This window comes from Phyllostomus hastatus, unplaced genomic scaffold (genome assembly GCF_019186645.2).
Source record: "Phyllostomus hastatus isolate PE091 unplaced genomic scaffold, TTU_PhHast_1.1 phas_contig_551, whole genome shotgun sequence".
In the NCBI taxonomy this organism is placed as follows: Eukaryota; Metazoa; Chordata; class Mammalia; order Chiroptera; family Phyllostomidae; genus Phyllostomus; species Phyllostomus hastatus.
In genome coordinates this window covers 7,068,996-7,141,084 of record NW_025333909.1, presented here as the reverse complement: position 1 = coordinate 7,141,084, position 72,089 = coordinate 7,068,996, and the positions used below count along the sequence as shown (strand labels likewise).

Below are 72,089 nucleotides of genomic sequence, written 5' to 3'. Positions count from 1 at the left end.
CAAATTCTATATTTTCCTTAACCCAGTCTTACATATTTTTTCACATATTTAAATATAACTTTAGGTTCAAGAATTTTCCTTAGTCAAGGAACATGTATAAAGGACACAAGGACAAAGCGAAAGGGGGGTAGGGTTGGGGGTGGGAGGTGGGAATGGCTGGGGTGGCAGGGAGTGTTGGGAGGAAATTAGAGACAACTGTACTTGAACAATAAAAAATTCTAAAAATATATAATAAAAAATAAAAATATTTCTGCAACTGCAAAAAAAAAAAACCAACCCAAAACAAAAAACAACCCAAAATAAAAACAGCCATAGACAGTCTGTAAATGAATGAGTGTAGCTGTGTATCAATATAAGTCTAAACTCTGAAGAAAAAACATTTTTCCTTAGGCTATTCTGTCAGTGTAAAAAAACAGTATGAATGTTGAAAATAAAAGAAAGAACATTTAAGCATTACTTATAAGTCTTTAAACACTTTGTGGTGAAATAAATGCCTCGTTATGATATCGTTTCTAGTGCTCCTTTCAGTAGCTGAAAGCAATAATCCTCTCTTTGACCCAGTTTTGTATCACTTTTGTAGTAAATAAAGCTGATGAGTAGAGTGAGGTAATCGATTTGGGATGCCAGTGGCAACTAAATAAATAAGTACATAGGAAATTTACAAACATGAATGTGGCAACTATTAAACATGTCAAAGTCATTAGAAAACATAGTCATACAACTTAATTATTAAAATTGTCTCCTAAAAGAATGCAGATGTACCATCAAATAATTTCTCAAAAAATTTAATAACCACACCCCAAAAGAGCCCTGATGTGACAGGAACCAGAGAAAACTATTGTTACTCCAGTCCTTTAAATCAGTCCAATAAACTTATCATTGGTTCCTACCGTAGATGTGACACAAATTCCCTACTTCTCTGGTTCGATATTTGTAGGTTAGGAGTGCTGAATTCAGAACTGTTTCTTGAACAATGTAGGTGAGCTTCCAGGCCTTTCGATGCCTCTATGTTCTGCTCTTGAGAGATCTGAAGGCTAATCTGATTCACATTATTCATTAGCAAGTTGGAAGTCATAAGATTGGTTATGGAAAGGCACTTTGTGAGATTTTCTTCCAAAAACTGTTTGTAGACTTCATCCACTTTTTTTTCCATATAACTGTTAAGCATAGAATTAGAGAGGGGCTGCTTATAAAACAACATGCTTTTTTCTCGAATTTCATCCCCACTCAAAAGTTTCAGGGCAGGTGGTTTCTCCACAGGCTCAGTGGTAGGAGAATGGCCCAATGGGATATCTACTGAAAGTAAAAGGGGACCGTTAACTGCATCATCACGTATGTGTTCCACAAAGCAACCTGAATCATACATGTTCCCCACGTGGTCTCCTCCAATCTGTAGGTCAGGATAATTCTGGCAAATACTTGTGCATGACCAGGATCGGTATAAATCCAGTTGTCTTTCATCATATTTTTCTCTCTTGGGAATGGGCAATGCAACAGACACATTTCCTGGAAAGGATGCACTTTTACATTTCGCTCCAGTTACCTCATCCACAGATTTTCTTTTATTCGTATCATTAATTTGCTCGGCTAACCTTTCTTTCTCAACCTTATGTTGATTTTCTATTTTATCAGGGGAAAGCGAATTGTCTTCTATACCTAAAAGCTGTTTTTTCCAAGTTTCCTTTTCAGCATTTGAGGTCTTCTTATATGTGAGTGGTTTACATAATTTTGTATATTTCTGTTCTTTGTATAGGAGTTCAATTAGGAAGGCTTCTCCAAGCATTTTATTAGGCAAGGTTTCTAAACAGAAGACTGCAGTATATTCCTGAAATTATCAAAGAACTCATTAAGGCAACATATATTAAAATGTCAAGTTAAGATTTATCTTCTACATGAAACACAAGTGATTGCTCAAAGGCTAGAGAACAGGACCAGGAGTAAGGAGACTTGGGTTCCAATTCTGCCATTACCTTTTTTAATATTAGGTAAATTACCATTACCAGATCTCAATTTTCCTATTAGTTAAATGGTGATAATAATACTCTGCTTTCTTCACAGGATGACTCTCAGGATATTATATGATGCACATGCAAATGTTTTAAAAAATATAAACTTATACAAGAGTATAGTTATGTGTGATAGTATAGTTATAGTTATGTGTAGTTATGTAAAAATATAAACTTATACAAGAGTATAGTTATGTGTGAGAAACCACACACACACACACACACACACATACACACACATATATATTCATCTGTAATAAGTTATTTATTTTAAATTTATTAGTTAAAATACCTAGCCCTTTCCCTATCTTCAAATAGTCTACTTAAAATCCAGCTTGGTTTCAAGGACTTGGTCTTAATTTAACTGTGTATTAATTAATGTCATTTGAGTCACACATTGAAAAAATTACTATGCCTTAGAATGTATACAAAGAATGCATATGTATTCATACTTTGGACTCATGAACACTTTCAGATGTAAACTATAAGTAAATGTAGCCACTTTTTTAATAATCTAAACTAAAATAGACATTAATAGGGATAAAACATAGAAAAAGATTGCCTGGGGTTGGGGAATAGAAGATTATTAATATTTAATGGACACAGAGTTTCAGTATTATAAGATGAAAAATTTCTGGAACCATACTGGCCATGGTTACACAGTAACATAACACAAAAACCGTTCAAATGAAATAAAGAAAGAAATAAATGCAAATAGTTTTCTCAAATTCACTACCATGCTTTTTTTCTTTTGTCTTTCTCCTACCTACCTTCCTTCCTTCTTACCCTCCTTTTTCTGTCTCCCTCTCTCCCTCTCTTTCCCTCCCTCCCACCCCTCTCCTCCATCCCTCCCTCCTACTCTCCTTTCCTTCCTTTTTTCCTTCCATTTTTTTCTTTCGGACTTGCATCTTATTTCCCAAAGCACTTATTCAGTCTTTTGCATGGTTTGCATGAAATTTGAAGACTCTCAATTTGCCCTGTCAACTTTGATAAGGGTGCAAAGGGAAAAGGCAGACTTGATTCAATACACCATTTTCCTTGTATAGGTCTATAGTGTTTACTGTAAACATTTCCAAGAAACCTACTTATTTACATTTAAAGGGTTTTTGGAAGAAAATCAAACAATGCAACACAAAACAAGTCAGAATTTAGATTTACCTTTTCTGAATATCAAGACACCTCAAGATTCAGTCTTCTGAGCTTCCAACACTCCAAACACAGCAAAAGTACCTTTTGGCTTCTTTGCTTCTCAGCTTTTGGTTATACCTCAGAAAGATTACTTCAACCACACAAAACAAAATGGTTCTGCTTTCCACTCATGATCTAGGACTGAAGCGAACTAACCGGAAAATGATGCGGTCATGATGTTCACATAACAAAAGAGGATCTTGAAAGTATTTATTCAATATGCAAATGACAGTAACAGTGGGAAATATTCACAGCAGTAGTTTTCTTCATCCAAGCGAAGACAAGAGGCAAGGTTATTTTAAAGTTTTTAAGTAAAAACTGCAGTGTGGAAACCAGCATGTTTTATAACAATGAATAATTAAAAATAAGTTGAACAGCCACCCACAAGGTAATGGTTAGATGACTTATAAGAAATACATCTATTACATTAAATTCTAAACTAAGAATTTTTAATAATGGAATGATAATAAGCATCTATTAAGTAGTTATTCTAAAACAGCCATTCTAAATGGTCTACACATACTATTTCATTTGAAACAGAAGCTATTATCTCCATTTAATAAACAGAAACAATGACAAAGGGTCTAACAAACTAAGGGACCACAAAGCTAGTAAACGGTGGAACTAGGATGTGCACCAGGCAATAGAATTCAGAACCCAAGGTCTTCATCACTACATTGTATTGCCTCCATGTGTACTGATGAAATGTGAGCTGCAGAACAACATATAGAGTAGGACTGCATCATGCACTGAGTATGGACTACAGGCCAGGCACTTTTACAAATATTTCACATGCACTAATTTCATCTTCATTACATCTCTATGAAACAGATAATCTAATTTTCATTTTACCAGTGAAGAAGCTGGGGTGCAGAGAAGTTAGATATTAGATACCCAATATCGCACAGTCCTAAGTGGTATAGAGTCTGTGTTTGAATCCAGGCAGCTTTGCTTAAAAGTCTGTGTGCTTAACTTCTCTGCTATAACTGACTTTTCCTCCCTTTTAATTAGCTGAATATATGTAATGATGTTTGTGAAAAAGGATGTAAGTCAAACTGTTCATAGTGGTTTCCTTTGGGAGGAGGGTGGCAGGTAGAAGGTAAAGGGGAAATTTTACTTTTTACTTCCTATATTTCTATACAGTTTGAATACTTCTACAAGGAACATATATTCATGCATTCTTTACACAATTGAAAAATAAATAATTCATATACACAAAAGGACGAGAAAAATTATACAGCCTTCTTTATAAATTATTTTTCCAGTCTCACAAGTGTTTGCCACATTTGTTAGAATAATTTCAAACCAAGATCCAAATTGCCAAACTAGACTGAAGAAAATTTCTACATAGTTGATACTTTTGGCTAATTATCAGTACAGCTTTTATTTTACAAATAATCATTCCAAAGTAATTATCACAAACATCCCATACAATAGGTTTATTATAATTCTGTATGCCATACCAATCAATTTATTTTAGTTTGTCAAAGATATCCCCTTGTAAGAAATAGTGTATTAATTTAGCTCGAATTCAAAGAAGTGGCTCACAGCAAAACAAGGAAATAATATCTCAATCCCACACAGGTTGCCAGAAAGATAATAAAAACCATTGTAAAAAAACAAGTTTTCTACCACTGTCACCACAAAGAAATACTAAAAGAAAATGGAGATCTCAAGTTGTTTCTAACCGAACTCCTTCATTAATCATAGCCTGTCTCCTTTGCCTCAATCACCCCTGTATCCAGCTTATCCAAATCCTAGCAGTCCCCTGTCCTAATGATCTCTGCCTTTCTCTAGTTATTTTGTTCTTGGATTGCTGCAGACGCTTCCAATATTGCCCCTTTTCAAATACACTAGATGTGTTAGATCCACCTTTCACCCAAACCTGCTAAATATTTCAATAACTTCTAATTACCCCTTGATTAACAATAATAATAATTTCTTGAGCATCATATAAGTCAAAGGTGGTCTTAGGTAACATCTGCACTTATGTAGCCCTAACAGTAAATCTGCAAGTTATGATTTTGCACATTTTTGCAAAACAGGAAACAGCCTCAAAAAGACAAAAAATAAAAATCTAACAGGAATCCTGAACGTCTGTGTTCTTTTCCCTGTTTACTTTTTCAGCTTTTATTCCTACACTTGCTCCCAAAGCTCCAATTACCATGTTACTTCCTGACTGTTCTTTCTACCTAAAAGTCCTTTATTCTTATTATTTCTTGGCAGACTATACATTCTTCAGGTTTCTAGTTTGCTCTCAGTTCTTAAGCACCTAGTCTGGATAAGATTTTTCTAACATTTCATTTACCTTATCTTATTGGTTATCACTTTGCGAGTTCCTTGAAGGTAAATGCTTTTTTTTTTTTTTACTCATATTGATGTGCTTGTTCCCAAGCAGAATAGAAGCTGGCACTTATTATCATGAACTATAATTATCATTCTCTAAATTACTTGTACATGTCAGACCATGTGCCTAACACTTTTACATACTGAATTTATTTAATCTTACTTATGGTGATGCTATCTGATAGGCATCAATAGAGAAACTGACCTTTATATAATTTGCCCACGATCCATAACTAGCAAGTTGTAGAGCCATGGAATCCAAATTTACCTAACACAAAAGCTGGTGTTATGGTTCTTTGACCTTCCCTCTTAATTCCTATTGCCCATTTTTGGCAAACCTCTAGGATCCTATACATGTTATCGCTGTATTCAACTGCTGCAAAAGGTTAAAAGCGAGAAATAAAAGGTGGAATAATGAGCTATGAATGTACTCAAGAGGAAGCTGACATTACAGTGCAAAGTCATCATCTTACACAGGGAACAGAGGAAGTGCTATGCGAGTCAGGAACTATTGCACTGACAATTGCGAAAACCAAAAGGTCAACTCCCAGAAGGAAAGGGTGCTCTGCAACCTCAGTCCTCAAAAAGGCAGGAGTACTAGAGAAGGCAAGGAGGCACCTCTCCGGACTAAGAGGAAAAGTAACAAAGGTTGCTGTGCTGGTCCAGTCCCATCCAAGTCAACATTGGCACCATTTGTTCTGTCCCTAGAAACCTGCGCAACGCAAGCGTTAATTCATCTCTTTCTGTTCAATCGTGACATTGTATTTTGGCCATTTTCTCCCTCAGGGGGTCTCGGCCCTTCATTTCCAGCTGCGGTTGCAGGGAGATGCGAAAATGGGCAGCAGTACTGTAGAGGCCATTTGCTCTTCCCGTCCCTCCTGCCCTGGGCCTCGCAGAAGAGAGCAAAGAGGGGTTAACTGGTGTTTATGACCCGTGGGAATTCAGCCCCTTCCCCCCACCCCCAGGCCGGTGGAGGTTACTGATTACTTGCCAAGAGGCCCCGGTATTTCCGGAATGGGCTCTCACCTGCGCCAGAAAGGCCCTAGATTCCCAGCCAATCCTGAGCGCAGTGGCCGCTGGCCCTTAGCAACGGCCCTGGGGAAGGGCAGGCTCAAGACTTCGCAGAACGTTCCCGAGCCGTGTGAAACCTTGGAGAGGCTTACAGCGCTTTACTTCTTCAAAGTAGCCTCAGAGTGGAAACAATGAGCTCCATTAAAGTCTATTATTCCAGCGTATCAGGGTCTAGGGAGGTGAGTGGAAAGAAAAGAGTCTCAGCCGGCGGGGGAAAAAAATTTAGGGTGAAGATATTCTAACTGGGGATTTAGGGATTGTGCTAACATATTCCCATTCTCTTCCTGCCTTTCATTCTTCAGCTTTGTCCTCTCTAGGTTTTCTGGGGTGGGACGTGCGGGGGCGGGCAGGGCCCCAGACAATATGGTTAATGCACACAGGTTGGGCTCTGGGGCCTGGTAGATTTTGGAGGTTCCTGTGTCCCAAACTCAACCAAATGAATGGCTTCCAATTTTGTGGATGTTTCCAATGGAAGTGATAAAGGACTCTATTTAGGATGGGAGATGAAAAAGATAAAGATCCCTGCTTGGTATGGGAGAGAAAAAAATGACCAAAACCTTCAGAAGACTGGGTAACCCCCCAAAGGTAAACTGGTTGTTAATTTTTAAGAAGGTGTATTTGCATAGAGCACATATTTATTTTTTAATTTAAAAAGGTTTGTTGAATGTATTGGGGTGACATTGGTTAATAAGGTCATATAAGTTCCAAGTGTACATTTCTATGACACATGGTCTGTATATTGCCCTGTGTGCCCATCACCCAAAGTCAAATCATCTTCTATCACCATATATTTGGCTCTTTGTAACCTTTACTACCCCCACCCCTTCCCCTCCCCCAACCACCATACTGTTGCCTGTGGCCCGTTTCAGTTTTCTATTGCAAATGTGAATGAAATCATATGGTTCTTAGCTATTTCTGACTGACTTATTCTCTTAGCATGATATTCCCAAGACTGATCCATGTCACAAATGGCAGTATTTCATCTTTTCTTGTGCCTGAGTAGTATTCCATTTCTTTACTGAGCTTAGATGAACCCTTGTGACCAGAATATAGGAATATTGTAGAACAGTGCTTTCCAAAATCAATATATTGCCAGCCACGTATGCCACTTAAAATTTTCTAGTAGCCACTTAAAAGGGAGATGAAATTAATTTAAGATATTTTATTTAACACAAAACATACAAAAATGTTTTCGCTGCAGCATATAAGCATTCTAAAAATGTAGATGTTATCTATCATTTTTTCACATCAAGTCCTTAAATTCCAGTATGTACTTTGCACTTACAGTATATCGTATTTTGGATTAGCCATCCTTCAAGTGATCAGTAGTTATATGTGATTAGTGGTTAACACATTAAACAACTCAGTTATAGAAGGACATTATATGGTGAAGGACCTCATTAGGCAAAGTGTTTGGAGAAGCATGAAATTGAAGGATTTGGAATTGATTGTAAATGATTGATAAACATCACATTCCTGTTGTGTCACATACTATGATAGAACGTGGAGGAATCAGAATTGATCTAAGCCTAGAAAGAATGCATTGCTTTTGCATAAAGCCTTGTCAGAAAGATTAGGGGTTTTGCCTGAGTACTATGAAATAGCAAGCAGCAGTCTGAAAAGGAAAACTAGAGACAATTTGACTCCTTTTTTGGAATGTTGTGATTTATGTTATTGAACATGATACTAAGAGTCTGTAAGAGGGAATTAATTTGAACCAGTGGAGACCACAGTGGATGTAGCAGAAGAGTTACCCTCCTGTTGGTCTGTCCCTGAAACAGTAATGTAAAAATCATCTGCAGGACTTGTTAAAACTTTCCTAGAAGTCACTCCTAGAGAATCTAATGCTGTGGTTTTGGAGTGGGGCAAGGCTGATGCTACTGGTCTTACGAACCACAGTCAAACTAGCACTGATCTAAAGAACTCTTCTTAATGGGTTCCTCTGAAAAGGTTTTGAAAAGCCACTACAAAAGTTTGACGTAAGTCATAGGCACCATGCTTTTGCAATTTTAAAAACTAATGTGACTCAGAAAGTGGAAATGTTTCAGTTCGGAATTTCAGAAATTTCTGAGCTCTGAAATACAGGCAGAGGTTTCTGGCAAACATTTATAACCCACTAGAGATTTTCAGTCTCCACTGACACCTTGCTAAAATCATTTGTACACACATTAAACATATTTATATGTTATATACACTCTATGTATGTGATATATATATATATTTATATATAACTTTTGTTCCTCAAAGAAGTCTCATGTCATTAAAAGCTTTTTTCTTCCATGGCATAATGGACAGGGAAAATAAAAAGTAAACATAACACCTTGGGATCAGTTGATTAACATCTTTCTATCACTTTACATCTTTACCTAGGTGAAGCAGAGACAGGAAGACGTTATCAGAATTTTAGATGCTTACAAAATAAATTACGAATTAATAGATATTTCTATCAGTTTGAAAAAACTTCAACAAATGAGGAGGAAGGTTTCCAGCCCTAAGGCTCTACCACCTCAGATATTCAATGACCAAGAATATTGTGGAGTAAGTGTAAATGTTAATTTTTATTTTATTTTTATGTTACATCTTAAGGTCACATATTGTACGTGGGGCAATAATACATTTATGAAGTGTGATGGTCAGGTTTCTCCATTCAGAATAGAAGCCTGAAGACAAAGCAATTTGTATTTTAGTGCAAAAAGACTCATGAAAGAAGCTATGTCATGCTCCTTGTTCTGGAGAGCTTATACCGTACTTTTCATCGTCTGTTATCATATGAACTTCTGATACTCTGGGGGAAAATTTTTTTTTCTAACTAACATAGCTGGCAGAAGCTAGCAAAGGCCAGGCAAGATAATTAGGAAACTTACCTAGACACTTGAGTTTAATGAGTTCATAAATGAGAATTTTTAGCATTGATATTACAAATTAATTTTGATTCCTTTTAGGATTTTGAAATGTTTCACAAGGCAAAGGAAAACAAAGAGATTCTCAAGTTCCTGAAGCTGGAGTAAATGGGCAGTAATGACACAAAAGATCTTTACTGACACGGATCTGTATATATTTCTATGTACATCTGTTACTTTTCATTATAACAATAAAAGGCTTTCATTAAAATTAACTGCTACCTAGATTAAGTTGTATTCGTTAAGAGGTAGGGCTTTACCATTTCAGACCAGATTGGGTGCGTTCAGGGTGGTTTGGCTGTAGACGGGCTTTGGCATTTCAATCATGCATTAAAATCACTTATTTATTATACTGTGAACATTTTATACAGCTGTGTGAAAAGAAAAACATTGTTTGTTATCCATCCTTAAGTCACTAGTAGTTGTCAATTTATAGGCAAGAAATTGACTTTTAGTGCAATTTTCCATTTACTTTCAGCTTTATTTTTTCAAATGTTTCTTACCATGTTTGACAAAGGCTTACAATCTGTACTGGGGCTTTTAAAAAAGAAAGAAGCAAATAACTGGACCCCATTCCAAGCCCTCCTAAATGGAAATGAAGGATAATAGAAATCTGTGTTTTCAACAAACTCCCTCGGTGATCTTTTTGTACATTTCCGTCTGGAAACCAGTAGTAAAGAATAGCAATTTTAGGTCGCATCTCCCTGGACCTCCAGCTCTGCTATAAAATGGTAGTCTTCTTCCAAACCTGTTTTTACTCCTGTGGTTCCTATCTTATCAAATGGCAACTCCATTAAATCAAACCCCGACTCAGAAACCTGGGCATTATCTTTAATATTACCCACTCCCTCACAGCCATATGCAATCAGTCACCAATTCCTAGTTTTAATATCCCAGTTACCCCACCCTCTGCAGCTTCCAGCTATTGCCTTTGCTCGTGTCCTCGCCATTTTTGCCTGTACTTTTGTAATAACTTCCTATTTCCAGTTTTACTATTTTAATATCTGCCCCCTTCACTGCTGCTAAATCAGAACTTTTCATTCTTGACTGAACCATGGAATCATCTGAGGAACTGTAAAAATACATTTCTGGATCCCGTCTTTAATGATTCTATATACAACTATACTTGGGAACAATAGCATTAAAGGGATCTTTCTAAAACACACATTTAAGTGTATGTAGCCAGCAGCATAAAGTTTCTCACAATGTGGTGTAAGAAAAAACCTCTCTCAGAATCATCTGGAGAACATAATAAATATGTAGATTCCTGAGCCCTGCCTCAGAACTCTAAAATTGGGGCAAAGATATTTAAACTTTAAATGAACACCTCCAGATGACACACTTATTTCTGAGAAGTGTTAAAAATCTAAACTTCATACTTCTTCTATTTCTATTTTGTTCATTAGTATATCTTGCTCATTAGATTCCACATACAGTATCCGTCTTTCTCTGACTGGCTTATTTCACTTAATGTAATAATCTGTAGGTCCATCCATACTGTCAGAAAAAGTAAGATTTCCTTTTTATGGCTGTATAGTATTCCATTGGGTAAATGTACTACAGCTTTTTATCCATTCTCTGCTATTGGAGCCTTGGGTTGTTTCCAGATCTTGGCTATTGTAAATAACACTGCTATGAACATAGGGGTGCTTATTATTCCTTCAAATTAGTGTTTCAGGATGTTTAGGATATATTCCCAGAAGTAGGATTGCTGGGTCAAAAGACAATTCTACTTTTAATTTTTTGAGGAGACTCCATACTGTCTTCCACTGCAGCTGCACCAGTCTGCAATCCCACCAACAGTGCACAGAGGTTCCCTTTTCTCCACATCTTTGCCAGCACTTGTTGTTTGATTGATTGATGGTAACCATTGTGACTCATTATGGTTTTAATTTGCATCTCTCTGATAATTAGTGACATTGAGTATCTTTCCTTAGGTCTATAGGGCATTTGTATGTCCTCTTTGGAGGAGTGTCTATTCAGGTCCTTTGGCCATTTTTTAATTGGGTTTGTTTTTATGGTGGTGTTTTATGAGTTATTTATAAATGTTGATATTAAACCCTTATCAGATCTATCAGGAAATATGTCCTTTCATTCAATGGGCTATCTTTTCACTTTGTTGATGGTTTCTTTTGCTATGCAGAAACTTTTTAGTTTGATGTAGTTCCATTTATTTTTTAATTTTTTTGAAAGATTTTATGTAATTATTTTTAGAGAGGGGAGAAAGGAAGGAGAAACAGAGGGAGAGAAACATCAGTGTGTGGTTGCTTCCCGCATGCCCCCTACTGGGGACCTGGCCTGCATCCCAGGCAAGTGCCCTGACTGGGAATCAAACTGGTGACCCTTTCGTTCACAGGATGGCACTCAATCCATCAAGCCACACCAGCCAGGGATGTCTAGCTTTTTAAGAATCTGCCAAACAGTTCCCCAAAATGGTTGTACCATTTTACATTCCCAACAGCGGTTGTAGGACAGTTTCAGATCCTCCACGTATGATATGGCATAGTCGGCCTTTTGATTGTAAAGATTTGAATAGGTGTGCATTTTTCTAATGACTAATGATGCAGAGCATCTTTTCATTGGCCACTCACATTTCTTTTGTGTGTGGGAAATACCTGCTCAAGTTTGTGTCCAATTTTTTATTGAGTTGTTATGTTTCCTCATTATTAAAAGTTCTTGCCCTGGCTGGTGATTGCATAGGGCTTAGGGAGGAGGGGATGGGGAATAACTGCTAATTAATACAAAGTTTATTTTTGGGGTGATGAAATCTTCTAAACTTAAATTGTGATAGTTGCACAACTCACAATATACTAAAAGTCTTCATTTGTACACTTTAAATGGGTAAATTTTAAGGTATGTGAATTATAGTTCAATGAAGGTGTTAAAAAGGAAATTACATTAAAATAAACTTTGTATAAACAGTATGGTTACTATTTTGGTAGAAATCCAAATTTTTGTTTGCCTAATAAAAGGAGACAGCTGATCATATTAAAAGATGAGGTAGAGAAGTTGGAGGTGGAAAATTAGAAGGTTCAAATTTTAAAAATGTGAAGGTTCAAATGTGAAGTTACAGTGGAATAAAAAAAAATACCAATTTATTTTACTCAGAAGAAACATCAATGCCAATCTTTCTATATTTTCAACATCCGCAGCTGAGTAATAAAATCCATGTGAACCTTTCTTGTTTCTTTTGCTGAATTACTGGAATATATGTAGTGAAACCTGTCTCCACAAAATTCACTGTATTTAGACTTTCCAAGTAAGTAAGTAACGATCTGTTTCAAAATTCTGTTTCCCCTGTACACTCAGATTCCCAGAGGAGTGTTGGCACTTAACAATACAGTCAACAACCAATTTGCATTGTTTGGTGAAAATGCAAATCTGCCTAAAGGTCATGTTATTTAAGGGCAATTAACCTCAAAAAAAGGAAAATAAAGTATTAGCAGGTCTCAGTCCTGGCTGGTGTGGATCAGTGGATTGAGTGCCAGCTTGCGAACCAAAGGGTTGCTGGTTCGATTCCCAGTCAGGGCACATGCCTGGGTTGCAGGCCAGGTCCCCGGTGGGGGGCGCACGAGAGGCAACCACACACTGATGTTTCTCTCCCTCTCTTTCTCCCTCGCTTCCTCTTTCTCTAAAAATAAAATCTTTAAAAAAAAGTATTAGCAGGCCTGAGCTACAAACAGAAAGATGCCAAAAGTAATACAAGTAGCAGCAGTTATATTTTGCAGCAAATTCTGTGAAAATTCTTTATAAAACTCACCTTAATATTCAGAATTTCACTTCATTTTATTGTATCTACCAAACATATAGTACTCAGCTGACAAAATGAAATAATGTCCATTTAGGAAGACTCAATTCAACCTTTTACTTTAAATATACATATATGTTAATTGTAAGGTATATTCTAGTAGACATAAACTTCTAAAAAAGGTCATCTATTTTTGAAGACTGTTTTTGACAGTGTTGACTTATTGGATACTAAAATAAAAGTAAAAATGTCCACATAGATTATTGCAAGTAGCATCATCAGCATTTAATAAAGCTCAGGAAAAAATATTGACCAATTTTTTACACATTTTTCCAGAATCTATTACAAAGCACCCTGTTTTCTCTAGAGTTCTCCAGAGCATATTTTTGTACACAAAACAATGGAATATTTCTTTGACTTCAGTGTATATTGCAAAATTCAGGACCCTAAACAGAAAATTTAGAAATTCCATTTAAATTGTTTTATTTGTTATCTCCTTTATCCTTCCCGACTCTCTGAAAACAACGTTCAGTACACATCTAAAATTACTAGTAAACTCTTTAGAATCCCCAGGAACACATAACTTATATTTCCTAAAAGTACAGAATTTATTTTAAAGCATCATGTCGAGTTTCAATCTCAGTAATCAAAGCCATGTCTTCATTATGTGCTGATTTTACCAAAGAGCACAGGCTTGAATACATCAAATATGATATGATAATGTAATTTAAAAAGGTGTTTTATTAATAAAGTAGTGTGGAACTAAAGTACAATATGCATATCGTCTGGGTGAGTGATTAAGGCCATGATATTTCCTGTCTTCTTAGAAGGTTTTAGAATTAACATTTTTAAAAAATGATCTTTTTCTCTGATACTTGCACTATTCGCTGGAATAGAGGCATTAAAAATATTCTCTATACTTAGATTAATGTATTCATACAGTATATGGCCATGTTGAAATGAAAAGATCAAATATCTGAGAGACATTGGCACTTGTGATCACAATTTGCTTTAAAAGGGGGAAACCACTAAGATACTTTTGGCAAAGACCTCTCCAAAATAGTCTTGGACAATGGATGCAAACCGATTTTATAACAGTTAATTAAAAGTCTGAGGTCCTTACAAAAGGGTGCCACTTGAAACATACTTACCATCCCACTCCTGTAACATACATAAGCACCCTGGGCCAAGCAACTTTGAAACATGATTGCATCATAGCATACCTGTGTAGTTAAGCAAGAAACTTGTAAACTGAATGTGTCTGTTGTGTGTGTGTGTGTGTGGGGGGGGGTCATCTGTTCTGATCACTGAAATATGCAATGAAAGGCTACATTTAGAAGTCTAGAAAACCTGTGGTTCAGTACACAGAAGTTTCAACTACAAAAGAATGGGAATGTTATAATTACTATAGGAAATTACAATGTCTGCCATATCATAAACATTACCCGCAACTACGGTTTAGTCACAATAACGTCACATCAAAAAGGTACATGTTTTTGTTCACTAAAATTAATGAGGCAATTTGGAAACAAAAGACAGATTCTTTCTCTCTCCTTTTTAAATTCTTCAATGTAGAGCTACAGATATACTTAAGCTGCGATAATAATACCAACAAAGTACACAAGTGTTTGCTTTTTAAAATCATTGCAGTATATAAAATGCCTTGGCAGATAACAAAACTATTCCATGACAGCTACTTAAAATTTTACGTTCATCTGGCATTCTCCTCATCATAACATTCACATTTAATTATGTATTCATTTTGATTGTTTGCATGCAAAAACACCAACTAATCTATTATTTCAACACTAGCCTATTTCTTTTGAAGCCAAGATAATTCTGCTATTTTATAAAAAACAATGGAGACTCCTTTTCCAGGATGCTTAAGGCAGAATGTTTAAGGTTCATGCTTGCTGCTTTGCCTGAGCTTCTGCTTCCTGAAATGAAAAAACAAACAACACAGTTAGATTTAAATATCACAAAGCAGACACCCATATGTATTTTGGTTGGACTATATTAGCTTAAAGTACTAAGAATAGTGAAAAGCAGAAAGTGGCCCTCGGAAATGACTGTCCTTCATGGGACATGAATCATCCTATGCAACTACATACTATACTGCTCGGTAGTTACTTAGTAGCTGTTCCAGTTATCAGATCAACTGCCTTACTGTTGTGCTTGTGTGCAAAAGGAATGAAGGCTTCCTACATTTTTTAGGTATATTTTATTGATTATGCCATTACAGCTGTCCCATCCCCCCCATTTTTCTCCACCTTCACACCCCCTCCCACCTGCATTCCCCCCCACTCAGTTCATGTCCATGGATTGTACATATAAGTTCTTTGGCTTCTCCATTTCACGTACTATCCTTTTTATTAAAGATTTTATTTATTTTTAGAGAGAGGGGAAGGGAGGGAGAAAGAGAAGGAGGGAAACATCAAATGGTTAAGCCTCTCACATGTCCCCTACTGGGGACCTGGCCCATAACCCAGGCATGTGCTCTGACTGGGAATTGAACCAGTGACTCTATGGTCCGCAGTCCAGCGCTCAATCCACTGAGCCACATCAGCCAGGGCTCCCAAAGTATTCTTAACTTACCCGCCCCTGTCTGTTTTGTACCTACCAATTATGCTGCTTATTCCCTGTACCTCCCCCCACATTCTTCCCTCTCCGCCTCCCCGCTGATAACGTTCCGTGTGATCTCCATTTCTGTGATTCTGTTCCTGTTCTAGTTGTTTACTGAGTTTTTGTTTAAGGCCTCCTACTATTACTTGAAGGAGAGGCTGTCATTGTCACAGGAAACAGACTACTGTTCCTTTCATACTTCCTAAATTTGTACTGACATCAATGACTTAACATGGGTTTTACTAACTTGTTTAAATAAAAAATGCCTTACCTAACATTTCTTATGACTTAAATTACACAGAAGCCTAAGATAAGCAATTTTAAGAAAGTTTGGTGAGGAAACGGAATTTCACAATGAGTCAGATAACCATGCTAGTAAATGGTTTGTAGTGAGAACACGGACAATAACATAGACTCTCAAACTGGAGAAGGGGATGGAATTCAATGAAACTGTTTAACATAAAATCAGTTCCTAATGGCAAAATGTAAACTGATAGAACAGGGGACATATTCTGATCAAGCCAGCCAATGTGGTGAAGACCTGTGGTAAAAGCCAAAGAAGCATTTAAAGTCCATGGCTCTGAGACATTTCATTATACCGGCAATTTAATTTTCGATTCTTTTCTTTATGCGGTCTCCATGGGAACACCGCCACTTGAAAAATTAATTTGTTGTTGGCAGAGAAAAAGCCCCAAATTTAGCCAGCAATTTAGCAACCAGTTTTGAAACTCAAATGCTCTCAGTGAATTTGAATAGATGACTGTAACATTTGCCTCACGCAAAGACGATAAATGGCTGCCCGAGAAGATAACTATGAACTAAGATGCTTTATGTTAATGTAGAACCGTAAAAGACAGCTAGAATAACAGAGTCTTTAAAATACTTACCACCTATTTGCGAATGGGTCAATCAGAAATTTGCTGCCTTTAATAGCTTGATGGAGAAGTCACTGTATTTACCTCTTACTCACATACGTATTTCATTATGTGGATCTGACTGTCCTACTAGGGGTGAAGTGCATGCAGTCCAGGGAAATTTTCTTTGTTATATTGCAAGACCTCTGGCTTAACATGAGTACTTAATAAAGGTGGAAATCTTACTGATTTAAAAACTTAGCAGAAATAAAGTGGCCTATAAAGCAGGAAAATCATACCTTTGAACCAGGTGGGGCTGTCAAGCCTAAAAAGGCATACACTGCATTATTTTCTCTGGCTTCAAAGAAGGCATCATAGTCCTTGGTGGGGGGAAAAGGCAAAAAAAAAATTAGCAATATGCAATCAAATAAACGAAAGAAAACAAGGACATTTATTCAAAATAGCTTGACTAGTCAACCTCCTTGGTAGCAGCAGTCTCACTAAGTTCCATAATGCTAGAAGTTCAGAAAGGATAACGAAGAGACAAGGCTTATTGGATCTCATTTAATGTCCGTTAAGAGATACACGGTTCTGTGGGGCAGAAACTGCAACATGGCTTATTCCATATCACATAGAATTAAAATATGTCTCTGGACAAGCAGCTTTCTCCACAGCCCAAGGCAGCCAACTATTTGCCAGTAAGAGGTTGCATGGTCTGGCAGGCATTTGTTGTTCCAGTTTCCCATTATTTCTCTTCCATTGTTATTAAAATAAAGGTGTCCTCAGAACCCATGGTAGCCCAGATATTAGGTAGATATAGCTGAGGCCATAAGAATAGTAAATCTGTGCCGCGTTTGGAGGAAGACAATGTGATTTTCATGAACTATGACCAGAAGAGCAAGCGTTACTAAAAGGCTTCTATCCAGGGAGTCAAAAAAAGCCTCACGTGACTAAAGTTGTTTGGGCTTTCTTTCCACTGTTATCCTCTAAGACACAGGTGGCACACACAAGGCCCCCCGGGCTGAATCCAGCCCTCTCCACCTTGTTTTATCTGGCCCAGCACCTTGTTTCTACCCTGTGGCAGCGCTGAGCTCCTTGCCTCTAGTTAAAGAGTAGTTGACATTTATCCAGTTCTAAAGTTACATCTGGCCCTTGGAAGGCAACTTCGAGGCTGATGTGGCCCCGATGAAAATGAGTCTGACACCCCCGATCTAAGCCATTAAGTAGGCTCCAAAAGTAACAAGCAGAATTGCTTAAATTTGATTATGACATAATCAATAGCCCACCTGCTTTGAAAACACAACCATGGTCTATATATACCTGGCTTTAGTTTGTTTGATTTAAAACAGACAGATTTAGATAAAGTTTTAGATAAATTTGAATCAGATAAAATTTAGCCAGCAATTTAGCAACCAGTTTTCAAACTCAAGTGCTCTCAGTGAATTTGAATAGATAACTGTAACATTTGCTATAATAAAATCAGATTTAATTACAGGTAGAAAGCACTCATAATTTGCTCACACCCGGAGGAGCTGGAGGTATGAATTTTAGAGCCTCTCAAACTATTGGTGACCACACCCCAAGAAACATCAGAATTTCTCTCTTATTTACAGATTCTTTTTAACAGAGTCAGAATTGTTTATGGTCACTGAAGTCTCCACAAGTATCCACACAAAGTATCTTTTTGTGTACCCTAGATGCTGACAAAGGAATAACCCCTAAGCAACACGGAAGCATATACAAGTAGCCTCGCATACTCTTTCAGCTCACTGATCAAAAGTAAAACTAATTGGATCTTGATACCAGCTCCATACTGAGACACGGGGCCTATAAGCTCCTCCAGGTAAACAAACAGTATAGATCATGTCTATACTCAACCACTTGGAAGTAACCTCAAAATGCTAGTTTCAAAAATCCAACAGTCATAGAAGAGACATTTCTTACTAATAGTAAAACAACAAAAACAATACATGTCAGCCTTTAAATCCATGTGAAAGAAAAAATGCCCTCCGCTTTATTGAAATCTGATTTTTAAAATGTGAACAATTAAAAAATAGAAAAAGTTCTTGCATACCCTGATGAATAAAAAGCAACCAGACGTGGGAGGGGGTGGGGACAGTACTAGGCAAGGGACTCTTGTCTTTCTTTCAAGTGTTTTATTATCAAAATATATGATCTTTTATTGGCCTTGGACTCAGCAAACACAATCAGGTTTGTGATTCTGAGAGAAAAGATTAGTTTCTCAATTAAGCCAGATTAAATAGTTAAATCCACAAATATGTATTGAGCAACTACTACATTCCAGTCATTGTTCTTGGTGATAAGAATACAAGAGTAAACAAAACAGACTGTGACATAGTCTGCTTCTGAAATAGGAATTCTCTTGGGAAAAAAATAAAGATAATTTAGTTATGCCTCTGGGATTCCAATAACATTAATCCACAATGTATTCTACTATACAGTGGTATCATATTATTTGCCATTTCATGGAAATGTGTTTTTACTTCTTCATATACCTAGCATAAGGTCTTTTGGAACAAGCATTACATTATAAATTTTGCGTCATCTATATCAGAGTCTCACATGTGTAAGGAGGGTAGTTGTTTCTGTCACATTTCAGTCTGGAAATAAGAACCTCAGCCACCATAGTTGAGTGTTTCTCAACAGGAGGTAATTTTTCCCACAGGAACATCTGGCAAAGTCTGGAGATATGTTTGGTTCTCCACCACTGTGAGAGTCCTACTGATATTCCAAGATAGAATCCAGGGGTGCTGCTAAACATCCTATCGCGCACAGGGCAGCTGCCCACAACAAAGAATTGTCCATCTGAGGATGTCAGTAGTGCCAAGATGGAGGAGCCTTGAGAGAGTTTAAATGGGGAATTTCATATTAAGAGCTTACTTACAAAAGATGGAAAAACTGAAAGTCAGACAAGTGATGGTGAGGCAACCCAGAGATTAGTAACGGCAGGAAGCTGCTACCAGATCTAGGGCAGAAGGAGAAGGTGGAGAAGATGGTATTACAGGACCCAGGAACTGGGGTACCTGGTAGAGCCACTACCGTAAAGGAGATTCGACCATTGTCATGGACCTTCCAGATAGAAAGGAGGGGCATTCTTTGCCTTTCCTCTCCTGCTGTCCTCTACTCTTCCAACCAGTATGCCCTATTATCAGCCAAACCTAATAGGTAGCCACCAGGCAATGGAGATTAGGAAATGTCATTTGCTGAAGTCAGACCCCCCCCCCCCCCGCCCCACAATACATCATGGAGCTGGAACAGAATGAAAATGGGAACTTTGAGTAAGCGGGGAAATGAATAATGCAGTGATTTAATAGAGTAATAGCTTCAGAGTAAGAGAAATCTAGGTTTAAATTCTAGGTGCAGCACTTATTAATTGTGTGATTAGGAAGTCAGTTAAACTCTTCTAGGCCTCAATTCATCTATTTAAAGGGAGAATAACTATACCTACCTCATGAGATTAGCATGAGAACTGACTGTGACAAAATGTACATAAAACATGTAGCACAGTAGCCGACATGTAATATGTCTTATATGAATGGTTGCTATATATTCTTCTAAGTTCCTGTATAGGGACAAATCTTCATTCTTATTGTTATTGAACTCCTAACTCAGTGCCTGCCACAGCAAACACACAATGTTTATTTGTGTGGTTGAGCCTGACCTCCTACCCCTTCCTTTCCATTTTCCCATTTCTTAGTGCTACTTGCTTAATTTCCATAGTCCATTCCCTTGCAGTGTGGTTTCCAAAGGAGAAACAAACCAAACAAATACACTTTCTCAAAGTTACCCTTATACTCCAAAATGTGTTTGTTTTCTAAAGTCAAACAAATTCAAATGTCTTCTTTACAAGAGACAGAGGTTAAGACAATATATGCTGGTTTAGGTTGGACTGTATGAACTGAGGCCTCTTCCAACCCCTCCGATTCACCAATTTTCAGAAATTTCAAGTATAGAGGAAAGGAGGTTGCACTATCTAAATGGACAGCGTAATTGCCTTTTCCTTATCTGCAGAGAACATCTTTACGCGTTGGTGTGTCTGTAGCAACAGATGAAATTTTCAGGCTCCCCTCCTTAGAACTGACAAATTCAATTCACACACAAACCTTTGTGCCAGTGAACTCCTCAAATTTGCTATACCTGTCTCTTAGATGCTTTGAATTGGTACGTGAAAAGATCCCCACCAAAAAGTGTCCATCTCACTCCCATATAAACCTATGAGCTGGAAGATTTGGCTGGCTGGCTCTGAAAACATTTGTTCCTCGGTCATGCTAATTCTGAGAATAGAGCAATGCGAACAATTCTTTACTGGAAATTCTGATAGCTCTTACCTATGCTTTCTGTTTGATGACTATATAACCACTCTCTGATTGTTTTAGGTATGTATGACTCTTCCCCCACCCCACTCCTAACCAGCTCCTTAAGAGAAGCAGCTGTGTTTTATTTATATTTGTACTTGCCACTGTGCATAGAATGGCCATAAACTGCAAATGGTACTTAAATAGACAGCGAAGAAAGAATGAAGGAAAATACTCAATGGTTTAAATGAAGACTAAATGAGATGGAAAACCTGAAAGCACCAGTCACAAGGCAAAAATAATCCCCCCCCCCCGTGCCTTACATAAGTCCAATGAGCTAAATTAAAATTTTAACAACATTCATTAATGATAGCAGAATAAAAGTATTACTAGCTTCAAGCAGCAAATTAGACATTCCTCTTTTTTGGTAACTAACGTGAATCTAAATAAGTCAAATGGCTGACCTCTTTTCGAAGACTCCTTCATGGACATACCAGAAACAATCCTATAATTGCTGTAGTTGGAATTCAGATGAAGAAATTTAAAGCTATATGCCCAAGGTCTGTGCTTAGGCATCTGCAGATAATTTTTGGTGGATGACTCATTCATTTGCCTTCCTGTCTAGGGGAAATATCTCAGCTGTCTAGGACAGATGGAGAGAATGAACAGGAGAAATGACTGTGTGCAGGTCTGGGCAAGGGGCTGACATGGATAGGATGGATTTCAGGCAATCCCTTTCAAAACCAACCAAACGAAAAAATCGGAAGAATGTCAGTGGATTCCTTACCCCACGGTACTGGCTTTCATTGAAAATCTGAGGCGGCAGGGGGTATCCTGTGGCTGGTCGACTGTTCTCAGGTACATTTTCTCTCATCCACTTGCGATTTTCTTCATTGGCAGCAATATCTTTTTCTTCAAATCCTATTTTGTTAGCTTCTAAAAAACCAAGCACATCTTGCTGTTTCTTCTTAATCTAGGACCCAAAGGACAAGAAAGTGTATTGTTGAACAAAGAGCTTCCATTATTTTCAAATTCAAAAGAAGTCAGTGTTTGTGAACTAGCCTAAATAAACGTAGACCAGGGTGAAGATTTGCAGTTTCACAGAAGATACATGATTTTCCGTCTGTTATTTTGCTGTTAACAATGTCTCAGGTGGATTGAAGAGCTCTCGGACCACAGATGCTTTTGTCAACCTTTTGCTTTTTTTGCATTGAAAATTCCCACATCTAATGATGAAAAAGTAAGGCTGATACATATCAATAACCTAAAATGCAGTTACCTCCACAGTATGAATAGTGTGAGGATTTATTTGTTTTCTGATTACTTACAGGCTTTTCTTAGTTTCAGCTCCTATTGAAAGTCTTCACAAACAAAGTCTACTAGCTGTCTTAACAAGCATCATGTAGTGAACAGAAATGAATCTTTCCTCTATTTTGCCATGTATAATGTGCACCCATGTTTTTAGCCCAAACTTTCAGGAAAACAATCTTTCGTTTTAATTTTTTTAATTCATTATTTATTTCTATTTAGATAACTTTTTTTGTATTATAAAGAAATTTTAGCACTTATTTTTGAACATGGATATTGTTATTGCTTTCTAGATTTACATTTTTAAAACATAAGCATAAATAAAATAATAAAAAATTTATATAGATACAGAATTAGTACAACCCATCTATAATGTGCATCCTTAGTTTTCCCTCAAATATGTGGACAAAAAAATGTGCATTATACATGGCAAAATACGGTATGTTTGGAATATACTTGTACCACTTTTTAGTCCTTAATATGTGTTGCTAAGTATCTTTCACGTCCATCTGTGCCACTTCCTTAGCTAGGTTAACAGGTAGAGATTAATACATTTTTATGTCTCCAAATCATACCTAGAGGAGAGTTTTAAAATACTAAAATTAATACTTTAGGTTAGGCTTCTCTTCTAATATGCATTTTTTGAGAACCTTCATTCACACATCTATGATAATTTATCCAAATTTGAAACTCTTACTTAACATTTATAAGATACAAAGCATAATCACACATTTCCTCATGGAGTTACACTAAAATGACACATAGAGTAGCATCATCAGAAGCATAAACTCAAAAGAAGCAGCCCTCCCAATGGAAATAAAAATGCTAATAAAAAACTTCCACACAGTTATGTCCTCTCTGGACTTACACCCTCCAAGACACATATGCATACACATAGGTTGTATTTTTGTCCTATCTTGCTTGGGATTGTGTGCAAGTAATTTTCTCTCTCATCATGTAACCCCAAAGAAAAAAATTCTCAATTTCTCCCAATAAGAACTGAAATTTGCATAGGCTCTTTAGATCAGAGGATAGAATGCCCTTCTTTAAAGATCAGTTACCAGCACAATTTGCAACAAGATAATTTTTATTTCCTTATTATCTTATGAAATCAAAATTTCAGTCCTAAATATAACATACATGTGACTGAATAATTAGGGATGGGTGTTATAAGAGTTCACAAAGGAATATAATTTGTATTTCCTACAGGAAAAATATTTTGGTGTTAAAAGGTTATTGATAAGTTATTTCTGTCGACATGTTAGGGTTGTAAATTCCAGGTATCTTTCCCTCCAAAGACACAAAGCAGAGCTACTGAGAAACTGCTGTCTGGAGGAAAACAGCTACTCTCCAGCCTCAGTAAATTCCTTGTGTGTTTCTTTTAAAGGAAGGAAGCTGACAAGGTATGTGCTTTAGAACAGGCCAGTAAAAATGTTCAAATGTCAAAAGAAGAATGAAACTTGTCATTATGCTTCAAATGGGAAAACAAGAGTCTTTTTCATGAAAGTGTGAGTCTACCATAAAACATTTAATGCAGGTGGGGTTTTCGTCTTGTTTTATAATTAACCTCTGGCACACTGTCTCACCTGATGCTTTCATGAACACTGCTAAGTGGTTCCAACTATAGTGCACTGAAATCTAAAGGATTACCCAAAATTATATTTAGTAGTCATTTCAACACTGTTTCTTGGGTGCCTGTTACATGTGTAAAAATTTTATTTGAGGTTCTCTAAAACATCTGAAGAAAAATAGCAGAAATCCTCACACAGGATTACAACCTAGTGGTAAGGATTAAACATAAATTAAAAAGCTCTCCCTGGCTGGTGTGGCTCAGTGGACTGAGTGCCAGCCTGTGAACCGAAAGGGTCTTGGGTTCAATTCTCAGTCAGGGCACATGCCTGGGTTGTGGTCCAGGTCCCCAGTAGGGGGCGCGTGAGAGACCACTACACATGGATGGTTCTCTCCCTCTTTCTTCTTCCACTCTCTCTTTTTCCTTCTCTTCCCATCTCTCTAAAAATAAAATAAAATCTTTAAAAAAATCCAGTTACAACATGGTGTTTAAATATGAATCCAAGACAGTTATCCATACAAAGTAGTTAGGTAAGAAGGGCCTACTGAATGTCAAAGCCTGTGAGGGCAAAATACAGAAGGGAGAGCAAGCACTCATTGCTATTATTTATGCCACTTAGACAAAGCTTAATAATGATAGCACAAATGCTACATACTACATCCATGAATTCAACGTTTGGTTTTAGTGAAAGGATGATGTAAAGTTGAACATAACTGGCCACCTGCGAAAACTGAGCAAACGCAATAGCATATTGCACTAGAGCAATGAAGGTATTACTAGTACAAAACAAAATTGGAAACATTCTAAATGGATGTTCACAATTTCTATGACTAAATTCTTACATCCTTAAGGCCTTTTAATGAATAAATAAGTGTATGGGTATGCATTTTGTCATTTTCCACAGGTTATAGTGTGTTACCTAGTCAACTTCTGCAATGACAAGTTCAGATACATAGATTTGCTCCCATTGGTTCTGTTTATTTCAAACACTAACCCCTAAGAAGAGCTACTCTACTTTACAGGAAAATAATAAGCCTGTTTTTGCCTAGTCTGTGCCTAAGGATTTAACAGTGGGGTAAAGGAGAGTGAATAAATAGCATTTAAATCTGCCTTTTTGTTCTTGTTCTAATCTACTTACAAAATCTATCTAAAAGGAAAATCAAATCTGCATCCGCAGTTAGTCTGTTTGGCATCGGCTCACTGCGGTGTGGCCCCTGCGTAGCCCTTTTGTGCCCAAAGCCATCTCTGTGTGTTTTTAAATGAATACTGTCAGGAGTCTGGAAGCCACTGGCTTCCTATTGCTTAATCCAATGGAATAACCACAGCAAGAGGCACTTGTTTTCAACTTGTCTGTTTTGCAATAGTTTGAAAAATGCTTTGATCACAATCAGCCATGTAAAACTTACAATTCACAGCCCTTTACCAGCAAGTCTGCAACAAATCTGGGTTAAGATGACTACTAAGAATTTTCTTTAAAAGGTCAGGGTGGGGTGCAGGGGCAGGGTAGGGTGCAGGGGCAGGGTGGAGAGGGCAGAGGTGGGGGTGGGATGGGGGACATCTATAATAGTGTGAACAATAAAAGAATTGTTTTCATTGTTCTCCGACCTCTATCTACCTACACCTCCCTAGAATTGTCTCCTGATAGATGTTCTAAAATGTGGCAGCAAAAGAACACAATCTAAGTTTTGCTATTTTCTTGCTGCCAAAAGCAAAAAGAATCTACTGTTATCATTTCCTGCTTGGTTGCAATTCTTTTTTTTTTTTTAAGATTTTATTTATTTTTAGAGAGGGGGACGGAAGGAGAAAGCGTGAGAAACATTAATGTGTGGTTGCCTCTCACGCGCCCCCTACTGGGGATCTCATCTGGCCAGCAACCCAGGCATGCTCCCTGACTTGAAATCGAATGGTGACTCTTTGGTGCGCAGGCCGCAACTCAAGCCACCGAGCCACACTAGCCAAAGCTTTAGTTGCAATTCTAACTGCATCAAAAGAGATGTTAAGGCCCAAGTAATTTCAAAAGCAGAGCCTGGTATTCAAAGAGGAGAAATTAGATAATAATGGTAGTTTCTCAAAAATAGCTATGTCTTAATGTGGTCACAGTAAAGAAAATACAGTCATGTCCATTTTCTGGGTTAAAAAAGTTTTTCTTAAATAAATGCAATAGTCCTAAATAACCTCATCTATACACCCTTTTGTTATCTGGCACTTTTATCTGCCCATACCTTTTTCCTTTAGAGTTAGAAGTAACTTTAGTGTCCTTCCCATTTCTTCAGAGATGGCTTTCTATATACACACAGGGGGCTGTGAAATATGGAGCTCTGGGAACACCATCCTACCTTAAAATTCTGTCCTCTGATGCCTTAAACCCTAATATTACTGATTCACTACCTTGGCCTTCATAGAAAGGTCAAGCAGTGTGCACGTTTGGAGGGGAGGAAGCAACGGCCTAGAGAGACACAGGTAAGGAAGACAGTAGAGTTCGTCTGCCTTAGAATTTCACCCATCATTGGTCCTACCTAAACTTTAGCAAGATCACATGAAAAAGCAGCAGGAATGGCCTCCCTGGATAATCCAAGAGGAAATTTCCAAACTTCATTATATGTTAGTACTGGGTTCAGTTTTGCACAAGATAAAGAGAAAGGAAGACTAACACTTGCTGAGTGCTTCCTGAGTAGCAAACTTTTTGTGAGGCTATTTACACAATTCTGAAAGGTTATAGTATGGCGCTCCCCATTTTACAACAAAGGAAATCGAGGCTCACGTAGGTTAGGGGACCTGCCTACGAAGTCATCACTTTTGCTTGCCTGCACCAAATCACAAATCTAAATCGGACTGCAAAGCCCTATTCTGTTTCACTATATGCAGTCCATACTGGAATTCCCCATTTCTAGCTGGGGAGACATGACTGACATGTGTGGAAGATTTCCTTCTAAACCATATAACATTGACTAAAAAGACAACAAAACTGAGATTTCTTATGTTGTCTTCCAGATAGCCCTATTTATTTAATGTGAATTCCTAGTTGACCCCAATGAATTCCTAAATCCACCAATTTGTGAACTTGTTTGTGCATAGTGTGTATGCAGAAGAAAATGGATGAGGCTTCTTGTTTCTCATTAACTGCATGGAGAACAATGCAGCCTATGCTTTCCCTTTGTGAAGAAGTCAGCCACCTAATAGTTCTCAGTGGGCAAGGTTGCTGTGGAGGGTATTGATTTCTGTACTTTAAATTTACAAAGAAACAGGCAAGAAAGTACAAAAGCATCAGACACTTCCCAGTCTTTATTTTTTTTTTAAATCAGCAGTGTACCTATCACACACACAAAAAAAGTCCAACAATCTTTCTAAGGAACAAATGATCAGAATATAATGCACTGCTCACCTGGTAGTATAAACAAGCATTAATTGAGTCAGTAACAGACAAAAGGGCTAAAGTTCCTTCTAACTCTGGAAAAGTATGGACAGAGGAAAGCTGCAGATAAGAAAAGGCTTTTAGATGAGGTTATTCAAAACTGACATACCCTTTAGTCAAGAAAAGCCCTTTTAATCCAGAATACGAGCATGACTTTACCTTTACTTTTTGCAGGTGACCTTCATCCCTATATAATGTTATCAAATGTACGTGTCGAGAGTAGTGTTAGCAGGTTAATAAATGATAGACATAGATTTGACCAAGGGTTAAAAGCCACACAACTGACACATAAACTGCAACCCTACTGCTGTTACACTGGATTCCTGTAGCCAATTTCCATCCCACCCAAAGGCTTAATCTCAAGGTTGCGCAAAAAGGCCCTACTCTAGCTACATTTCTATGGATATGCGTTCCCCTTTCTCTCCCAGATCAGATGAGGTTGCCTTTACTGTCTCCTGAGTCTATCCTACTCAAGACTTCGAACTTTGTCTCTGTTCCCCTCAACTGTAAGTCTCCCCTCTCATCACTGATGCCATTCTAACCACTCATCCAAGTTCACCCCCTCTCAGAAGCCTCTTTGTTGGCCACTTCAGCAGTGGGGTCTGTACTGTCTGTACAGTCTGTGCTACCAACTTTAGGGCTTAGTCAAATACATGTAATACCAATGCTTGCTCATCTCTTCACGCATCAAATTCTCATCTCTTCAATTAGTTAGTTGATAAACACCTGAAAGTATAGGCCACGCCTTTTGCCTATGTCTCTGGATAGTGCTTTCACCTTCCGGCTGGACATAAAGTAGCTAATACTGATTGATCAAAATGTTGTTTTAAATTGAGCCCCACCAAAAATGGTTTTTGTTTTTTTTTTATTTTAATAAACTTGAATTTTGGAAAAGTTTTGGATCTGCAGAAAATCTGCAGCTATAGTACAGAACATTTCCAGAGAGCTGTCATTCTGTCTCCTCTGTTGTTATAATCTTACCTCACAGTGGAAATTGGTACACCACTGGTAATTAAACTCCACACTATTGGAATTGCACTAGTTTCCCCACTAATGTCCTTTTTTGATTTCAAGCTCCCTTCCAGATATCCTTTTCAAGATACCACATTACATTTGGTCATGTCTCCTTAGTCTCTTCTGGTCTGTGAGTTTCTCAGACTTTTCGTCTTTCCCATGATTTTGACGGTTTGGAGGAGTACTGGCCAGCAGGTACTTTGTAGAATGTTCCTCAATTCAGGTTTGTATGATGTTTTTTCCAATGATTAGATTGGAGCTAGGGAATTCTGGGACTATTGCAAAGAAGTGTCTTTCACATAAAATAACAGGGATACATGATATCAACATGATATTAATTGTGGTGTTAACCTTCATTACTCCATTAAGATGGTCTCTTCCAGGTTTCTCCACGGAAAAAGTGACTATTTTTTCCACTTTCCACACTTTATGTTTTAGAAGGAAGTAAATAAGTCAATTATACGTCAATAAAGCTGCAAGAAAGTAAGTCCAGCCATATAAAGGAAGCGAAGTGCTCTTTTGAAATCTCTTGCAGCATACTGGAAATCTGACAATACTTTCTAGGACAGTTTGAGAAAAGTGGCTATAATCAGCAGCTTATGAGAGCTTATTCAAAAGTAATGTACATCAGTCTTTGAAGGTGACTGGGCTGGAATGCTCAAAGATGAACTATTAACCAGAAATCTATCTTCAAAAGAAATTCCCTGTATTAAATATGCTGTGCACTAAATTAGATTGATGGGTTCTCCGCAATAGATTGGAGAAAACTCTATCCATTAGTGAGTTTTAGTTATGCCTTAGCCACCTTTTCAACATCGGCTATTTTTGCCACTCTTGAAGTACTGATAACTGTGTTATTTTCAATATGCCTATGTACTTCCATTTACCCAAGATTTGAGTGCAGGGAGATAACTGTTTAGAATTACTATTTGCACACAGACTCTTTTCCATCCCCAACTAGCAAGGTAAGTCTTTATTCTATAAAATATCCCTTGGGAATCCTAGAACAAAGTTGATTAGAAAATAGAACCCTCAGAAATCTCCAAAACCCAAAAGAACATCTCACTGCTAGCACATCCATGGTAGCACAGCAGCTACATTAAGCCAACCATACAGGGGTGTCCAACCCGCATGTGGCTCAGGGTGGCTGTGAATGCAGCCCAACACAAAATCATACATTTACTTAAAACCTGATAAGATTTTTGTGATGATGTGTCACAATGTATTTAACATGTGGCCCAAGACAACTCTTCTTCCAGTGTGGCCTAGAGACAGCAAAAGGTTGGACACCCCTGTAGGACTAAAGTTCAAAAGTTTCACAAGCATTAGTTTCTGGTTTCACGGAAGCTTTGGGTTCATCCAGCATAGAGAGACACTTTGGGGTATCAGAAGATACTCAGTAATTATTCCCAAATTCACAGAAATTTCAAGTTGTGGCTGTGTTCAGAGAAGACTAGGAGGCAGATATTCTAATTAGTCATGCCAATTGTAGCTACCATTTATAGAAACAGCCTGGTTCTTGCACAAGAACAGACATGTAGACCTATGGAACAGACTAGAGAGCCCGGAAGTAAACCCACACCTTTATGGTCAATTAATATCATTTAATATTCATAACAACCCTGTAAAATAGATGTTATCACCACTATTTTACAGATTAGAATACTGAGGCTCAAAGAGGTTAAGTAATTTACACAAAGTCTCAAAGCTAGTGAGTGGCAGGGCCAGCATTCAAACCTCAGTGTCCCTAACTTGAAAGCTTGTTTGTTCCACTACTTTTCCCTGTCCCGCTTCATGATATTTTATATGGACTTTCCATAAGAAGTTTTGTATACGGTTGACAACCTCTTATAAAGACTAATACCACTTTTCAATGTGTTCTTACTACATAATTCTAAATTCTAGTGACCAAACTATGCTTTTGCTTCTATTATCATTCAAATGAGTATGTATGTACACAATTTAAGCAATATCCACATCATTAAGAACAAAAAGTGACTGGAATACCCAGTTCCAACTCTAAGAATCTCTGCTGCTAGGAAAGGATTCATCTTGAACCCTTGTGTAGGCAATGTTAGGGGCTACCACTCAATCAAGGATGCAGTTGCTCAGTACCCACTGGGCCTCAAGGCCATTGTTCTGATCCTGATACAAATAAAAATAAAATAAAACAGAGGTATTATTTTGGGTCTCAAAGAATTTATAAATCATAATTATAGGATTATAAATTCCATACTAGCAGATAATTTAAGGGATGGAATCCAGCCAGCCAGTTCTTAATCAAAGTCTGGCGTCTTTCCGCTGCAGGGAAGTAGATGGATTAGGGCTACACTAATAAGGGGAAATAAAGGGACACACAAACCCAACCTTAGGGCCTGCTAACAATGGACTGCAGAATTTCATATTTCCCAGATACCTCCCTGCATTGCACTAAATGTAATCTCACTGTACAGCATAATATAATAATTATTATTTACTAAGTGCTTTCCATGGGCTGGGTACTGTATTAAGCCCTTTACATGCTTATCTTATTTAACTGTCACAATAATCTTTCGAGGCAGCTGTTACTATTTTCATTCCAGATTCACACATAAAGAAACAAATGCTCAAGTGGGATTAGGATCTTTCTCGAAAGCTCGCACTTGCCCAAGATCTGTCAGAGTGAAAAGCACCTCTTCAACACTGCAGAGTAATGCACTCCACGTTTGTTATCTCATGCTAATTAGACTGTCAACTTAATGATGGCTCCTCTAGTGCATACATGGCTGAGAATTCTTTTGTATCATTCTTAATTCCAAAATTCACCCTAAAGTAAGAGCAAGAAAACCTGTTGATTATTTCAAAGGTTTTTATATACAAGGTAGATTTTCCTGGATGATCCCTTCCATTCTTTCCTACTCTGAGGTTCTGTGTTAGTGAAATAGAGAAACATGCCAACCAGCAATAAAAGCTTCCTGGAACTTTAAGTTTGGGTAAGAAGAAGTTACAGTGAAGAAGCAGTGATTCATAAGAATTCCATTGCCTTTACCGGAATAAAAAAGTTGCATTCCCATTTAAAACTGGAATATATTTGGACAAATGAACTGTGAAGGTGAGGACTTTTTTTTTATTTTTTTAAAAAATATTTCATTTATTTATTTTTAGAGAGGGAAGGGAGGGAGATAGAGAGAGAGAGAGAGAGAGAAACATCCATGTGCGGTTGCTGGGGGTCATGGCCTGCAACCCAGGCATGTGCCCTGGCTGGGAATCGAACCTGCGACACTTTGGTTCCCAGCCCGCGCTCAATCCACTGAGCTACGCCAGCCAGGGTGAGGACATTTTTGCTTCCACAGAAGAGTCAGTGACTTCTCACCATAGGTGGCAACAGGGAATGAGAGCTAAGGCAGAAGTAGGGTAACAGTTACTTTAGTCTCTTCTGGTAGTTTTGGGAGACCCCTTAAAGGAAAAGTTTTCCTTGAAACAAATCATACTAACTTTTATAATCCACTATCAAAACTAAACTTTTGTGACAGGTGCTGCTCTAACACATATGGACCTTCTCTTCCAAAAAAAGTCATACTAAGGTTGCACTAGGAATTGAAAACTAAACAAGTTCATTCCAGCCTCCACCTCCTTGCACTGATCATTATTATTATCAACTCAATACAATGAGTTTCTATACAGATTTTAATTCCCTTTAGAACTCTGTCATAATAGAAGAGAATTTGCTTGATATATGAAAAGATATAAAATCTGGTAATTTTATAGTCAGCCAAGGTGCTCTCCAAATCACTACCTCTCTATGAAAAAGATTCTGGCAGTAAGCAAACTTCATCTCAGAAACTACAGCTTTCCCTTAAAGCCCTACTTCCTGAAAACACTGCAGGGCTTCTAATTCTGGTCACACATATTTTCCAGGCAGCTTTCCCATGTAAGGATAAGCAAAAACACACAAATCCTCCCAGAGGCTGATGTGAGGTCGCAGGGCAGGCATATGAGAACCAAATACGGTAGCTAAATTCTCCAGCTCACAACAGATACTTTTTTTTAAAGGGCTGTAACCACCGACTCCAACCTATCAGTCCTTGAATCACAAGAAAATAATACGCAATTCATCTGTTCTTACTCAAGTTAACTGGGCGACAAATATAAGCTAGGCTACTGTGTATAATATTGGCTCTGCTTATTTCTTCTTTTCCTTTTCCACTGCAAGAAGGCTACTGGGAAATGTGCTGCTAAAGTGGACACGTTGAACAACAGGGCATTGCATCTGAATAAATGTGTTAGGTTCAATATGCTCCTTTACAGAAGGAAATGTAAAATTCAGAAACATCTCAGGTGAATAGCCTCTACCTCATTGTAGGGAAGGCGCTGTCCTACACTACAAACAAGAAAAATATCCATGTAAGTGACATCATTCTGTACTAAGGAAAATTCCTGAGGGGATTCTTTGTCCTCATTTGAACTCCAGGATAGAACAACACCCTGACATCTGGTCCATAACCATAAAGAGAAGATAATTTCTTCTACTTTATACTACCAAGCCTCTGTGATTCAGAGTAGGTAAGGTACTGTCCTTCTCTCCAATGATAATAGAATTTCAATCAGCATTATCAAGTCCCTTGGCAATTCTGAAGGTTGTTTATTCAGTTAAAGTCAAATAAAATCAGACCATGAAAACATTCACATAAAAAAAATCAAGTAATTTTACTTCTGGATTCCTACTTTAAGTAAATAATGCAAAGCAGTAAAAATCATGTGCCTGAAGAGATGATGCAGTGTTTTAGTGTATTGTTTATTGTGACGAATTTCTGTTTTAGTGGCGGAGCACTGAAAATTGCCTGCATATCCAACCATTCAGACACGTTCAGGTGAATAGTGCTGTAGTCATTTGACAGATTACAATGAACACGTTGAAACTGACTACTATATGATTATGTAGCAACAAAGAAAAATATTATAATGAAATGAGTGGACAATAAGTTTAGACTATCATGTATTTACTATGATTCTTTGAAAAAGAACAGTATATGTTTTTAAAAGACTAGACAGGAACTGAAACACAATTATGACTGCTTACATAGAATAGGAGTGAGTGCTTAGCACTTTGCTCAGGAGACAAATTGACTTGTGGTGGAATCATGAGATTATGGGACTCCCTCCATGAAATTTCTCTAGTGGCGTTATATTGTTTTGTATGAGTTTTTTAAATGTTTCAAAAATCAATTCATGTATGTTGAGCTCTTAGTAGAGGCAACATAGTGTCATAGAAAGAGCACAGACTATAGAACCTGTGGTAGACACACTCTCATGTTGCCCTGCATGATCCTCACCTCCTGGTGTTCACTCCATTGTATGATCCCCTCCCTAGAATGTGGACAGAACCCGTTGCTTGTTTCCAATCAACAGAATATGGCAAAGGTAATAGGATGTCATCCTAGAGATGATGCTATGTCATCCAAGGCTTTATCTTTCTAGCGGACTCACATTAAAATCCTTCCCTCCTTTCTTGGCTATGAAGAAGCAAGGTACCATGAGTACTATAGTCTCAAGGAAATGATTTCTGCCAACAAGTACGTGAGCTTGAAAGTGGATTCCTCTATAGTGGAGCCTGCAGAAGAGAAGCCAGTCCTGGTTGACACACTGATTGCAATCTTGTAGAGTTATGCCAGGACTCCAGATCCAAAGATACTGTGACATAATAAGTGTGTATTGTTTTAAGCCTCTAAATATATAATAATTTTTACACAACAGAGACCATGAATACACGGTGCAACTGAGTTGGGTTTCAATCTCAGGTCCTCTATTTATTAACTGTGTGGTTGAGTTGGTTAATCTCTTCGAGTGTCAAATTCCTCACTCAGTTGAGAGTAATACTCACCTTCAAGAACAGTTACACGGAAAAGTATACATAACAGAAGCAACATGCCTCTCACACTACCTGCCATGAAGTAGGCTAGCTTGGAAATTATAAGCTCTCTCATGGCTAGGGCCTTATTTATCCTGCTCATCATTTTATCCAGTGCCTATTATCATATCTGACCCATAGCAAGTGAGCTATAAATATAAAGCAAAGGGATGGTAGCTAAATGCATTTCTTGAGCCCTAGAGTCAATTTCCATGAAAAACACCCTCCCATACTATAAAATTGCTCTTTTTTCTTAGATTGGCTACTTTGTCTGGCATCTATTAAACTGCTCCAAATGTGAAAGATTTATCACTCCCAACTGTCAGATAAATATGCAGCAGTACGAAAAAAATTGCAAAGTCAAAGCAATCTGAACCACAAACCCTCAGACTCACTCACTATACTCTTCTAGTGTTCACTGTAAAAACCTACCAACATTTGTTTCTGTGAAAAGGGGAAGACCAAAAATATTGTGAAACAATGAGTAAGGAAGTCATTGACTTCATTTCTGAAAGTCCCAAAAATCATTTTATAAAAAAGACCAATCAATACTCACATATACGAAGACACATGAACATTCTCAGAAATGCAAATTCTAAGGACTCTAGGTGGAAACAAAATTTTTTCCATTTCTCTCTTTTTTTAATTTTATTTTAATCATTGTTCACATTTCTCTTTACTTTTTAAAGGGAAAGGAAGCTTTTTTGCACACTGAAAAAAAAAAGATTTAATCTGTTCATTATTAGAGAGGGGGGAAGGGAGGGAGAAAGAGAGGGTGAGAAACATCAGCATGTGGTTGCCTCTCATCTGCCCCCCCACCTCCACCAGAGACCCAGTGCGCAACCCAGGCCTGTGCCCTGACTGGGAATCAAACCAGTGACTGTCTGGTTCACACGCTGGCACTCAGTCCACTGAGCCGCACCAGCCAGGGCTGTTGAGCACATTTTCTATTGCATTTTTCAACCCAGTAAACATCTCTTTGCTAAAACAATTCTCTCTCAGTACAATAAAAATATTCTAAAGCAATGGCTTTTTCAGATTCAAGAGTGGTATTATAGTGGCAACAGAAAAAGAGAAACAAAACATGAAGAATGACTGAACGAGGTTTAACTATTGCTAATGATTACTCAATTAGGGACAGAATCTCCACCTAACACCTACCAGGAAGCAAAACATCAAATGCAGGGAAGAACCAGAATCCTTTTGCATGTTGATCAAATTCATGGGAATGTCACAAACTGCCCCAATTCAACTTAAATTCAATTCATTTACTCTTAAAATTACTATCCTATCAAATGCATAACAGGAGGTATCAAGTCTTTCTACACATTATCTAACTGGCTAATTTTTACAAATGATCCTGTCAGATTTTTAGACCACAGAGTCACCTTTCCAAACAATGAAAACCTTGTGTAACTAAATAGCATGCTTCATTAATGGCATATGCTGAGGCAAGTGGGCATGGCTTTATTCTTTTTGTACTGAAAACAAACACAGCCACTCAACTTTCAGCTAACTCTCAATTATAATTATTCAAAGTAAAGGATTTTAAATGGTCTTCCACAAACATATGATGATTGCATTTTTTAAAAGGAATTTGCAAGAATCTCCACAAAAATGTTTAGTACTAAATGGTGTTTAACAGTCTAAAAGTTGTTTAGATGAATGTTTTTTCAGCATTGTACAGCCTCCATTGGCAGATAATTCTTGGCCCAAATTACCTTCACTCTAAAAAAAAAAATATGCATGTCCTTGGTTCCCTTCTCTAGACCCCTCTGGGAAAATAAGTGCAACGAAACAGATGATGGCAGGTCCATAGTGCAACTTTTACATTGAAGGGCTGCCCATGTCTTCAGATAAAAACAACCAACCAAAAATACTACCTTTTCAGACTATCCTAGCTGTAGTACTGCTTTTATTCCTCTATAGTTGGTGAGATGATAACATTCTGTTGCAAAAGAAATTAAATGCTTTCCTTTAAAGGAGGCATGGCAACTCAGCAAATTCTGTATCCTGGCCAAAACAAATTCATTTGCCATAAGAAAAATAACTACTCTGAAGCCTTAGCTGAGGAGCGTGTTCCAGATGAACATGCCAAAGAACACTATGAATGTACTCCCAGCACAAGCCAATAAAGCGTGTTCTAAACTGTCCAACTGAGAAGAACCACCATGCATTACCTAATTAATGAAATAAGACCAAGATCAAATGGTTTGAAAAATTAACCAACTACTAAATCAAGGTTGCTTAAACAAAAGAGACTTGATTCATGCCGTTCTGTGGACTCTGTGTACAATCAGTGACTTTATGTGGAATTTAATTGCCACTGTTGTTATTTGGACTATGACCATCAAGAACAACAGCCTGTCCAGCAATAAAAACTACTGTGAAGAATGGTGAAAATAGCTGATGTTTTTACCTTGCTTGCAAACTAACAAGTAAATCTACCACAGTTTTAAAGGTAATGGCAGAAAATGTGAGGCTTCTGGGTCACAGCAACAGTAGTACCCAGAGTATCAGCATTGTCTTGTACCTGTTCCTTGATACTTAGTTCCTACAGGGTGACGCCAGAGGCCACGTTAGGGAACCCAAGTCTTTTTTTACTGGGTTCCCTTTTCTTGAGAGGCAGACACTACCTCATCTTTCAAGGTTGTTTGCATCCTTGTAAAGGTAATATAGGACAAAGGTAGTCAGTGCCTCTGCTCACAAGAGGTACACCAATGCAAAAGACCAATCAATTGTCTACCAACATCTACCATTATGAATATAATCAATAATATTGTAATAACTATGTATGGCATCAGATGGGCACTAAACTGATCAGGGTGATCACTTCATAACTTTATATATGTCTAATCATTATGTTGTACACCTGAAGCTAATATAGTTTTTTTAAAATTTTCTATTACAGTTGACATTCAGTATTGAAACTAATATAATATTGTATGTCAACTGTAATTGAAAATAAAAAAATTAAAACAAAACAACCTATTTGGTCATAGGAGTCTCAGCTCTTAGAAGTTTCTTTAGGGGAAGCTAATATGAACATCAAATGTAGTTTTGTGGAATGAAAGCTTATAATTTCATCACCTGGTTGGATAGAAAATTATGGGAGTTAAGTTGTGTAGCAATTCAATTCAAAATAGAAATCATGGATTCTTCAAAAATCCATCAGGCCAGGCTGATTTCTTCTACCTCCAAAGACAACACATTCATTCAGCAATCCCTCATAAGGTGGATTGTTATTTGTAAAATCAATTCTTGTGAACAATGTTACATCTTTAGCTTCTCTCACTGTCAAACCAAATATCTATATATATGCCAAAAGACTAAAAGTAAACCATGACCTCACTTTATTTTTTATTGTTGCTCAAGTACAGTTGTCTCCAATTATACTCTAAGAATCCTGAAACACCAGTTCAAATCATGACCTCATTTTAAAGTCTAGACAAGCTGCAAAGCATTTATTCTCTCTGTAAACATGCTTTTGCCTCAAGGATTTTGATCCTTTTCAGGAAATAATTTATCAAGATAAATCTAATACTAATGGAGTTTTTAAAAGAAAAAATGGCAGTTATCACTATCGAATCCTTACTGAAAGTAGAGGAAAGAAGGACTCTAATGTCTGCTGTCAGTACTAAAATGTTATGTATCAAATTTGTTTTATTATTATTAGAAGCAAGCATAAGTTATCAGGAAAATTGTAGACATTAAAATATTCATTTTACCTTATGGTCTTCAAAAAATTTTAAAGGGTTTGTTTGTTTGTTTGTTTGTTTATTGATAGATAGGAGAAGGGAAGGAGAGAGACGGAAACATCAATGTGTGGCTGCCTCTTGTGCTCCCCCTATTGGGGACCTGGCCCTCAACCCCGGCATGTGCCCTGAGTGGGAATCAAACTGGTGACCTTTTGGTTCGCAAGCTGGCGCTCAATCCACTGAGTCACACCAGCTAGGGCTACCTTATGATTTTTAAAAGTGTTCACTGGTTATTACAAAGGTGGCCAAAACCTGCGTAGAGTCCAATGAGAATCCATATACTGAAAAGTGATGCTCAGTTATTGGTCAGTTTCCAAGGTGAGCCAATAAGATCTGTTCTCTCCAATAAGATTCATATGCACAAGGGAAATAAATTATTCTAAGGCATTACCTAGTGATCTGACAATAGATAATTTCTTGAAATATATTTAATTGCCCTGAACATCAAACTCAAACTACAGCATGTGAATGTTACTGATTAACTCTGTGCAATCTACCAAGCGGTAACATCTCATGTCTGCTTGTTGTTTGCTTGATATGCAGTTTTTTAAAACTTTATGGTTCTTTTAAAAGATCTCATGATAAATATTTGTAAATAATTCTTCATCATAGAATCCTGCAACTTAACATTAGGTTTGAGACACAAAAACATTCAGTGACTAGTTTTATAGAGGAATGAGGGAAAAACTCAGTAAATATTCCCAGCCTTCCAGAATGTGTGGAATTCCATTTCTCTTGGTGTAAAAACAAATAAAAATGTTGAAAAATAGTTTAAACAGACTTGGTGCTATATTGGACCTAAGTAAAAGAGAATTTTCAAAAAACACTTTTTCTATTTTCTTCAGTCTAGGTTTATATGAAATATCCTGGCAAAAAAAATTCAAAGTCCTCTCCCACACATCCTGTGGATTAGTTCTTGTTCCACAGTCTAGCTCTTCAGGAAGCATAAAAGGAGAAGACACTATTTCTGTTTTAGAAAAAAAAATTAAATTTAGTAGGACACTAGAGTCAATTTGCCACACGACATTAAAATGCTTGTGATAGTTGTATATTTTTAAATATGTCATGTGCTGAATATCACACTAAACACTTTACATGCATTATTTCATATTAACATATGAGAAACCAGTTTTTAGAACAGTTAACATTGCCCAAGAACACAGAGTTAGAAAATAGTAGAACAGAAATTCTAGGTAAACAGCTGAAATACATGATCTTTGCCACTGCATTATATGAATGGAAGTTATGTCATTAAGTAAGCTGTAAAAACTAATTCCAGAAATTTAAAAAACTTACCAGCATATTTTTTATTCTAAGGGTTGAAAGAGGGAAGTGACCAGTCAAGTCAATAAAAAGATCAATGGCTTTAAAGGAATAGAAGGAAAACTACAGGATTAAATTACAAAATTGCTTTTAATATTTAAAAAATACTTTAAGCAGTTATTTCTAATACATTTTCCTAACACTTCTTTGCAAGTCTAGAACTGAAAGTAAAAATGGGTTTAAAGTGATATTGCATAATATCCATTAAAAATGAATAATAATGATAGCATTTATTATACTGCCCAACTCAATTTATGATAATTAGGATAGAGATAGGTGCTCCTTGCTTTAGGAAAGTCTCAGGGAATTTCTTTAATTATGTATTATTCACTTAAATCCAGCAGGCTTTTTTCGAAACATCAGAGATTCAGATTAGAATTTATAAGTTAAAACTATATTTTTTTCCTACTCTCTACCAGACAGTATGTTATCAAATATATTTTCCTTGAGGCTGTACTGAATACATTCATTTCTTAAGTAAACACACAATTGCTGAACAGCTCAGGGAACAATTCTCATCATAACGTCTGGTCAATATTATCCGTGGGGAAGATGTGATTAGTGAAGGTCTGGAAATTCCAGTGTTTCTTATCGCACCATTGCGTAATCCGTTTGACCACAGTAAGGCTGGAATATTTCTTGTAACTACTATATGTGCAGATGGAATTTATTTGCAATGTTCAAATTTTCCATTGAAAGGGCAGCTACAATTACTGGTCCTTTGCCCTTCCCTACCAAGATGTCTGGTATATTGAAGTAATTCTCCCATCTACCCTAGCACAGGGTAGAGGCTTCACCAAACCCTCTTTCCAGGCTGAGAATTTATTTGCATGGAATGATCTGGTCTGGAAAGGAGGTTTCTCAAAAAGATTAAGTATACAAATTCTATGTGATCCAGCAATTCCTCTTCTGGGTATTTATTATGACAAAAATATGAAAGCACTAATTCAAAAAGATATATGTACTCCTATCTTGCATCACCATGATTAACAATAGCCAAGGCATGGAAAATGTTGCCGTCTGCAACATGAATTGGTCTTGATGGTATTATGCTAAGTGAAATAAATGAGATGGAAAAGGGCAAAAAACCTGATCATTTCACTGATATGTTGAACATAAAACTAAAAAGAAACTAAACTCATAGATACAAACAACAGAATTGGTTGTTACAAGGGGGTAAGGGTGGTGGCGAGAGGGAAAATTGGGTAAAAGGGAGCAAATATGTGGGGTAACAAAAGGAAACTAGACTTTGGATGTGGAGCATGCAATAGAGTATACAGATATAGAATTATAATGTACGACTGAAGTTTATATAGTGTCATTAACCATTTACCTCAATGAATTTAATTTTAAAATGATCTACCTACTAGATGTGTGATCATAAGCAAGTCATAAATATTCTGGGTCTTAGTTTCCTAATTTCCAAATGAGGGATACAAGTAATTATTAATTATAGGTTATTATGGATATCAATGTGGATGTATAACAATATATATAAAAGAACTTTGTAAATATAATCAATAAGGGTTTTTATTGAATTTGTTGAGTGGATATTACTTAATAAAATTGCACAGGTGTCAGGTCCACAGTTCTATGACACATCATCTGTACACCACTGGGTGTTCCCCATCCAAAGTCATGTCTCTTTCTATCATCATTTACCCCCCATTTGCCCTCTCCTACCTCCCCTACCCCCTTTCCCTGTGGTAGTCACCACACTGTTATCTGCCTATGAGGGGTTTTTTTGTTTTGTTTGATCCTTTCCTTTTTCACTCAGCTCCCCCTAGCCCCTTCCCTCTAAGTCTGTTTCTATTTGTTTGTTAGTTTATTTTGTTGATTAGATTCCACATGTAAGTGAACTCATATGGTATTTGTCTTTCTCTGACTGACTTATTTCACTTAGCATAATACCCTCCAGGCCCATCCGTGCTGTGACAAAAACAGGAAAGATTTTCTTCTTTTTTACAGCTGCATAGTAATGGAATGCATTCTGTAAATGTACCACAGCTTTTTATCCATACACCTACTGATGGGCACTTCGTCTGCTTCCATATCTTGGCTGTTGTAAATAATGCTGCAATGAGTATAGGGGTATGTATATTCTTTTGAATTAGTGTTTTCGGTTTCTTCTAATAAATTCCCAGAAGTGGAACTGCTGGGTCATAAGGCAATCCCATTTTTATTTTTTTGAGGTAATTGCATATGTTTTCCCACCAACAGTACAGCAGGTTCCCTTTTCTCCACAGCCTCGCTGGCACTTGTCTGTTGACTCATTGGTGGTAGCCAATTTGACACATGTGAGGTGATATGTCATTGTGGTTTTAATTTCCATCTACCTGATGATTAGTGAAGCTGACCACCATTTCATTTATCTATTGGCCATCTGTAGGTCCTCTTTGGAGAAGTGTCTTTTCAGGTCCTTTGCCCATGTTTTAATTGGGTTGTTTGGGTTTTTTTGGGGGATGAGATGTTGAATTTTATAAGTTCTTTATAAATTTTGCTATCAGAAAGGCAAACTAAGAAAACAATCCCATTTATAATTATACTAAAAAAAACACTTGGAATAAATTTAACTAAGGATGTAAGAGACCTATACTGGGAAAATTCCAAGACACTGAAGAAAGAAATTGAAGAAGATACAAATAAATGGAAACACATACCATGTTTATGGATAGGAAGAGTTAACATAATTAAAATGTCCACACTATTCAAAGCAATCTATACATTCAATACAATTCCTATCAACATACCAATGGAGTTTTTTGCAGAACTAGAATAGATATTCCACAACTTTTAAAAGATTTTATTTGTTTATTTTTAGAGAGAGGGGAAGGGAAGGGAAGGAGAAAGAGAGAAACACCAATGTGTGGTTGCCTCTGACATGGCCCCCACTGGGGACCTGGCCTGCAACCCAGGCCTGTGCTCTGAATGGGAATCGAACTGGCACCACTTTGGTTTGCAGCCTGTGCTCAATCCACTGAGCTACACCAGCCAGGGCAGATATTCCACAAATTTATATGGAACCAAAAAATACCCCAAATTGCCACAGTAATCTTGAGAAAGAAGAACAAAGTTCGAGGGATCACAGTACCTGATATCAAACTACATTACAGTGTTACAGCCATCAGAACAGCCTGGCTCTGGCACAAGAACAGACATGTAGACCTATGGAACAGACTAGAGAGCCCAGAAATAAACCCACACCTTTATGGTCAATTGATATTTGACAAAGAAGGCAAGAACATACAATGGGGTAAAAGTAGTCTATTCAATAAGTGATGTTGCAAAAATTGGATATATACATGCAAACAAAATGAAACTAGATACCATACATAAGAAAACTCAAAATGGATTAAAGACTTAAATGTTAGGCTCAAATCCCTAAAAACCCTAGAAGAAAACATAGGCAGGAAAGTCTTGGACATTTCTTGTAGCAGTATTTTTTCTGATGTATCTCCTTGGGCAACAGAAACAAAGCAAATAAACAAATGGGACTCCATCAAAGTAAAAAGTTTTTACACAGCAAAGGATCAGAAAATGAAGACAACCCACTGAATGGGAGAACGTATTTAACAATATATCTGATAAGAGGTTAATATCAAATAAGGATTTAATTCAATAAAATCATTTGAATTTTCTCTCACTACCATATGCCTCACTTGAGTCTAATCCCCATGGCCTCAAAACTCCAGGCTGTGTGTGCTCTCCTAGTGGGTGTTCCCTGGTACTTCAAAGCCATATCAGGGCTTCTGTGCACTACTGTCATTTTTTCCTTTCTCCCCTCTCCTCTTTCTTCTCTCTCTCTTTTTCCCTTCTCCTTGCCTCCCCTCCCTGCTCTCTCACTAAAAAACGTACTCACTTCAGATAATTTTCTTTCCTTATCTCCTAGAGTCTTATGTATTTATCTCAATTGTTTCCCCATACTTAGACTAATTACAAACAACTGCCACTTTTAGAATGTCAGTATTCGTTCTCAAAACTGTGTAGTGTCCAGCCCTTTAAGAAAGACCTAGGTTTATCTTCCCAGGTCCTCAGCTTCATAATCTTAATTATATACAGCTACGTGATGCTTTTGGATGCTGCACTTGTTCAAAATGCAGTTTCTTGAATTTCATTCCCATGGATCCTAATTCAATAGCTTGACAGCATCCACGAATAAAATTTTGCATATTATTCCTATGAAATTTCTGAAGCACGTGGTCCCCACAGCACACTATGGAAAAAATGAAGTATTTAGAGAACGCCCAACATTAAGTCATTCACCAGTCCCTAGTTATATCTTTGCTCTTACTGTTGCCTCTCTCAGGAATACTCTTTCCTTTTTTCTCTGATAATGAAAATATTGCTAATTTTTGACATCCATCTTAAAGGCAGCCTCCCAGTCCATTTCGCCCAAACCTAGCACTTGTGCTCTTTGCCACTGAACAGATACGGGACGTTATCAGCACATGGGTATAAGGAAGTACTGAATGATCATACAGGCTCTAGGCTTCACAAACTGAAGCTTTACATCCAAGCCTGTGACCTTGAGTTAAGTTGGCTCTAAGGCCTGTAAACTGGGTAAACTAATAGAAAAGTAAACACCACTTGCCATCTGATTGCTCAGGGTAGTAACTCAAACTCCACAGAAAGGGGGACAGGCAGTCATGTCCAAACCAATGATTGAGAATGAGAACTAAACAAATAAAAAATAGTTGTTAGCTAGAAAATTGTGTAAGTTCAATAAGAAGTAGTCAAGTGATAATACCTCAATGGTCTCCGGGAGAAACATAGCTGTTTACACACCTACCTAAGTGAGTTTGTGCAGTTGGTTATATAATAACAAGGAGAAAAGAAGGAAGGAGGGAGCTAAGAGTAGAGTTGGCAGTAATGCATGAGAAAGATAGAAACTGTGGGTTCTTAAAATTAGAGACTCCTTTAAATTTCACAAAAGATAAAGGCAGCTACTTTTCTGAGACAGACTGGTAGTTAGTGGTCTCTGTTGGAGCATACCAAATCCCAAATCCTTAAGATCATAAACACATATTGTTGTCTTTGCTAAAGTTATATCATCACCATCATCATCCTCAGCTTACATTTTGAGTGCCTGTATGTGCTAGGCACAGTGTGACGCATATCACATTTTCTCTCAATCTTTAAAAGAAACCTGTAAGGTTGACATAATTCTCCTTAATTGACAGATAAATAAATAGAGTCTGTGAGAGGGAAAAAGTTAAGGAATCTACTCAAGAAAACCACCAGTAAATGCATTTTGAACACATAAAGCCTGAATCCAAAGTCTGTGCTCTTAATTGTGCAACACTACAGCCTGTGGAAACCCAGATGTTTCATGATTATTTGGCAACTCATAAATATCAGCAGTAACTGCTGGTATGGATCAAAAACACTGCCACAAAAATATTAAAGGCATGGGAAAATGACTTAGGCCAAAGTCCAAAATTATAATCCTTCTTGATATGAAAACATGCCTGGTAAACCTTTATTACCAAGTTTTTACAGTCATAATCTAGTATGTGTGTGGCAGATCTAGAGACATTTAATGATTTTAAAGGGAGAGTTAATTGGAAAAATGATGAATAATTCCAATTAAATCTTATCTAAGAACTTTGCAATTTCCATAACTTCTATTGGCATGTTAAATATCATGTATTATGTCACAAAACAAGAAAGTATTTCCATTTTACTGGAAAAACTTAATAGAAAACATTTTGCTGTGAGATAAATTGTAAAATAGTGTAATAAAAAATCACACGTACTGGCTGTACTTGGATACAAAATAACTAGAACAACACTGGAAGAAAAGAATCATTAAAATCTTTAAAAGGAAAAGTTGCACTGAACTGGTCATAAATATACTTTGTAAAATTCATCAAAGACAACTAAAGACAAAGTAATGAAAACCATTTCCTCATGTATAATACAGAATCTATTTTATAATGTCTGCTTTTTCATTTTTAGGAAATAAACAAGGTATTTCTACTTTGACACAAATTATTTGTAATGGGAACCTAGTTGCTCACATACAAATTGAGAAATTTATAAAGGGCCACTCAAGGCACTAACTATGTTTTTGTTACCTGCTTCAGATATCCTGTGAAAAATAGATTATTGTGGACCATGGAAAGAGGCTGGGCAGTAGAGCTAAACACTAGTAAACTCAATCAATGATGGAATAATCTGTTGAAGGATGGTCTAGAAACATAAGCTTTCTCAATAAGATATTCAAAAACATTGAGGTAATTAATATGGGGCTTGCCACGTGAGGAAGTATGAAAGCAAACAATTGCTATAATTTTTGTGGACTCCACAATTGCCAGTTCTAATGCACACTTTGTTTATCATCATTAACAGTAGTTGATTTCTGCCCTTCTTATTCGAATAGTGATAATGTAAAAGTCTTGGGTATGAATCCTGACTGCAAATTTACTGGCTATAAGACCTCGGCCAACAGATGGGTCCAAGACTTATTGGGGTGATCATTTCGTAAAGTGTATTAATGTCTAATCACTATGTTGTCCACCAGACATTAATATAATATTGTATGTTAAGTGTAATTGAAAGATAATTTTTTAAAAAGACTGTGGCCAAGTTATTCAAATATTTGAAGACTCAATTTTGTTTTATGTAAAATGGACATAAGATGTAAATATAAAAGTCTACTTCACAGAGGTAAAGACTAAATGAGAAAAGGAATGTGAAGTGCCTGGATTTGAGCCTGGCTCTCCAAGGCATTCAATAAATACAAAGTCTTCCATGCCTATTTCTTCCTTTACCCCTACCCATTCTTCAAACTCAGGCAAAAGTTCTACATTTGGTAGAATATATTTTAGGCACAATTATTTTCCTTATATTTCAATTTTTATAGAAATGGTTTCTGATCTATAGTCCAGAAATCACTATGGAGAGGGGGAGTAAGGTGGGAAGAAAAGTTCATATAAAGAGCCTACAAAACTCTTAAGTACACAAAGCATTTTCTGGAAACTGAAAGAATAAGCCTTGCCCTGAAGCATACAACTAGGTTTTCTAGAATGTATAGATACTGTTATATAAATTAAAATAAAAATTCATTTCAAAGTCTTAGCAAATTAATGGTAGCTTTTTGTTATTATTTATTTTCTTAATCAATGGAGAATCAAAATTCAACTACTATCCATGTAGATTTCCATATTTATGCTCTGAAAAGCTAGACCCCCCCTATCACAAGTGGTTCTAATAGTTGTATGGTGTTCTCCCATTGTTTCAACTGCACTAGGGTGAAGGAAATGAGGCACTCAAGTGAAAATTTAAAGGGCACCAAAAACTTAGTAATCAAGATAAATAATATTTTAAAGACAAATTTAAAATAAAAGTGAATGAAAAATACATAATGAGCAAAAATACCAAATCTTAAGTGAGACCACGATCTGACAGGGCCAAGATCACAGGGTGAGGTAAGTGAAGTGAGTCACTTAAGTGCAGGGTCAGACCTCTCGGTTCATAAACATATCGTGATGTGACTCTTCATGTCTAAAGAAGGAAAAAAGCTGTCACTATTTCATAATGGGAAAAGTGTTCATTGCAGTGTTCATCTGGACCTCTGAAAGAGTAAGCCAATCCATGCCATCAGTGTTTGCACAAAGAAACATCTGCCTTTAGCATGGAAAAAAAAAAAAAAAAACCAGAGGAAGCACTGGGAATAGGGAAAGCAAGAGAAGAGAGATACAGACACAGATAGATAGATGAGAGAGAGAGAACGGTGGGAATGCAAGTTGAAAGTCTGAATTTAGGAACAGAAAAAACAGTTCTGGGAGAACTGTTATGAATTAAGCAGTAAAAATCTTGCCGTTTAGAAAAGCTGACAGCTGGCCTACATTTAATTTTCCAGAGGGCAGGTGACATCATGTTCTTTGCCATTATTATCATCATCACTACTATTTATTGAATATACACTGTGCCAAGCACAGCACTGAGAGCTTCATCTTGTTTAGTCATCACAATGATTCTGTGATGTATATGTAGTTTTATTACCCCCATTTTATTAACTGAGTGTCAGGGAATTAAATGGCTTGCATACAGTGCTGTACCTAATTAAAAAATGTTTGGAACAATATTAATTTATCCAAGTATACCTGTAATAACAAATAACACTCAACAGTTCCTGTTTTAAGCACTGTGCTAAACATATTGTTTCATTTAAACTTTGTAATAGCCAATGACATAGGTAGGTATCATTATCCTCGTTTCTACTGAGGCTTAGAAAGGTAGACAGGTTTGAGTGTCTGTGTGTATGTAAACATATCTATATTTGAAATAACCTTCTAGGCCTAAGATGGTGCAGCTCCTGCCCATGGTGCCATGTCATCAAACCAAAATTTGGCTTACTTCCGTGTCCCTGAAAATGCTTCACTTGACCAGAAATACAATATACCCACCCAGCCAACCCCTGAACACCAAGCTACCACTTTGCCTTCTCAGTCCAATGCTTTGATTGGTTCCTCTGAAGACCAGACCCCATCCTGAAGCTAACTAGAGGCCCCAACCTGACCAGAGCCACCTCGTTAGCATAAACTCAGGCTGACTTGAAAGGGGCTCACTATGAATAACAAAAGGCACTGGGTTTTAGAAATTCTGTGCCGGGAACCAGAGACAAAAATGAAATATATATATAAAGTCTCATAATGATATTCTAAAACTTAAAATAAGTCATTTTAAAAATTGTTCACATTAATTTTGCACAAATTAGATATTCTGGGGTTTTTTCCACATCTTTTTACTGTTGTTCAAGTACAGTTGTCTGCATTTATCCCCCCACCCCAGCCATCCCCACCTCCATCCCTCAATCCTACTCTGCCCTTGGTTTTGTCCATGTGTTCTTTATAGTTATTCCTGAAAACCCTTCCCCCTTCCCCCCCATTATCCCCTCCCACCTCCCCTCTAGTTATGTCAGTTTGTTCTTAATTTCACTGTCTCTAGTTATATTTTGCTTGCTTGTTTTGTTGACTAGCTATTCTGTTTTGAACTTAACTTTTCAGCAAAAATTTGACTAGTTAATCACAAAATTAAGGACACCATTATCATTTAACAGATGGCAATTCAGTTAATAACTGCTGGCAGTTGGTAGGAGTTAAGAATTCCCCTTCTAAACAGCTATAACTAACAAGTCAACTGCTTTCTGGAAGAGGACAAAATCTCCTAATGAAGTTTATTGCTTTGTTTAGAGCCATAGGCTCACACAGAAATGATTTTAAAAAGGATCCAAAACTATAACCTAATTTCTCTATTCTAAAAAATTACCAACAACAAATAATAATGCCTTAAGAAGCTAACAATATATCCAAAACTAAATTAAATCTCCCTCATTTAAATAAAAGCCCATAACACTGTGCTTCACAACAGTTTTAATAATAAAAGGAGTTAGGCAGTGATGAGTATTCCCTTGGTTCCCCACTTATAAAGAGAACTTCATCTGCAAGTTGATCATTTTGATATACATCTGGTAACATTTGTCACTCTTTTTGGCAGACACTATTTTTTCTGGAAAGATTAAAAGTGAACCACAGTTGAGTTCACAAGCTTCCACTAAAATAATATTAAATCTATTTCTATGTAAAAATTTTCCAAGAGCAACCCAGCAGGGTTTTTCTGGCTTCTCTCCCTGAAGAACCACAGATCACCAACTACTAAGCGTATCTGCTTTATTTCAACATTATCAAATCATTATTCTAAACAGCATGGACCTGGAGTCAGGTGACTTAGAGTCTAGTCCCTAAGCTGCAGCTCTTCATGTATAATGAGGGATTTTAAATACCTAATTTCTAAGGATACTTCTTATTCTACCATGCTGTTGTTCCATGAGGCCGTCCACTTAAACAGCCAGAAAAACCAATAGGATAAATGTACAGTTCTCCCTAAATCTGTATCTCCTCTAGAAATTAGTTGAAAAAGTAAGCCTTTGCTTTACCTGAAGAGTGTTATATAAAGAAGTATGACAAAGAACTCATACAGCTCAACACCAGGAAGACAAACAACCCAATTAAGAAATGGGCAAAGGGCTTGAATAGACAGTTCTACAAGGAGGACACATAGAAGACCCATAGACATATGAAAAAAAAAACTCAACATCAGTAGCCATCAGAGAGATGGAAATTAAAACCACAATGAGGTACCACTTCACACTGGTCAGAATGGCCATCATAAACAAAGCAACAAACAATGGTGCAGTTGTAGAGAAAAGGGAACCCTAGTGCACTGTTGGTGGGAATGCAAACTGGTACAGCCACTGTGGAAAACAGTATAGAATTTCCTCAAAAAACTAAAAATGGAACTGCCTTTTGACCCAGCAATTCTACTTCTAGAAATATACCCTAAGAATCCTGAAACACCAATTTAAAAGAACTTAAGCACACCTATGTTCATAGCAGTGCTATTTACAATAGCTAAGTGTTGGGAACAGCCTAAGTGCCCATCAGTGAGTGAGTGGATCAAAAAACTGGTACATTTACACTACAGGTGGCAAACACAAGGCCCAAGGGCCAAATCCAGCCCTCCACCTTGTTTTATCTGGCCCAGCACCTTGTTTCTACCCCGCGGCAGCACCGAGCTCCTTGCCCCTAGTTAAGGAGTAGTTACATTTATACAGTCCTAACATTACATTTGGCCCTTTGAAGGCAACTGCGAGGCTGATGTGGCCCACCGTGAAAATGAGTTTGACACCCTTGATTTACACAATGGAATACCATGCCACAGAAAGAAAGAAGGAACTCCTACCCTTCACGACAGCATGATGGACCTGGAGAGCATAATACTAAGTGAAGTAATCCAGGTGGTGAAAGACAAAGACCATATGATCTCACTTACAAGTACAACCTAATCAACAAAATAAACTAATGAGAAAAATAGAACCAGAGACATGGAAACATGGAACAGACTGATAGCTGCATGAGTGGAGGAGGTGGGGGGAAGAATGGTGGAAGGAGGAGGAAGGGACTAGTCAACATGTGTGAATGACTCGTGGACATGGATAATGGAGAGGGGATTGACTGTGGGTGACAGGGGTAGGCTGGGTGGAGAGGGGCAAAAGGGAATACATTGGGACAACTGTAATAGAATAAATGATAAAGAAAATAAGTACATCAAAAGACAAGAAAAAAAACTTGGTGGGAAATTGGGTACATTAAAGTAGGAAAAATGCCAGAAAAAAAAGTGTATGCCTTTTGTCATCCTTCTTCCTCCCTCCCACCCTTGTGCTATCTCTCCCTTCCCTTCTTCGAGCGCTCTCTCTCTCCCTCTCCTCTCCCCCCTCCCTTCCTCCCTCCCTCTCCATAGAAGAGTTCTTGACTTTCCATACACAGATGAAATTGGTGGTGTTACAAAAACAAACTGCTAAAACTCTTCAACCTACTGTAACCTAGTTAGAAACTCCAAGAGACCAATAATCTCATTTGGAGAAAAGTAACTACAGAAGCATACTTTTAATATAAAGGTAAGTGAAGGAAACCCAGCTTTCATCCCATTTGGCTCAGAGTCAAAGTACCAATACAGAAAATATGTGTGCTTATCTTCAAGTTAAGAGTCACTTAGAATCACACGTTATAGGGATGAAAGAACTCGGGCATATTATGTCGATAATACTAGTGACAACAATTCATCACCACTTCAACCTTGTAGAAGATTTTAGAGTTTATATAGTCTGCCATTGTGCTCCCAAGGCTCTATTTGATGTATATTCTGGTTTCCATTCCAATTTTCTTTCAAATGATTCAATGTGCTCCAGCCACCCCAATGATCTCGCATATTCTTCAAATATGGCGAGCTCGTTTCCTCTTCTAGCTTTTTACCATTGCTCTTCTCCTGACTGAAATGTTCTTTTTCTTGCATGTCATCTGCCTTGCTCTTCTTTTCTTCGTGACTAAGCTTAATTATCACCTGCACAGTGGGACCTTCCATGACCACACTAATCTAAAATAAGTCTCTAATGTTCTCACAGTAAACCCTGTACTCTTCATGGAACTTATCTCAAATTGTAATTACAAATTTATATATGATCACTTTTTAGTATCTGCATTTTCCAGCACAATGTAAGCTTAATGAAAGTAGGGGCTATGTCAATCCTGTTCAGTACTGAATCTCTAGGGCCTAGCACAGAGCCAAGCACATAGACAGTGCTTCAAATATACTTCGTGAATGAATGAATAAATGAATAAATCACTGCATATTACTCAGCCATTACAACAACTTCATGGATATACTCATTTTCTAGTTGAGGTCGCTGTGGTTAATAGAAACTAGGGGATCTATAACAAAACTCTATGAATGAAGGAACTAAAATTCAAACTCTGCTCATGAACAGGGACAACAGTGTGGTGATTGCTGGGAGAAGGGCTTATAAGGGGACTAAATGGTAATGGAAAAAAATAGCCCTGGCTGGTGTGGCTTAGTAGATTGAGTGCCGGCCCAGGAACTGACAGGTCACCGGTTCAATTGCCAGTCAGGGCACATACCTGGGTTGCAGGCCAGGTCCCCAGTACGGGGTGCTTGAGAAGCAACCACACATTGATGTTTTTCTCCCTCTATTTCCCTCCCTTCCCCTCTCCCCAAAAATAAAGAAATAAAATATTTTTTTAAAAATATGAAGATTTATTTTTATTTTCTTAAATATATAAATTCAAACTCTGAATTTCTTACTCCAAATCCTGGTCCCTTTCTACTACATCTCTAGAAATTCCCTAATTACTAGTAACCCTATGTTATTTAATCATTTGCACCTCCTCCATAGCCTACGGAAATGAATTCTAGGCACCAGAAACCAATATGCATCACAGACTTCCTTAAAAAAGTAAACCAGTTGTCTATGCTCTTTTCAAAAGAGACCCAGTATTACATACAGGCCACTCAGAAATCCCCAACTTCAGTAAAAGCTAATCTGAAAACTTCTAAATCCTATATGTAACTCACAAGCTGTAGCTCATGCATTACAGTCAATGTCATTTTGTTAAAAAAAATTAGAATATATACCCAAAGCATAAGAGCACAGAAAAATGGATTAACATATAATAAGGTGGGTTAAAATGGACTACTTTTTTCTTATAAACACATTAATTACTATGACTAGGAAAAGTCTCTGCATATTCATGTGAAATCACTAATCATATCTTCTAGAGAACTGGTATCTAAAATTGCCTGCTTGGTGAAATGTATGAGAGAACATGAAGCTACATGATCACAGTTTATTTTCTAATAACTTCTGTAAATTGCTAGAGAGTGCAGAAATCCAAGAAATGATTGCAGTAGGTTATCATGTGGATTAATACTCCAAGCATTAGTTCACCATTCGTTGTACTCAGCCCATTCTGAGCTTAGGATAGTTAAAGCAAGTCCAACTTACACAAACTAAAAAAAAGTTAATTTCATTATTGAAAGAATATTTCCAAGTAAATATTATTACTTAAAGCTTAAAAATCAAATGAAATCATTGTGCCCTTTACGTACTTATCAAGACACCAAACAAAAATAAGTCATTTCTAAAGCAAAATTTAAAAACATAAGATAACTGGTTTCTTTTAGACTAGGAAGCTGTCAACAGTCCTGTGTAATAGTTTCTTCAAGAATTTTTGTGCATTCCTCATATAAACTCAGTTCCCAAGGGTTTTGCAAGCAGTGAGACAGGCTCTCTGTTCTGAAATAGACCCAAAAGAGTTAGGATATGCATTAGTGGGAAATGTACAAAAGGGAATATTTTAGTTAATTTTAAGTAAAAAGATAAAATGGAACTCTTAAATGAGAGACTAATTAATCACTTTAGCAATGACTCTTGCCAACTCCTTCAGATCAATATAAAATGCAGTTGCTTTTTAAAAAAATTTAAAGATTTTTATTTATTTTTAGACAGAGGGGAAGGGAGGGAAAAAGAGGGAGAGAAACATCAGTGTGTGGTTGCCTCTCCTGCCCCCCTACTGGGGACCTGGCCTGTAACCCAGGCATGTGCCCTGACTGGGAATTGAATTTCCTACTGCAGTCTGAGAACACAATGGAGATGAACAAAATAAAGCCCAAGGAGCTCACAGTCTAGTAGGAAAGACAGATATAAACATAAAATTATGATACAATATACATTAAAATATGCACAAGGTTTTACTGGATTATAAAAAGACACTTAGACCCTGGCTGGTGTGGCTCAGTGGATTGAGTGCCAGCCTGCAAACCAAAGGGTCTCTGGTTCCATTCCCAGTCAGGGCACGAGCCTGGGTTGTGGGCCAGGTTCCCAGTGGGGGGTATTCAAGAGGCAACCACACATTGATGTTTCTCTCCCTGTCTTCTCCCTCCCTTCCCATCTCTCTAAAAATAAAATGAATAAACCATTTTAAAAAAGACACTTATGTTGAAGGTGTTTCATGGAGAAGGTTAAAGTATATTTAGGAAAGTTAATATAGGGATTCTGGATGGAATAGATGGTAGAAAAAGACAATTCAGAAACCTTTAAGAGAAGGGTTGATTTTTCTCCCAAAGATAAAGTATAAACTTAATTCAGCTGGTATTTAGCCTGCAGTTCTCAGAAATATATACATTATCAAGTGGATTCTGAGATTGCTAAATCATCCCTCCTTATTTATCAAGTTTAACATTGTTGATATAACCCATTATTTTTTAAAATTTTCTTAAGAGCAAAAGTTCAACTAATGTTTACAAATCCATAGGTATCATCAAAGAATATCCAAAAGAGCTTTGAGCTGAAAATAGGTATCTAAAATTCTGAAAAATGCCTAATTTTAAAAAGAAACTTTTCAGAAAAAAATCCATAATTTACTGTCCACACTTGGGTGAAGTTACAGCAGGTAAAGGTAAAGCCTCGTTCTGAGGCTTTGACTTTATTCACATATAACTGGTAGTGAGCCATAGTTTTGGTTAAACAGTCCAACTAGGATCACAATGGGGGTAGCAGAACTTATGTCAGGCTTAAAAGTCTTGAAGAAAGCTCTGGGTGTTGAGTGAAATATAGTCTCTACTTGTACAGGGCTTTTATGAGGAAACCAGATTTACTTAGCTCTGCATATCATTCATCAGGCCATTATCTGATCCATTATCTTCTTTAGAAAAAAATAAGTTGAATTAGCTTTCAATCACCAATCTCCAAGCAGAAATTATAATAACAGCCCTCTCATTGTTTCTTTTTTTAAAAACCCATATTCCCAACCCACAATTGAGAAAAAAAAAGGGGGGAAAGACTGTTGTCAAAATTGACTAAAACAAAGAATGATTAGTGTTCCTTTTATTACACTATCAAAAATGGAGTTTAAGGAAAGTGCAGTGAAATTATAATGGGCACTCCAAATAAGCTTTGTGTATAAAATAAAGTTAGTAAATACAAACTATCTTAATCTCACACACTGTGACCTGAAATAATGCCTTCTAATAGCTATTCTTGATTCATCCTCAGTTTTGCTTCCAACTATGTGGTTTTGAGTTAACTATAAACTGTGCCTTGGCTTGTCTTCCTGATTCATAAATTGTACTTAAAAGTAGTCATATTTGGGGTATATACAATAGGGTTTCATAAAATTTGTTTATAATTTAGGATCATCTTGAGACTGGAAGTTACTGCAAATTTCCCTGTAAGAGTTGAAATATAACCAAAGAGAAAAGATTTTTTAATATTTTACAAAAGAAATGGAAGATGAGGAAATCATCTAAGAAGAGAAAGATTATCAGTGAAAAGAATGTGATTATTTTCAATACCATACAATTCTCTTTCCAGAACACAAACATAAATATCCAAAATTCTTTATGTGGGACAACTCTAATTTGGAATGTCACAAGTAGCATTATTAGCCTATTTTCCCGAGTTGAAGATCCTTACAACATTTGTATACCTTTTTTCTTCCTTAAAATACATCTCCTTTGGGACTCACCTTTGTTATTAAACATCACACCTAACTAATGGCAAATCACTGTGCATTTTTTTCAAGGGCATCCAAAACAACCAGAGAGAAAGAGAGGAGGAGAGAGAGGGAGGGAAGACAGAGATGGAGACAGAGACAGAGGGCACAAACATAAGAGCCCACAACACTTTTCCTGAAGAGAAAAATTCATTTTCAAAGGAAAAGGAATAATAATAGATAGGACACTATTCTGAGCCAGTATTAGCATTTCAAAACAAAACAAGCTGAAGTTCTCTTGAAACCTAATCTTGGACTTCTAAAAATAAACATGAAATCCCAATTTTTAAATGAAAAACAGGCCATTTGCCTTAACAGTTTTTGCCCTTTTTATTGAATGTACCAGGGTGACACTGATTAATAACATGATACAGGTGTCAGGTGTACAGTTCTATTATACATCATCTGTACACTATTGTGTGTTCACCACCCACAGTCTAGTCTCCGTCCATCATTTATCCTATACCTTCCTATACCCTCCTACACTCCTCTCCCCCAACCCCCAGCAATGACCAAACTGTTGTCCTTGTCCATGACTTTTTCTCTCATTTTTTTTTGCTCTATACCTTCCCCCTTACCTAGCCCCGCAACCCTCCATCCCCACAAGTCTCAGACTACTCTCTATGTATGAGTCTGTCTCTATTCAGCTTAATTCAGTTTGTTCATTGGATTCTGCATATGAGTGAAATCATATGGTAAAGCTGTGCTATATTTACAAATGGAATACTACTCAGCCATGAAAAAGAAGGAAATTTTGCCCTTTGTGACAGCATGGGTAAACCTGGAGATAATTATGCTAAGTGAAATAAGCCAGTCAGAAAAAGGCAAGTGCCTTAACAGTTTTAACAAGTTATTGGGCTGCTGATGAAAAAATTTTTCTTTCAAAGGAACTCAAAATACTTGCTATTGATCACATTTTTAAAAAGCTAATAACATTCTTTGGAAGTAGGGGTAAGGACATTTCTTCTATTTTACAGAGGGGAAAAAACATAGAGTTCAACCTATTATCCTAAGGCCTATGCTTCCCAATCCAGGCACCCCTGGTTGATTAGTGCACTAATAACAGGAAAGAGTCCAGACAAATTATTATTAAACAACATTAAAAAGTCACAGCCTTCAACTCAGCATTCTAAAACAGCTGTGTTTTTTTGTAACAGTAAGCAGTACAATTCATAATTTTAGAACAAAATATTTTTCTGGAAATTGAATTTTAAAGGCATTGCATTAGGTTTTATATTAGCCATATCATATTATTTTCTGCATTAAATAACACCATTTTGTATCATAAATGAACAATGCCCAATATTTGGGCTTTGGGGAATTATTGATTAAAAAATGTTTAAAATGCTGACTTTGAGACTAGTTTAAATTCAATAAATCACGAATCTCGCAAAATAACCAATATATAAGAATATTCCCTGTAGCATGATCTTAGAGTGTACTGATCTACAAGCATAAACCCACCATGCTTCCTTAAAAAGAAAAGGGGCATAAGAGAATAGAAAAAAAAATCAGAAGATTTATTTTAAGCTTTCCAACCCAAGGTAGGTTTTAAACTCTTTCAGGAGAAAGACCTTGTCCTCAGTTGAACATTTTATCAGCAGATATTTAGGAAATATATGTTAAATTGATAACTCGTAGATCTCTACATATTGTATAGTGCCTTTGTTCCTCTACTTCCAAAAATCTGATGTTCCTCTTCACTACTTGAAAAGGGGTACAAAATATCTTTCATTGGTCACCCAGATTTCCACAATTTTAGTCCCAGAGTCTAGGACAACAAGTAATAGAGAGTGGTACTGCAGCATATTACCAAGGGAGGTTGTATATTTCCTTCTTTGGAGAGTTTACTAAAAGAAAATTGATTACAATCTTTCTGGGACAGTTCACAGGCAGTCCTTATGTAGATGGACTGGATGACCTCCTATGATCCCTCCTAACCAGACACCTTTGATATTTTATTTTCAGTATGTTTGATGCTGATAAAATGAAAAAAGACCAAATGCCACTTTTTTCTGCAACAGAGAAGGGACTTGCAGTATTATACTCTACGTTTCTTCATAACAAGTGGCATTAATCTCAATAGATATTTTTCCCATGCTCTATCTATAGTTGTTTTAGTGTACAAAGCACTATTATAAAAGTTTGAAAGCATAATGCTATTTCAAGAGGAACAATATGATAGTAGTGGGAAAATTATATACCAAAACAACAGGACCAAACTAGATTTCCATGCCTTTAAACTCGTGGTAATGAGGCAACCATTGTTGACAGACTTCAAATATTTTAGTTGGAGAGAGTTAGAAATATGTTGGAAGGGGGAAAGAGGAGTTAAAATTACCTTTACTTACCTAGTAATTTGGTGGAGACATAGGGAGAAATATTGATATTTTCAGCACTTAGCCTCTTTGGCATATGCTTGACCAAAGGCAAACACTGAATAGCTCCCACAAGGGAAGGTCTAGCACAAGAGATCTTTATCAAATTTCACTGTAGCAGTGGCATGAACTAAACCCAAAGTAAATAAAGCACACTGATAAGAAGAACCCTGAACCAAACATTAAAACATACTGTTTGGAACCCCAAAATCCTTGGGAAACATAGAAAGAGCTAAGGAGAGCAGGAAGGGAGAGACAAACATAAGCTGGCTGGAATGTTAGAAATAAAGGAGTTAGTAAATACACCTAAGATTTTTGTAAGGCATAATTGTTTACACAAAAAATCAAGGCCAGGGTGATCCCAAGGTGAAGGAATTATAAAGTCTAAAAGGCATTTTTCAGACAATGAAAAAGGGCATTAGCATGCTTTGTTCCAGAATCCTAAGATAACAGGTAGAAATAGGTAATGGAACCACAGACCTCGAACTTGGCGTCATCACTGATACATTTCACTGTAATCAGAACTGTATAATAATCATGACCATTCCAAGTATCCAAACATAAGAGGAAAGGGCAAACCGTGTTTACAATCTACTTCCCACATCTTTCACTAGTAAAATGGCAAGAAAGATGAGTAAAAGTTAAATTGAACTCAAACTATTGCTGTTTCTACAGGAGCTATTCAAGGACGTCATTGTCAGGATGACTAGAAGAGGAAGACAGAATACTTTGGAAAATTTGTTGGGAGGCAGGAGATTGATTACTGTGAGACAGTGTACCAACTTTCATGCAAGTAGTCCTAAAGTACTTCTGCCTTTTGGCCCATGCTATATGCCTCCTTTTTCCCCAGACATCATAGCTTAGTCCCCTAAACTGACATCACCATACTTCCTTACATATTCTGGATCAGAGAAAAGGCTGAGAAATCTTTAATTCTGGCCCTTTTATGCTGTCGAGCACCTCAGTCCAGAGTCCAGCTCAGTGTATGGCAAAAAATATTTTCTGAATGAACAAATTTGGGGTAAAAGGAAGAGAATCCCCAGTACAGCTTACGGATGCAGAATTTATGGGGCCTGTATAGCTAATTTATTCAAATTGTCCATCCCCCATATAAGGCTGTGCTCTTGAGCATCTCTGCCAAGGGTTTATATGGTGTGTGTGTACATACACTATTATGATTGTTCAATTAGAAATACTTCACACTGTGATCTAGAATTTAGCAATTTAATGTATATGGAATGCCAAATTTCTAATTTCTTTCCACTTATCTTTCATTCTTTTTCTTTCTTAAATTGCATTCACCAGACGCTAAGTCATTCCAGAAATCTTAAGTGGGCTATCTCCCTATTGACCTGGCACTCTTGTAACTCCTTCTAGCCTTTTGGAAACTGGTTTAGGATTGGGGGAGGGGACTAAGTGTAAAAAAAAAATTGAAAAAAAAAAAACCCAGATTGGTTGTACTTTCTAGTGACTAAAATAATTCATCTCACAGCAAGAAGTTAGGACAATATTTTGTAAAGAGTCAAAGTGGACTTTATTGAAGTTTGGCGAGTAGGTTAATAGAAGTCGTCCAGCTGTTCTTCATAATTTCTATAAGAACTTCAACTTTCCTCCTAATTCTCTTACAAGGTTAATTTAAATTTAAAAATAAAGACCTATTTCCAAGTGGTCAACTCAGACTTTATATGGTTTTATTTCTAACTGAAATGAGCAAAGGCTCTAATACTTTAAAGACAATGTTGTCTGAAGTAATTTGTATGTCTCTTCATAATATATTCATAGGCCCTTTTCAGATATAAATCATAAAGGTGGACATTTGGTTTCATTGTTTTGTAATCACAAATATTCATCTCTCTCTGTCATAATTGTAACATTAGTTTTTAGTATTTCAGTCACTAGTCACTGAGTTAGTTTAAAGTTGATTCTACAGTTAAATAAAAAAAATGAACCATGTTCTAATAAACGTAAGCTGGAAAAACTGATGAATGGCATTTTGAAAGGCAAAATCCTAGTTCACTTAGTGTGGTTCTTTTTTAGTAGCTGTAGGATAATTTCATTTTCTTTTCAACTATCTTACTTCTTTTTTTCACCAAGCTACTCAAATAGTCAATATACTCACTTCTCTCTCATTACACAATGAATTTCTTAACACTTTCCAGTCAGGCTGCCACCCTTATCATTTCACTGAAACTCCTATTTCCAAGTTCACTAATGATTTCCTTATTTTGAATTCAATAACTTTTTCAAGTCAGCTTTTATGATTTCTTTATAGCACCAGCAACAGTGTCCACCTTCCTTGAAAACACTTCCCTACCCATTTCCATTAAAGAATGCTCCTCTGATGTCTCAATGAATCCTCTTGCTTCCTTACCCACCTGCTATCCTAAATATGAACATTCACCAGGGTCCTGTCCTTATTCTCAACCCTCTTTTCATCTCACTCTATAATTCTTCCCTCTAAGTGAGCTCCTTCTTTCATATGGTTTCAACCACCTCTTTGTGAATGACTCACAAATTCACTCTCCAGCCACCATCTTTCCCAGGTTCTAGTCACACATTTCCCACTAGCAACTGCACATCTTTATATTTGGATGACTTGTTTCAACTTGAATTTAAACATGTCATGCATTTATGCATCACAAGCATTTATTTAGAAGCTTACCATGTATAAACATATTCTGGGCAGTTGGAAGCTCATGGTTTGGTGCAGAAGGTAAATAAGTTGTTGATATCACTGTTGAATTTTGAAATAGTACTATTCCACAGTAGATCTCTACAAAATATCTTGAATTTTGACACAACCATCAATATAAGGGGAGAAAAGCTAGGATATTCACTATAAAAACACTGACTTAGCCTCAAAATCTGTTCTTTTTATGTACATGAATGAAAACAATTACTGTGATAGAGACAATCTCTATAGCTTGAAAAAATGTTTAAAAGAAACATTTTAATATTATTATATACATGTCTTTGTCTTTTTATCTTATTCTTTTACATAGAATACTTATTAATTAATCATTAATCATATGAAATGAAAGTTGCTATACGTTTTTACTAAAACAAACTAGACACATAAATTGATACACACCATCCCAACCTCAAGAAATTGTAAAAGGACATCAAATGGTGGTCCTATTTGCAAGTGAGGATACAAACTGAGGCCATAATTATCTCACTAGGAGATGATCTAAGTACCTTTCTTTATAATTGTTGGAACAATACACGTATTGCCAACTCAAGGGTTCAAAGTTTGCTTTTTTTCTTCCCCCAGAATCTCTTAACATGAGCTGTTGCACAATACCATATCTAATTTTGTACTATTGTCACCTTTTGTTTTAAATGCTTTTATGTACTGTTCCCATAGTTTATACATTAACATGAAAGTACAATTCTAACATGCCTCTGCCAACCACATTGTGCAGTGAAAAAATAATATGTATGTCTATAAATGAGTGCTTTTCACAAAGCAATTAGATATTGATTTATAGTAAGTCCATTTGGGCATCTTAGACATAACTTATTTAGATAAGATTATGTTAGATGTGTTGCATTTTAAAACATCACATGGTACAGTATTTTTCATGAAATGTGAACATAGTTACTGACATTTGAAGGCACACACAGAGCACTGTGGCTGGTGGGACTTCCAAGCAGTCTCTGACAGTTGAGCAGTGTAAGGATCCCTTGCAACGTGTAGTTTCATTTCTCAAATTTAACCTTTTAGTAGAGTCAGACTCAATTCCAAGTGACAAATATATACTTCTCTCTTCAGATTCCATAATTTTCAGTAATGAATTCCCAATGACAACACTTGTAGAAGCTGTCTTCCATGCTATTCTTCATTTTATGTCTTTTATATTCCACTTGTGAGGGTGATGAACAGCAAAGAAAGGTTTAGTGACCTACTCAAATCACAGAGGCAAGAGCCAATAATGCATACATCACTCTAATGCTACATTCTATAGCTAAAGGCTTAAAATCACTTCCAAACATAATTTGTCTATCTACTTTTAGTGAGACTGCCTTACACAAAATTTCTTATATTTGAATAAAGGTACATGTTATGCATTCTAAGTAATAGTATATACTAGGCTATATGACTGATTTTCTGCTCTGAAGAATTCTAAGTTCTCTGCATGATGTAACAGGGCACTAGAATTATTCTTGGTACTGTTAAAGACCAATTAATTAAGAAATATTGTTTTCTGGTTTTCCAAGTTCATCAGAAAACCCATTTTTTCAATGACTTTTAAATTAGTTTCAGGGCCACATTCAAGTGAATGAGTAATAAATATCCATCAGTTCTCAGAAATAGCATAGTGTTTAGAATCATGGGCTCCAGAATCAGATGGACCATGGATCCTTTGCCAGCTTTCTGATATTGTTAGCTCTTTGAGACTGTTTCCTCTTCTTAAACATGGGCATAATAAGTTTACTGAATTCATTGAGTTGCCATGAGAATTAAATAATATAACACCTATAAATTTCCTACCACTATCCCTGGCAGATTTTAACTGCTCAATAAATGAGAGCTCTTATTATTAACAACTAAAGCTGACAAATTAATTGCATGAGAAATTAAAGTAAGATGATGTATACTATTTTTTGCATATTAAGTAATTACCTATGCTCATCTTCCTTCTAAATTAACTTTGAAATATCATACTGGATACAGTGGTTTCTGGTATACTGCTACTATTAAATATATATTCAGTTTTATTTTTAACATTGAAAAATATACTGTACTTTGATGAAACAATTGGCTGAGTGGTAGTGATGAAACCAACAAAGAGGAATATTCTCTTGTGTTTAAAAAGTGAAGTTCTATTTGTCTTGACTCAATCAAGAGATAATTTTAAGTAAATCACCTAAGCAAAAATGTTTGCCCACACTCCAACTCTTTCATAGGGCCTCATTTTAAAAAATAACTAAGCCAAAGGGACAGAACTCAAAGGCCATAGTACTGCATTCTTGATAAATTTAGATGTACAGAACAATAAAAAGCTACCTTTTAATTATCTTTGTCTATCCACAGAAAGATGCTTCTCAGGGAGAGATTCAAAGACATAAAAATTCAATATGTGGCACAAATGTTATTTAAAAATGTGCCCTTGGTTAGGCAATTTTGTAAAAAAGCTAAACTGTACATGAAAATGTTGCTACTCATGTCCCTACCTCCCCCACTCACACCTAACTCTCATGCAAATTATGGATACAGACACATTTGCTTGGTTAGGCATCACCCAGTCATTTTCTTTCTTTTCAGAAATCATGCCATCTTAAATGGCAATGATAGATTCCTAATCACATGACAAGATTTTAATGTGTTAGTGACCTAATCTCTGTTCAATGCTTATACACTGCGGGGGTGTGTAAATAACAGTGTTTAGGAGTGGGTTCTGGAATGAGAACAACCTGGGTTCTAATTCCAGTTCTGCCATTTGTAATTCTTTGATCTTGAGAAACGTACCTAATGTTTCTGGGTCTTAGAGATCCCCCCTGCCATTACATGACGTGCATCTAATAATAGCACTTACCTCACAGGGTTATTATAAGTATATAAATAATTGAGATACTGTATGTAAAGCACAGGCACAATGCCTGACATATATGATGCATAAATAAATATTAGTTTTGACTATTACTAGAGCAAAATCTTGATTATCATGTTAATGAAAAGGTACTAAAACAAAAAAGGTAGCAACACTGACACTAAATAATTTTAAATATCCTTTTTTTAAAAAATACTTTTTCTTTTTTTTTTTAGATTTTTATTTATTTATTTATTTTTTAGAGAGGGAAGGAAGGGAGATAGAGAGACAGAGAGAGAGAGAGAGAGAGAAACATCAATGTGCGGTTGCTGGGGGTTATGGCCTGCAACCCAGGCATGTACCCTGGCTGGGAATCGAACCTGGGACACTTTGGTTCCCAGCCCGTGCTCAATCCACTGAGCTACGCCAGCCAGGGCATTTAAATATCCTTTAAAATAGTTATGATATTTCTAAACTTATATTTAATTTTTGCCTGATGTCTGGCAATCTAGAACACTTCAAACCAACTAATAAAGCCAAAATATGAGAGACTGGGCTAGAAAATAATTCCTTTGCTTAGAATTATTCCCTGCTGGACAAATGAAAAAAGTAAGGTTTGCCTCTCATATTACTAAAAACCACCACCATAAATGAGTTGCCCTTTCTCTCTGAATGTACAGTTTTGAAATCTTGGTTTGGATTGGAGGAAGTATTTAAGTAGCAGGTTTAAAAGACCTCCTGGTGGACTGCTAAATAGAACTGAAACAAAACAGATGGTCAGATAGCAACCAACAGATTCTCAATCTGTTTAATTTTATCAGTAAGAAATGAAATATATCATTCACCCTTGATAATTCAATTAAATCAGAAAGTAGTCCTGTCAAAGGTATATGCTTGATTATACAATATACCTTTTAGAATAGAATTTAGATATTAACTAGAAAATTACAATATTTGACCTGATTATGGGTAGGTTTTCAATTTATTTTTTTCCAAGCCAATCCAGGGTGAGGACTAACCTTCAAGTTTATTGATCAAAACGTTTCCTTAATAAACTAGCTAGTATTTGATCTTGAGATGAATCCATCCCTCCTACCAGACTATGAATCTTACTAAATTCCACAATACATTCTTCCCTGCAACCGTTTGACTTTTAAGTACCTTTTTAAATAACCAAGAATCTTAATAATTAATAACTGTTTCCCAAGTCTCTTTAAGTTGGGCCAAATTACTCCATATGCTTCACCATTCCTCTGAAACTTAGGAAATCAGTCATAGAATAGAGGGCACCAAGCTGGAGGCACTAGTCTTGAGTTCCTGCATTTGCCATGTAAAAGATGCCCATGTTTCACTGTTCAGGACATCTAAAATGTGTATCCAAACAGTCATCTGATGAACAGCTCCTGATTTCATTCTTCTAAGTAGCTTATGAATAGCTTGAAACAGCATTCAATCAAACCTTGGAAGCTATGACAAAGACCACTGCATAAATCAAATCAATGTTCAATTTATAAATACAGAGACAGAGCAGCAAAAATACTTTGTCACCTAAAATGCAATTAATTGAGAATTATGTATATGAAGAACTGTGGCTTGTTGTTCTATATCCATATTATCTGAGTGAAGAAAATACTGTGACTAGTGACTCATGCATTGACTATCATGAATGTTCATTTTACTTGTTTCTGTAGCATGTGCACTGAATATTACCATAGAGGAAAAGTATGTATATTTCATTTGCTATATGGACAATCCAAGTAGTATATGCTTTAGCAGTCATAAAAAGGATCATTTTAAAAAAGTTATTCCATAAATGAAACCCTCAGAAGCCATCTATAATCTACTGCAGCCTTAAAATGTCTACACCAAGCACACCTAGAATGCATAGAGGCCACAAAAGGGAGATCACTATGGCTCTATGGCAAAAGAGTATGGAAAGCAAACTTGCAATTTAAAACCAAGCTGTATCACTGTAGTAATTCTGACCAAAGGCCAATGTTGATTTTTGTTTAAAGTTATTGAAATTTACTAAGCTATATAACCTCTGTACTTACTATTCTTTTTCCATTAAATGTAAATTTACAGGATATTACAATCTCAACAAATGCATGTTGTATATTACTGTTATAGTGGATTAAGACATGCATGAACAGTTCTGAACAGGCAGAAATCACTTCCTACAGACAGACAATTTCAGAGGTGCATTCCTGCTAAATGTTTTCCATAAAAAGAAAGAGTACAAAGCCCTGACTTTTCATACTTTGACCTACAAAACATTAGTTCCAAATGTGCCTCTCTTTGTGATCTCACTGGCCTTGAATGAATACCCATTCACCCCACATACTGACATTCACCTTTAGATATACTATTCCTCCTTCACACTAGCCCCTTTTTATGAACAATATCCAGGCAATCATTCCACTCACAGGACGTACTCCTTTCCATACCTCTCACCTCATGGTGATGTTTACCTCCAGTTCCTCCTAGCTGTCAAGCATTACTGGAAGGATATATTTCTTAGTGTTTAAACACATGTTATTTGGATTCAGCTTGTATTAGATTCCAGATCTGTGGCTTACTACTTGTGTGACCTTGAGAAAGCTGTTTACGTCTCTGAATCTGTATTTCTTTATCTTAAAAATGGAGATAATCACAGTGCTTAATCCACAGGACTACAAATTGTCAAGAAGAATGAGATAGTATCTGGCAAACTTAAGTGTCTCTATTATCATTATTATGGCTACTGTCAAAAAAATCCATTGCAAAAATGAACATTCTTCCTTTCATTTCTAAACTTCTCAGAAGCAACTGTTGCTCCTCCATATGGAGGCAGAGTTGAGTACAAGTTTGAAAACTTTTTTTTTTTAAAAAATCAGGCTGTCAGGGAAAGGGCGTCTTGAGAAAAGGAAAGAGTAAGTTGATATTGTCTCGCAATTCTAATAGATCCTACCCTGCCTGATAAAATCTCTAATATTGGTTATTCTTATGACAAGTACTAGGAAGAATCAGAAAACAGTCAGAGCTTTCCAATATGAAACCAAAAGTTGTCTTTTAAAAATGTTCTTCATGCCCTGGCTGGCGTAGCTCAGTGGATTGAGCGCGGGCTGCGAACCAAAGTGTCGCAGGTTCGATTCCCAGCCAGGGCACATGCTTGGGTTGCAGGCCATGACCCCCAGCAACCGCACATTGATGTTTCTCTCTCTCTCTCTAATCCTCCCTTCCCTCTCTAAAAATAAATAAAATAAAATAAAAAGAATACTAAACTTAAAAAAAAAATGTTCTTCAGAGGGCCACACTTAGTCACTTAATAGGAGTATCTCAGTTTGTGCAATTGTTAAGTTCCCATTACGTTTGCTGCCAAATTGCTAAATCCTGTTTTAAAGACATGTCATCAGTATTGAAGGAAAACCCTTAGTATTGCAAACAGAAGTGTTCCCACTTATGGTATAAAGGGTCTCTTCCTGAAGTATGCACATTTTATGCTGTTTTAGTATTTTGTAAAAGTGCTGTTTATAAAAGTACTGATTATAATAAAACAAGGATTTATGTCAGCAATATGCAGTAGAACTTTGCTCATAGGTTCACCAGAAGTATTACTGCAACAACTGCAACAAACAAATTTTTAATCACCTGTAAGAAAATAAAGTTGAAACAAAACACCAGTAACATAAATATTTCTTATTTGCATAATACTCAACAATGGAGTCGAAAAAATGAACATGATAAGAGAGGGTAGTCATTTGTAAGGCTCTTAGAAACTTAAGTCAATAAACTGAGAGGTGCAGTTCTTACATGAATAGAAATTTGAAAGGAGCCCTGGCTGGCGTAGCTCAGTGGATTGAGCGCGGGCTGCGAACCAAAGTGTTGCAGGTTCAATTCCCAGTCAGGGCACATGCCTGGGTTGCAGGCCATGACCCCCAGCAACTGCACATTGATGTCTCTCTCTCTCTCTCTGTTTCTCCCCCCCTTCCCTTTCTAAATATAAATAAATAAAATCTTAAAAGAAATTTGAAAGGAGTTTCTTCTTGAATATGTGTTTGGGGGAGGAGTAGGAGAGGGAGATAGGAAAGAATAAACAACAATATTGAAACTGCCTATCACAGGAAATGAAACTAATTTCCTGATCTGTTCAATCTGAACAAGGTGAACAAGGGTTTAACTAAGGGTATTAAGCTGGTCTTTAAAATTTTACAATCATTGTGTTGGACTTGAGACTCTGAGCAACTCAAATATTACTCTGAAATATCAGAATTAATATATATGGAAAATAATATGGCAAGAAGCTCAAAAACTGATGTTCAAAGGTAATTTCTAAAGTTTTCTTTTTTTTTCAACCTACACTTGCTAAAAAAATATAAAGGTAAGTATTCTATTTCAAAGTTGTATGAACAACTCACACATGGTGGCTAGAGAAGCCAAAGTTCACGGTTCAATCAAGGTTCTTGGATTTTCATACAACATTCAATTCTACTCCAAATCCTCTTAGCGGGTAATTAAACAAAGCAAAAACAAAACCACAGGAAAGGTGCTGCTCTAAACCCCAGAGAAGGGAGGGGGTTCCTATACCCTACATCTGATCCCACACATGTGTTCTTGCCACTGCTGGCTTTTCTCCTGAGTTGTGGAAAACAGAGACACTTTCATCATGGATATACACTCAGCTTTCACCCAAGTTTACCCCTTTGTTACTCATAGCTGCTGAAAAAAAGAAGCTATGCACCCCCGTGTTCATAGCAGCAGAATTTACAATAGCCAAGTGCTGGAAGCAAGCTAGATGCCCATCAGTAAATGAGTGAGTCAAAAAACTATGGTCCATCTACACGATGGAATAGTACGCAGCAGAAAGAAAGAAGGAGCTCCTAGCCTTTGCAACAGCATGGATGGACCTGGAGGGCATTATGCTAAGTAAGCCAGGCAGTGAAAGAGAAATACCATGTGATCTCACCTTTAACTAGAACATAATCAGCAAAACAAACCAGCAAGCAAAATAGAACCAGAGACACGGAAATAACAGCAAGCTGACAAGCTGACCGTACCCAGAGGGGAGGGGGAAGGACATAATGGGGGCAAAGAGGGAAGGGCCATCCAGGAACATGTATAAAGGACACATGGACAAAGCCAAAGCCAGGTAGAATAGAGGGTGAGAGGTGGGGAATGGCTGGGGTGGGGGGCACTGGTGGGAGGCAAATAGAGACAACTGTACTTGAACAACAATAAAAAAAGTTCAATATATGTTATAAATTATGAGCATGTGAATTCGGGGGTATGTGCCATAATCTGAAGAAGTAGCAACTTCAGTCTGCTACTACCCAGGAAGCCACTCCTTAGTTCCCTTTTCATTCATTTTTCTTAATATATTTGAAGCAGGTAGGAACTGTTCAATGTAAAACCTTTTGAAAGAAAAGCAAAGGTCAAAATAAGGTACAATATGGGAGGGGGGGGAAGATCCTTTCTCGTTATTTTTTTTTAACCAACAGCTTTGTACTATTGTTCCCAACTCCTCCCCCCCCATTGTGTCTAGCTGTGACAGACTTTTTAGGCGGAAGTAAAACACCCTCTCCTACATACAAGTAAAATAACTATTTTCTTACAGGAGTATTACTTTCTGAAAGTCATCACAATACCGCCGTGGGCCTCCATTCAGTTGTTATCAGTTAGAATGTATTTTACATCGTTTACAGATGTGCACTTCTGCCCCTCACCTCGGTACCTAGAGCATATGCGTCCGATGACCCACTCTTAAACATCACCAGCGTGTGATTTTACCGCACCTCTTCGCCTAACTTTCAAGACTCTGTGCCATCATGTCTCATCTACCAAAACTCCGTAGGTTTCTTTTTCCTTCCAAGAAACTTGGCCCCAACGTCACAAGACAAGGAAAGCTAAACTCCATGGAAAAATGAAATCCATGCAACAAAGGGAAGAAAGAGAAGAAGGGGGTGGGGTCAGAGTGTCTTCTGAAAGAGAAGCTACCACATGAACTTCTGCAATTTAACGGTTCTGGGGCAGCAAAAGCCTGGGGTGTTGGAAAGCAACAAAGATGGGCTCCCCACCCTCCTTACCGCTGTAGAGCCAGAGGAAGATGCAATGTACACACGGATCACCATCCTGGGAACAGCGGCTGTGGTAGTTGGGGTCCTGCAAATGGCTGGAGAGCAGGGGCAGCAAAGGCTGTAATTGAGCTAACAGCCGAACAGAGGTTGGAAGAGAAGGGTGGGGGAACGTGGAAGGGGAACTCGCTAGAGCCCCGCCTCCTCCCTTGGCTGCTTTCACTGGGCCGAGAGCTCTGCAGTCCCAGCCCCAAGTCCCGGAAGGCACGGGCTTGTTTGCATCATTTCTAATTTTTTTCTAAAGGAATCTCGAATAGCACCGCGAGATCTCTTGACATTTTTTTGCTATTCCCTCCAAGAGAACAGGGATAGAAGAAAGAAACAGAAAAGGGAGGGTTTGATTCAATTAGATTAGAATGAAAGAGCTTTTCCCACGGAGACTAAAACTTCTGCTTACAACTTCCGGCTCAGAAATGTATGCAAATGAGAAGGCAGATGTTCCTTGAATCCACGCACTATTAAGAAAGCCCTTGCTCTTAAAACCTTGTGCATTTGAAGAATCCTGTTTATTAGGATTGGGCACTGAAGGGCTGAGCGATGCCACAGAAGGTTATAAAGTTTCAGGTTTCCCTAAGCCAGAAATGGCAAGATTTGATTTCTTTGGAGCTTTGCTTTTTGTTAAGATTAGAAATCCTGCTTCTGTGTGAATACGCAGGAAGACCGACTCGCAAACTCAAGCATGGAGGAAGAAGTTGAAATCTAGAAAAAAAAAAGAAAAGAAAATGCAGTATAAGAAAGTAAATAATTTTTAATTTTGTAAAGCATTGTTTCCTTATTAATTGACCGAGGAAATGGAGTTTAAATCCTGTGTTGCAGGAGATGTTGAAATGGTGAGCAGAAAGAGAGCAAATGGTCATTTGTCCACACAGGGACCATATATGTCAGACTGTGATTTCAAATTTCCAAATTATGTCAAATAAACAGAATTAAGGAACTCACAAATTGAGTGGATAGAGGGAGTCAGTCACCTGTCCTACTTCTTCACTTTTCCTTTGCACTTGCTTTCCCTCTATATTCCAATGGTTTTATCACCTTTTTCTATGTTCAATAATTGTAGCTTCCTATTTCCTGTTAACAGGTTCTCCCTTCTCCATAGAACAACCTTGAGCAGTTGACTTTATCAGTTTAACAGAAGAAACTGAGACTCAGGGAATAAGTAATTTTTCCCAAAGTTATATAGCAAGTAAATTTCAGAGCCAGGACTAGACCTCAAATCCAACCCATTCCACAGGTCACCCTCTTGACCATAATTGTAACACAGTACCTGGAACAGGGAAAGTACTCAATTCTTAACTGTTTTCCCTAAAACATCACTTTTATTTGGCACTAAAGACAATACAGCCTGAAATACTTAAAATACTACTCCATTGACTATCAAATCAAGCCTAAATTATGTTTCTAAGGAGTTCCCACTGTAATCTGGCCCTACACTATTTATATAGTCTTCACTGTTTCCCTAAAGTAACTTCCCTGCATAATTATTGTTTACTCCCCACTGCAATCCCAGTACTTACTCATTTTCATGCCTTTGCTCTTTCTATCCTTTTATTCATTTTTTCCCGCATGCTCATATTCTTTTCTGTCCTCTCCATCTTCCCAACTCTTACTTTTCTAGACCTAATTTAAAATTGTTACACAAATGCCCCAGCAGGATAATCTAGCCACACTCGTCATTAGCAGCGTCAGGGTGACTGTTATTATGCTTCCCAGGCCACAGGACAGAGAAATCTTCCTTCAGGTTTTGATTTGGGACAATTGACATAATTTGCCATATACTAGTCCCACCCCTTAGTGGTCAACATGTATTCTATTTGGACCAATAGTCTTTACTGAATTGATGAAAACAATAAAGAGAAAAAAGAAAAACTCTTCTATTTATTCTATATATCCATATGGTAAAATTAATATGTCCGGAGAACTGAATTCCAGTATTAGCAATGAGTCCAGTGGGCCTTATCTGAAACTTTGATGATGGGCAGATGTTCCCTGGTACTTAATTTCTTTTTTTTAAGATTTTATTTATTTATTTTATTTTTAGAGAGAGGGGAAGGGAGGGAGAAAGAGAGAGAGAAGCATCAGTGTGTGGTTGCCTCTCTTGTGGCCCCCACTGGGGACCTGGCCCGCAACCCAGGCATGTGCCCTGACTGGGAATCAAACTGGCAACCCTTTGGTTCTCAGCCCATGCTCATTCCACTGAGCTACACCAGCCAGGGCAATACTTAATTTCTTGTAAATATACATGTATTAATCTAAATGAAAATATCCCAACTAAATTGATATATAAACAAAATCTGTTCATCCTTATTAACAAGAACAGTTAGGATACATTTGGTGGAAGGGTTTTACCAGGATATTTTCCTAGAAATTAACCTAATACATTATACTAGACCTGCTCCCGAGTATATTCAACCATCCCTGGAATGTACAGTTTACTCCTTCATAGAACTGTCTCCAAACAATTTGTTCATATAATTTGATTGAAAATGTTAAAGCCTGATTAAACTAAGATGGATTAAAGAGTTTTTTAATAGTATTTGTGACCTATTCTGATAAGAAATCTATTTATTAGCTAAATGGTAACATATTTCAAAAAGCATAAAATAAATGCATGCCATGCACAGAAAACTTAACAAATACTGCAAATAAAAAATCATCCATACCCCTAATATTTGGGGATAATCACTTTTTGATATGTATATGTAAGCCCTTCCAGGCCTAGTCACAAGTAGATAGATGAGGGTGGGTATGAGGTTTTGAGAGAAGTGGCAGGAGAGGAAGAGAGAGCAAATATATTTAAAAAATCTATTTATGGTAAGATACACACTATTTTGTA

The 72,089-nt window shown here is 37.0% G+C and overlaps 3 protein-coding genes across 3 annotated transcripts; 1 reads left to right on the top strand and 2 right to left on the bottom strand.

Annotated features, from left to right (window-relative positions):
- Nucleotides 1-186: 186 nt before the first annotated feature.
- LOC123824341 (TLR adapter interacting with SLC15A4 on the lysosome-like) lies at nt 187-3,329 on the bottom strand. Its single transcript, XM_045847471.1, has 2 exons — nt 3,165-3,329; nt 187-1,825 (listed from the first exon to the last, which is right to left on the bottom strand). The coding sequence occupies exon 2, from the start codon at nt 1,781-1,783 to the stop codon at nt 887-889; it is 897 nt and encodes a 298-aa protein (XP_045703427.1). The 5' UTR covers nt 1,784-1,825; nt 3,165-3,329; the 3' UTR covers nt 187-886.
- Nucleotides 3,330-6,676: 3,347 nt separating this feature from the next.
- LOC123824228 (SH3 domain-binding glutamic acid-rich-like protein 3) lies at nt 6,677-9,653 on the top strand. Its single transcript, XM_045847359.1, has 3 exons — nt 6,677-6,790; nt 8,982-9,149; nt 9,554-9,653. Exons 1-3 carry the CDS (start codon nt 6,743-6,745, stop codon nt 9,617-9,619), a joined length of 282 nt encoding a protein of 93 aa, XP_045703315.1. The 5' UTR covers nt 6,677-6,742; the 3' UTR covers nt 9,620-9,653.
- Nucleotides 9,654-13,522: 3,869 nt separating this feature from the next.
- Nucleotides 13,523-69,442, bottom strand: SH3BGRL (SH3 domain binding glutamate rich protein like). Its single transcript, XM_045847544.1, has 4 exons — nt 69,209-69,442; nt 21,839-22,024; nt 17,035-17,115; nt 13,523-15,196 (listed from the first exon to the last, which is right to left on the bottom strand). Exons 1-4 carry the CDS (start codon nt 69,251-69,253, stop codon nt 15,164-15,166), a joined length of 345 nt encoding a protein of 114 aa, XP_045703500.1. The 5' UTR covers nt 69,254-69,442; the 3' UTR covers nt 13,523-15,163.
- Nucleotides 69,443-72,089: the final 2,647 nt, after the last annotated feature.

What these genes read in the sequence shown, in the direction of transcription:
- SH3BGRL (XM_045847544.1), bottom strand. Translation starts at nt 69,253, where the DNA reads ATGGTGATCCGTGTGTACATTGCATCTTCCTCTGGCTCTACAGCG. An exon ending in CTTCCTCTGGCTCTACAGCG is followed by an intron (nt 22,025 to 69,208) that starts GTAAGGAGGGTG and finishes TTTGGGTCCTAG; the next exon opens with ATTAAGAAGAAACAGCAAGA. An exon ending in CAGCCCCACCTGGTTCAAAG is followed by an intron (nt 15,197 to 17,034) that starts GTATGATTTTCC and finishes TTTTCATTTCAG; the next exon opens with GAAGCAGAAGCTCAGGCAAA.
- LOC123824341 (XM_045847471.1), bottom strand. Translation starts at nt 1,783, where the DNA reads ATGCTTGGAGAAGCCTTCCTAATTGAACTCCTATACAAAGAACAGAAA.
- LOC123824228 (XM_045847359.1), top strand. Translation starts at nt 6,743, where the DNA reads ATGAGCTCCATTAAAGTCTATTATTCCAGCGTATCAGGGTCTAGGGAG. An exon ending in GCGTATCAGGGTCTAGGGAG is followed by an intron (nt 6,791 to 8,981) that starts GTGAGTGGAAAG and finishes ATCTTTACCTAG; the next exon opens with GTGAAGCAGAGACAGGAAGA. An exon ending in ATGACCAAGAATATTGTGGA is followed by an intron (nt 9,150 to 9,553) that starts GTAAGTGTAAAT and finishes GATTCCTTTTAG; the next exon opens with GATTTTGAAATGTTTCACAA.